Raw genomic sequence first — 72,089 nt, 5'->3', positions numbered from 1 at the left:
CCTGTTTTTCCCTCCCCTCTCCCTTGCTTTTCCCCCCCTCCCTTTCGCCTTGCACTTCTTGTTCTTGCACTTGCACGATCTGAATGACACAAGGCCTAGTAAGATCGTTTGTCTTGTCCTGTCTCAATCTTCCCTTCCTTGTCTTGTCGCACCTAGAAACACTTGTGTACAGGCGCATTATGGTTTTTTTCAGAAGAAGAAAAAATATGTTTATTGTGCTTTTGTTCATACTCCTGAATTTATTAGAAAACTACGTGTAAATGAAATAACAAGAAAATACAAATACTTCTTTCACTATTATCTAAGTCATAATAGGTCAACTGATGTTCTTTGGATCATGCTGTCAGTTGGTCTACATTTTCTTTTGTCCTGGAGGATAAATGGGCGCTGATTACCTCTGCAAACAGGTTCCTCTTCAACAGGTTGTAGGCAAGAGGCAGCAACTGGCCCACTATCTTGTGAAAGTAATGTGATCCATAACAGAAGAGGTCAATCATATATCATATCATTTGATGTTAATGTTGTTAATGTTAAAGGATATTTGTACTGCGCACTATCACCACCGGAGTGGTCCCCTGGCACTCTGCCGGCTCTGAAAGAGGGATGGGTGGGTGAGTTAGTGGGAATAAGCTGGAAAAGTGCAAGAGAGCAGTGATGTGCTGATGGCAGCCTCAGCCCAGTGGGTCCGTCGGCTGGGCTTGGGGTGTTTTTTATGGTCGGTAGTTGTCGTGTGCTGTTGTGCAAGTCTATGTGGGGTTTGTTTTGTTGTTGCAGTGTAGTGAAGTTAGTGCGGATTTCTGTGTTTTAGGCGTGTGGTTGTGTTTGGTTAGAGTTTGAGAAGTGTATGCAGAGGGATGAAATTGTTAGTGGATTGGTTAGTTGGCATTGCTGTCCTTGCAGTTATGTCTATGTCTGATGTTGTCTATCATTCACTATTCCATCGTTGCTAATTTTCAATATTCTGTCTAGATGTGAGGCAGGCTATTGATCACGATTCCAATCAAGTGTTGTACTTACCATCATTCACAGTTTCATCCAAGTGTGGCACATGCTAACATTCACATTTCTATCTAGATGTGACGCAGGCTAAAGTTAAGAATTCCATCTAAGTGTGGTACATGCTACTATTCATAATTCTCCCTAGATGTGACGCAAGCTAACGTTAAGAATTCCATCTAAGTGTGGCGCATGCTAACATTCACATTTCTGTCTAGATGCGACGCAGGATAAAGTCAAGAATTCCATCTAAGTGGCGCAAGTTAACATTCATATTTCTATCTAGATGTGATGCAAGCTAAAGTTAAGAATTCCATCTAAGTGTGGTGCATGCTAACATGCACATTTCTATGTAGATGCGACGCAAGCTAAAGTCAAGAATTCCATCCAAGTGTGGTGCAAGCTAACATTCACATTTCTATCTAGATGCAAAGCAGGATAAAGTTAAGAATTCCATCTAAGTGTGGCGCAAGCTAACATTCACATTTCTATCTAGATGTGACGCAGGCTAAAGTCAAGAATTCCATCCAAGTGTGGCGCAAGCTAACATTCACATTTCTATCTAGATGCGACGCAGGATAAAGTAAAGAATTCCATCTAAGTGTGGCGCATGCTAACATTCACATTTCTATCTAGATGCGACATAAGCTAAAGTTAAGAATTCCATCCAAGTGTGGCGCAAGCTAACATTCACATTTCTATCTAGATGCGACGCAGGCTAAAGTTAAGAATTTCATCTCAGTGTGGCGCATGCTAACATTGTTACACCTGTCTAAAGATGACACGGGCTAATCTTAACATTTCTGTATAGGTGTGGCACTAGTTAACAAGTGTGGTTCATGCTATCATTCACAATTCCATCTAAGTGTGGCGTATGCTATTTTCACGATCACAGATACCCGGAAAAATATACAATGCCGCTATAAGAAACGGCTACACTGGCAGCACCCAAATGGCAGTCTAGCCAGGTAATTCTTTTAGCAGGACTGCTTTATCAAAAATTCCCAGTTAAAAAAAGTCATACCAAACTGAGGAATGACTAGACTGGCTGCACCAAAATGCCTCTCTAGCCACTAATACCACATATCATGCCTGCTTAGCCTGGACATGGACAGGCATTATTATTTGTTGCACAATCCTGCCCCCCCACACATCCCCTCTCCCAAACACTCCTACCCCAACCTCCAAAATCAGCTCCATGTCCCTCTTCCTTGTTCCAGATCTTACATATGAGGCTCTTTGCCTCATAGGTAAGTACTGGGATGAGGAAGAATGGGACTAGGAGTAATGAGGATTACAGGTAGCTAAATCAGGCATTACCACCATGTACCTCTACCTCATCCCAGTACTTGTGTATAAGGCAGAGTGCCTTATACACAAGTACTGTCTCATTCACACTGGAACAAGGAAGAATAGGGCTACGAGTAATGAGTAATCAAGGCATTAAACACAAGTATTGGTGCAACACCATTGAGTTGACTGGGATTCAGCACTCTCCCCCCCTGAAATTGTGGGCTATATTGACTCGACCTGGCGGACCTTCAGAGCAGTTGCCAGACAGAACAGGACACAGTTGTTAAATGGCACCTGGATTTCGTTGTTAACAAGAGCCCAGCAATTACTAAAATAAAGCTTTTCACTGTTAATACCTGCATTCAAATGCAAAACTTTTTAGGCAATTGAAATCGTGATGTGGGTTTAATACTTGCAATGCCAGGGGAGTGATTGGAAGGGTAGAGAGGGAACCACTCATTCTCACAGCAGTCCATAAGTGGGTGCTTTCAACCTTAAAGGAGAGAGTTAACTGCTTGTAACATTGAAGCTGCACTGGAATAGTCTCATTCAAATGCGTAAAGAAATTAGATGCCCCAAACAAATAACTTTGCCCCTCCCCCACCGCCCATGAAGTTAGCGCCTCTCCCAACATTTGAAGGGTTAGCCCCCGGAAATGTAGGTTTTGTTGCACCCCTGAACGCAAGCACACACACCCTTCACCATATACACACATGCAGACCTAGCCATCCATACATTTAAGTGTGCATTCTTTCACCATACAGGCACACCCAGGCAGCCATCCATACATTTAAGTGTTCACCCTTTCACCATACAGGCACACCCAGGTAGCCACCCGTACATTTAAGTGTGCACCCTTTCACCATACAGGCACACACACCCAGGCACCCACCCATACATTTAAGTGTGCACCCTTTCACCATACACTCACACATGCAGCCACCTATACATTTAGGTGTGCACCCTTTTACCATACAGGCACACCCAGGCAGCCCCCCATACATTAAAGTGTGCACCCTTTCACCATACACTCACACAGGCAACCACCTATACATTTAAGTGTGCACCCTTTCACCATACACTCACACACGCACACGTCATAGGGTTGAGGGGAGTCCTAATACTTCAAAAAGAAATTGGGCCGCATTACAACTATGCCGGTCCGGAAACAACGATGCCGGTAAGCTTACCAGCACCTTGTTTCCGGATCTGCATATTACCGATCTGTGGGCGGTTGCTGTCCCGCCTGGCAGGTCAGACCTGCCGGGCAGAAGGGCACCCACCCGCATAATTTTCACAGAAGCACTGCCACCGTTATTAACAGTGCCGGTGCTTCCGTGGTCCCCATTCCCATAGAGTCCGATAGGAGTCTATGGAAATGGGGACTTACCAATTGCCGGCGCCTGACTTCCCGGACCGCCAGGGTTGTAATCCCCTGGTGTTACTGGGAATTTGGGCACAAGCAAATCATTACGGGTCTGGTGGCAACCTGCCGGCAGCACTGGCGCGGTTACTGCCAAAGCCGTAATGAGGCTCATTGTTTCTTTTTGAAGTCACTCTGACTTCATAAATATTTTTTTTCCATTAAGAGCCGAACCATAACTGAAATCATTTCTTTGTGAAGGCAGAATGACTTCAAAACTAAACTATTTCTTTTTGAAGTCATAGAGCTCCCTCAGCCCATGACATGGTGGCCTCCAGCCTAGGGTCTTCCATGCAATGGGGAGGGCGGAGCCCTTGGGCTTCAAAAAGAAAGTTTATTTTTGTAGTCACTCTGCCTTCATAAATATATTATTTCTGTTACAGTTATAATTTCTTTATGAATGCAGAGTGACTTCATAAAAAAAATTTAAAAAACATTTGAAAAAAAAACATTCTTTTTTTTTTCTCCAGTGGGGCCCCCTACCAGGACATGTGCTGGCGGGGGCCCCCGCACCGCGGGGGCTGTGGGGTCCCCTGTTACGCCAGTGCTTCCTGCATCATAATTCTACTTTGACGATTTGATTGAACAAGGAAGGTACAGTTTCTGGGTCAGTCTCGGTGTACCTTGGTCCTAGACAGGGCTGCCTCTTGGCACCCACGCTTTTCCATATGTACTTAAGTGATATAGATGACTTGTGGCGTGCCCTTGAACTGACACCTGTAAAGCTGGGCCAATTGAAGATTCACTGGGTGGCCTTTGCAGATGACATTATACTATTTGCTCGGACCCCGTGTGGCATCCAACAAAAACGTAACATCTTCTACTCTTATGCTGTATGGAACAACTTGGTGGCCAATGGAGCTAAATCTAAGGTGGCTGTTTTCTCCAACTTAAGGAAACCTAAAACTATGTGGTGGTTTATAGGCTCCGAAAGGGTCGAACTGGCGGCATCTCTCCGATGCTTGGGGTGCAATTTAACAAACATTTCGTCTGTATCCATCTGGAAGGCAGTCCTGAAAGCTCTCTCCCCTGTTAGGACAAATTAAGCGGATTTCGGCGCAACTCTTTAGATTTCCTATACTTCCTATTTAGAAATATTACTTGGGGAAAAATGAGCCAGTTTTACTGTATGGGCTGGAATTGGCGACTATAAACTTGGGTCCATATCTTGACTCTTTGCAGGGCCTTACTTGGAAGAATGTTTTGCTGCTTTCTATCTCCATTCCAAATGCTATTAAAGGCCATGAATTGAACTTAATTTCTTTACAGTCGCGGTATCACTGGCGGAAATTATCGATCTATTGTAGGTTTTTGTCTCCGTCCAACTCCCTCTTTACAGATTTGCATCAGATCCTGGAAGATCGTTCTGTAACCTCAGTGATTACGTTCTGGAACCTTATGCAAAATCTGTTGGAGCAAATTGGTTCTTCAGAGTCGGAGCTTATGTCCATCCCCGCTGCGACCAAATCCAAACTCTTAAGGGACGATTGGCAGTTAACCCTAGAAGCCTTGTCCACTTACTCCTCACATCGTGAGTATACTAGGTTTCATCGCAGGAGTGGTCACCTACCAATCTACTTAAGATGATTCCATTGTTACAAGAATTATAACACATATTTGTGATTCAAACTGAATCAGTTTCACACTAAACAGAGGACCCATCATTGGTATGGGGGCTTACTCGAGGATTTACCCATTGATTCAATGTCGACCTGTCACTTTTGTGACTCTAAGTCACCCTCTGAAACATTAAGACACTGGGTTTTGGACTGTTGTGCTCTGGCTTCAATTTGAACTACCTCGTTTTCCAAGGAATTGGACAGCTTCACAAGCGACTACTGAAAGGAACTATTGTGGTCGGGATTCATGTGGGGTGACAACATATCCTTAATCATTGCACTTGTTCCTTTTTTTGCACGAAATTGATTCTATGATGTCAGTTGTTTGAATTTTATATGTATGATATTTTTAACCTTTGTGTTATGATGTTTTATCAATTTGTGTAAGGTTTCTTGTAAACCAATTCAAAATAAAAAAGGGCGCAGCTAAAAAGGTGGGTACAGTATGACAAGAAGGAGGCAGCCCATTTAAAGGTGAGGCCTTTATTACCTGTGACTATTTCAATTCGATTCCATAATCTACTGTATTGAAGGCTGCATACAGGTCAAGCAGGACAAATGTACAAGGGCCTCATTACACGGATGGCGGTAAGGATTTACCGGTACCGGTAAAATACCGGTACCGGTAAATCCTTACCGCCTTACTAAGAGGTCCCTTTGCGGGTTGGAAGATTTAACGCCTGCTTTTTGCAGGCATTAAAAACCAACCCGCAAAGGGATCCAGGGAGCTAATTACGGTACCGCAATGTGCGGTACCGTAATTAGCGCCTTCCCCATTCCCATTGAGCCCTATGGGGCAAAAATGGGAATGGGGAAGAGCAATGGTGGAAGGGGGAATTACCGCCCCGCCAACCTTGGAATGGGGCGGTAATTCCCCTTTCCTCCAAGGCGGTGCCGGTATTTTACCGGCATGAACCATGGCGCTAATAGCGCCATGGTTCTCCGCCATCCGTGTAATGAGGCCCCAAGAGTCACCTGAAGCAACTCACTTCTGTGTGTATTAAGGTCATTTTGCTTCCGTGGTAGGATTGGATGCCTGATTTAAAGTCATTAATGACGCCATTGCTCTCGATGAGGCCAGAGTTGAAATGAGACATCAGATTCAATGATTTTGGATGCACACTGCGCTGAAATTGACAATGCAGCATTGAGCTCATTATGACTATCCCGGTCTGGTAACAACGGTGCTGGTAAGCTACCGGCACTGTTGTTACCGGACCGGCACACTCTGAATCCTGCGGCAGGTGCTGTCCCTCCCGCCAGGTCTGACCTGGAGGGCGGAACGGCACCCGCTCGCATACTTTGACGGAAGCACCAGCACCGTTATAGACTGTGCCAGTGCTTCCGTCCTGCCCATTCCCATTGAGTCCTAAGGGACTACAATGGGAATGTGGAGTCATTTTTTTCCGGCGCCTGGCTATGGGGAATTCCCGGGACCGCCAGGGATGTAATGCCACTGTAATTCCCCATTCCCAGGCACCGGAAAAAAAACCACTCCGGCGGCAGCCGTGTCGTTTTTACCAACACAGCTACCACCGGGGTCGTAATGAGACCCATTGTTTGTAATAAGTTTTTGGAGAAGTATTGTAATTATGGTGAGCTCCAATTTGTAAAGAACTTCTCTTTGTCCGAGTGAAGAATTTATGAGTTGTGTGAGGATGAGTGGTAAGATCAAAAGACCCAACTTCGCCACTTTTGCATTACAAAATATCATATCAGACAATTTCAAATGTTTGATCATTTTGGAAACAATTGACACCTTAACTTAGAAAGTATGGGTAGGGAAAAGCTCAGAGTTTGTATGATAGACTGACAGGGTCAACAAAAGCAATTCAGAGCTTTTAAATCTGCCCAATGCAGATTTTCATGAGATCATCACATCATGGCTCACATGGAGGCTACATAAAGAAGAAGAAACCTTTCCCTGAAGATTTGGACCAATTTGTTTCTGTGACTTGACTGCATTACTGGTTCTACCTTATGGTAGGGCTGAGTCTAGACTGGACTTGCTCCAGCATTTTTTAAGCAGTATCTGCCTGTGGTGGTGACTAGGTCTGGGCCTATACTAACAACGCCTGCTATATTATGGTGGGGAAGGGACATAGCCTGGCATATGATTCCACTACTATGCATGTGGTAATTATGGGGCTTATGACGGCACTACTTAGCAAGAGAGATAGAGAGAGAGAGCATCAGAGAGAGCGAAAGAGAGAGAGGGAGAGAGAGAGAGAGGGAGAGACCAAGAAAGGAGAAAGAGAAAGAAAGAGAGAGAGGATGTGTGTGTGTGCCCTAAGCAATTGTCCAGATACAATCCTGATGGGTATCTCACGCTAGGGATCGCTCTGCCCAGATGTAATCAATAGAAGACCTTTCTCCCTGACTCTGACACTCCTCCTCATCTCTGACTTGCGACATGGGACCCAGGGTAAATGTCGATAGGGGTGGGACGAGGTCGGCAGGCTACTCTCGCCCCATAAGCCTCCATTGTTTGAATAACGCCTGTCCCTTCCCAATAATCTCTTTGAGCTTTTGACATCCACTTTGACTTTTGGTGATATTATGGGGGACCATTCCCACGTGGGCCACACACATGCACAGAATAAGGACAGGAGCCAGTAAAATGTGTGCAACAGGTTTGGTTATTGTTACATTTCGGTTTGTGTCGTCCCCTTTCCTTGCGGTGCACCACTTCCTCCTTTTTAACCACCTGGTGGTGAATAAGATGCTACTCCCCCCATCCTTAAATAATAACATGAGTCCTTAACCCATTGCTTTGATCCATCACTTAGGTTTCCTCACTATGCTGCAAGGTAGTCCTGCAGCCTCAGTATGAAAATTAGATACCTCATTACAGCCGTCATCAGTATTAATGTGACCATCAGCATATTCTGAACTGCTCGCGATAAACTCATCCACACACGAGTCCCCACACTCTCACCCTGCAGAGGAGCCCTCTTGAAGAGCTAAGAGATTCTAATAATCTTCTGACCTTCTCTCTCAGCCGAGATCATGGATCCTGGAAAGTCTCTTACGACTCCAGGTACAAGGCAAAATGCCAGCCTTGCCTTGTGCAATTGAGGCTGTCTCACAAACACTGAGGGCCTCATTACAACTGTGCCGGTCCGGAAACAATGGTGCCATTGCGCTTACCGGCACCGTTGTTTCCAGACCGGCACAGTACAACTCTGTAGGTGGGTGCCGTCCCACCCGCCAGGGCCAGACTTGCAGGGCGGCGTGGCACCAACTCGCAGAATACTCGCAAGAGCACTGTTACCGTTGTTAACGGTGCCAGTGCTCCGTGTCCCCATTCCCATGGAGTCCTGTGGGACTCCATGGGAAGGGGGACTAACAAAATTACAGGCTCCTGATTTCCCGGCCACCGGACTTGGGATCACCGGGTGGCACCGGGAAGTCAGCTGCTGGGAATTCATTACGGGTCCAGCGGCTACCTGCCCGTTTTACCGGCACAGTTACCGCTGGACCCATAATGAGGCCCAGAATCATCACCTTCCATACTCCATTGTCCATACTCGGCTCTTCGTATCAGCATAACCCTTTATTTTGTCTTTGTTGCTTGCATCCGTTTCTTGCACATCTTTTAGATGAATTTCATGCAGATTGGTTCCACACATGTGTGGTATCCTCATTTGAATTTCTCTCTTACAGATCAGTTCAGATGGACATGTTCAAGTTATGCTATGTGCGGTGTTCCTATAGTCCCTGAGTAGCAGAAACAAAGTTTGCATGAATTAACCTTTGGTGAGGTGGCATATCTGTAGTGTTCTCTTGAGATTAGCCAACAGCGTTCAACCATTTCACTGGCCTGTGGCCACAGGGGCATGATCTCCCTGTGAGGAAAACTGAGATATTCAGCAAACCGTTGTCAGTTGTTACTATTCTAAGAATGCCATAGGCCACAATCATTTTATCCAGCACAGGAATTACGTCATGAGAAGCCGTCGCATACATATGAAAGTTTGGATATGTGGACATTTTGTCCCTGGCCACCAGCACATATGCGCCATTTAGCAAAGGTCTGAATAGATTCATTGCCACTTCATCCCACACATCACCAGGTAACTTTGTCATTCATAGTGGTTCTGGAAATGTGTGAGGAGATGTGCTCTTGTAAATAGAGCAGCTGTTGAGCAGTTCCTCCAGCAATGTGTCCATTTTATGATACCACACCTTTTTTGTTAACAATCCCTTTGTAGATACTATACCTCAATGACGCATGAGGATAGCTCAGGGGCAGCGTGCTCGCCTTGGAAGCAAGATGACACGTAGCAACACAGATTTGATCCATGGTCCGCACTTGGAAACCTCTGGGTCTTAAGCGCGTTATAAATAAATAATCATATCATATCATGTTGTACCTTCATAAGCTGACTGATTTACTTTGTCCTGCGGGGACGTTAGTATTACAATCCTAATGTGTTTTAAAAGGACACCATGGGCCTCATTACACGGATGGCGGTAAGGGTTTACCGGTACCGGTAAAATACCGGTACCGGTAAATCCTTACCACCTTACTACGAGGTCCCTTTGCGGGTTGGGGGATTTAACGCCTGCTTTTTGCAGGCGTTAAAAACCAACCCGCAAAGGGACCCAGGGAGCTAATTACGGTACCGCAATTTGCAGTACCGTAATTAGCGCCTTCCCCATTCCCATTATGCCCTATGGGGCAAAAATGGGAATGGGGAAGGGCAATGGTGGAAGGGGGAATTACCGCCCCGCCAACCTTGGAATGTGGCGGTAATTCCCCTTTCCGCCAAGGCGGTGCCGGTATTTTACCGGCATGAACCATGGTGCTAGTAGCGCCATGGTTCTCCGCCATCCGTGTAATGAGGCCCCATGTGTCATGACTGAAAGCTCGTCTCTGACCAGTGAAATGTCTTAAATACCAGAACCTCACCTACGGATAGACGCCTTGACGCATCAGGGGTGTTCTTCCATCAGCCAGAATTGACACACTCTTTGGCAACGGGAGCATTGGATAGTTAATTCATTCACATACAATCACATCCATTGGAAGTGCCTGGGGACGTGCATGATGAATCACATCGTTAATGCATTTATCAGATTTTGGCACCTTTGCATGATTTGTCATTGGTAACGGATGTCTGCACAGGAAGTCTGACGGACTGCTGTCTTTCACGGTTTGTGAATGATGTCAAAGTGATATTCCTGCAGCCGCAGCCCCACACAGCTATTCTTGATGGCTTTTTTTCATTGTGCTTTCTATAGATAGTTATCTATGCTTGATGGTCAATGCTTGATGGTCCGTTACAAGAGTGAACTTGGTCCCATATAAGAATAAATGATATGTTTACACGCCCAGACTACTGCAAGAGACTCATTGTTTGGTAGCGAGTAGGCTTGTTCTGTCTCACGGTGATTCCGACTTGCATAAGAAACTATGCAGCACAGCGATGAAAAAGAATCATGTTTGTGTTGTGCTAGGATAGCACCCAAGGCTAGTGGGCTGGCATTAATGAGTCCTGTTTGTAAATCAGGATCATAGTACGCATGCATGTGGCTGAGGCAATAACATCTTTGATAAACCAATTCAGCCTTCTGTGTCTTTCTTGGGCACTGGTACAATTGGCGAAACTGATGGTGTGGACTACTCACTGGGCCTCATTCCGAGTACGCCGCTAACCAATGGCGCTATTAACGCCTTGGTTGACGCCGTACCCGGACCGGCAGCGCCTTGGTGGATGGCGGAATCACCGCCCCATTCCAAGGTTGGCGGGGCGGTGATTCCCCATTCACCAAGGCTCTTCCCCATTCCCAAATGAGCCCCCATAGGGCTCAATGGGAATGGGGAAGATGCAAATAACGGTGACCGTTCATTACGGTCACCGTTATTGGCTTGCAGGCCCCTTTGCGCCCTCGACTTTAACACCTGCTCAAAGCAGGCGTTAAGGGCGAGGGCGCAGAGGGAACTCGGAGTATGGCGGTAAGGGAATACCGCCACCGGTCTCGTTACCGGTGGCCGCTATCCCTTACCGCCATACTCGGAATGAGGCCCACTGGTTCGATTATGTCTTTGGTCTAGCAAGGTTTGTAATTCTCGTTCAACTTGTAATTGAATGTTCAGAGTGATAACTCTGTAATGTTTATTTTATTTATTTTATTGGGTATTTATAATGCGCCTATACAGCAAAATGATGTTTCAAGGCGCATCACGACAAGGGAGGGGTATAGCGGAGAAAAACAATAACCATCCTGCTAGGTTTTGAGACATTCGGATCGTGCAAGTGCAGTTACAAGAATGCAGGGGAGGGGAAGTGAAAGTTTGGGTGGACAGGGAAGAGGACAGACAATTACGTTCCTACTAGGTCTAGAGACAATTCGGATTGTGCAAGTACAGTAACAGAAATGAGCGGAGTGGAGAAGGAGCAGAGGTGCAAGAAGGGGAGGAAGGAGTAATGCTCAGATGGGAGGGAAGAGAAGCATACATTAGGTGCAAGTGAACAGGCTCAAACACAGCACAAGGCTGGAAGAAGAAAAGACATTGGAATCGGTGGACAATTTGGGAAAGCCTCCCCCTATGGTGCAGAGGGCTATATCAAATGGGAAATGTTGCGCAACTACTTTCACTGATTCATCAATGTGTAATTTGATTTTTCTGCCTCTTAATTATATTTTGGGGAATAGGTGCCCTTGATTTGTAGTAAAATGAGCATGCTGTGTGGCATAGTTTCAATGTTCTAATCTTGTCACATGCTCGATATGATTAGGTTCTTTCAGGGGATCCACGACTGCTGTTTTGAGACATTCTTTGTCGATCTGCAGGTGATAGGTTTGTGTTGGTGATAACCGCCGCCATTCAAGCAAGTGTCTTTTTTAAACAATATGTTTATTGATTTTAAACATGAAGGAACAAATTGGGTTAATCCCTTCACAAACTTACAAATTTTATCAGTCCCCCCATGTGTCTCCACCCCGCCTCTAGCTCCACGCTCACCCGAGATGGCGAAGTTCCACAACCACAGAAACATAAAATTGAATAGGTAGGACATCACATTTAACCTATGTCTAGCAGCTTTAAGCGTTGGGGGCACCATTGGATCCTATAGTCTTCCTTGAGAAATTCAAGGATTTTGCCTGGCTCCATAGAGAAACAAGTCAACGTATTGTACATCGTGTACGTTGCCCACTCAAGTGCACAAGGTCCCAAATCTTACATGCCAGTCTTGCAGAGTGTGAACTTCTTCCCACTTCCAACTCTGTGCTGTAAGGATCATAGCCGCCAAGGTCAGCACTGTTCTGGCCTTTCTCTGCCCCCTGGGTTCTTCCCTCTTCCCCCTGTCGTCCACCCGAAGTATCACATCCTCTGGGGGCACTCTTCCCCACAGATTGCTTCCTGGGCCTTCCTCGCCCCTCTCCACAAAGGTGCGACTTTAGGGCACGTCCACCATATGTGAGACCAGAAACCCTCTCCCTGCAACCCTTCCAGCATGCCTTCGATGACTCGGGATAGATCCTGTGTAGGTGGACCAGCGTGTAGTGCAATCTGAAAATCAGTTTATACCAGCATTCCTGTAGTTGAGAAGACCTAACCACCCTCGGGTTCATTACTCAAAGCCTTTCTCAGTTGCTCCAGCCCAATTCTCTCCCAACTATCCTTTCCCAGTGTCCCATATATGACCACATTGTTCGAGGGGTGGAGGCTGTCAGGACCATGTGCAGGCCCGATATTAGGCCACTTTCACCATTATGTGTCACGAGATATTTTTCGAGGTGGGTGAACGGGCGCATTGCAGCCTTCTTAATGCACAGGTCTAGCAGTCAATGCCTCATCTGAAAATATTACATTCTTTTGGTTTCTCCTACCCCAAACGATTGTTTGCCCTCGGGGAAGGATCGTACTGTAAAGCCATGGAACATGTCTCAGAGGATGTGGCAACCCCCCTGTTGCCAATGTGCAAAAGCCCCAAGCTCCATACTGGGAGAGAAGTCTGGGTTATTATAAAGCAGAGTAAATGGGGGACGGAAACGTTGTAATCTCATACGTTTTAGCTAGTGCGTCCCATGTGTCGGCCACAAGCTTTGTTATGGATCTTAAATACAAGTGACGTGGCCTATGCAGGCGTGGAAGTCACAGAACTTCCCTCAGATCCCTTCTCGCCACCGCCCTGTCCATTGCTGCCCATAGCTTCTTCCCCCACCTGAGAACCACTCCCTAATGATATGGATTTGGGACGCCTCATAATATTGTTGAAAGTTGTGGAGCGTAACCCACCCTCACTCCTAGGGGACATCAATAGACTACGACTGATTTGTGGTCGCTTGCCATCCCAGATGAAACAACCAGTAATTTTTCCTAGATCCCGAAAAAAGCTAGGGCCTGCAAAAGACAAAGCAACCAGGATAGTGTGACCATTGACTCCTGCAATTCTGCCTTTCCAGAAGATCCTTATGTGTGTCCATTTATCAAGATCTTCTTTAATAGAGGACAGCATGGGTAGGTAATTTGCCTGGAACCACCAGGGAGTTGGGGCGTAATATTGACCCCCAGGTAGCAGACTCTCCTCTGGCTCCAAATTAATGTTGAGGAGGTCTTCACCTCTTCCAGCTCTCCTCCCCTCACCGTGAGATTGAGCAGCTCTGATTTAGCTAAATTAATCCTTAAACCTGAGACCTCACCGAACTCTGAAATAATTTTCCTGCAAACCCCCCTGACTCCCCATGCTTCATGAAGGACAGTAATATTTCATCTACAAAGACCAACGCTTCATGTTGGGTTGCCCCAAAAGGAACCCCATACACCTCCTCTCTCCCGTAGCAGCTGCATCAGGGACTCCAAATATATAGCATAATGAAGGTGGGACAAGTGGCAGCCTTGATTGGTCCCCCGGCTTAAATTAAAACACCTGGGTAGGGATCCATTGATAGAGAGACGCACTGCAGGGGTATTATAATTTGATTGGACTATTCTGTTGAAGTTCCCCCCAGACCCATCCTTTGCCTTACCCTGAACAAGAATGACCAATCCATGTGATCGAAGGCCTTCTCGCCATTGATGGAAAGGAGGGCTGCTGGAAGCTTGTCATATGGGCCTTCTCTACCAGGTGAGCAATACGCTTGATATTATCGAAGGTTTGGCACCCCTTCAGGAACCCTGACTGGTCTGGATGGATCAAATGTGGTAGGTACCCCTCCAACCTGTTAGCTAGTATTTTTGTGTACATTTTTGCATCTAGATTAATTAGGGTTATTGGACTATACAAGCTACACCTGGTGGAGTCTTTGTGCGGTGTAGCAATTAGGATGATTTTTGCCTCTTCCATCAACGCCGAGATATGACCCGACTCGCGAAAATTATTACAGAGTCTTGTTAGGTGGGGGAGAAGAGTTCTCCCAAAGGTTTTGTAGAAGGCTGCGGTGTAACCGTCTGGCCCCAGTGATTTGTTGGGAGGGAGCGCTGAGAAGACCACCCGCACCTCCTCTTCCATTATCTCCCAGCCCAGGAGCTCCCTATTTCCAGCCCAAAGAGTAGGCGGTTGGACCGTGTTCAAGGATTTTTCCTGGAGCAGCCATGACGGAACCAGAATCTGGTACAGATCCCTGTAAAATCAGATGAAAACCTCCAGAATCTCCTCCGTAAGGGAATGATGGAGCCCCTGATTGTCTGTTATAGCTGATATCATTTTGTTGGCTGACGCCCACCTCAGTGAACGCGCTAGCAACCTGTCCACCTTCTTGGCCTTAGCATAATAATTCTAGTGGATGAATAAAAGGGACCTCTCCGCCTTCCCGGTTCTGAAGACATTGAGCTGCCCCACTGCCTGTCGGTATTCCCTTGTGGCACATCTGGATTGTGCTGCCGCTAGACGTTTCTTAATACCCTCAATCCCAGCTTCCAACTGCACCTCTAAGACCTTTAGTTGTTTGTCCCTGGCTGCCTTTGCCGCAATCAACTCACCTCTAATGGTTGTTTTGAATGTGTCCGATCAGGTGTTCTCCCCAGTGTTCGCAGCCAGATTAAGGTAAAAGAAAACTCTGATCTTGGCTTCTAGGGTCTCCCTTATGACTGGGACCCTCAGCAGTTCCCCTGGCACCGACAAGCGCCATAGTGGCACCTTACGTCCAGTGAGGGCAAAGTCCATTATTACCACTGCATGATCTGTTATGCCGAAGGGGCCCACCTCCATTTCCCGCACCTGTCCCGTTAGGGGAGCCGAAAACCCAGATCTAGTCAATCCGGGATTGTGACCCATGTACCGTGGAGAAGAGCAGGAAGCTCTCCCTGTCTCCCTGCAGCACTCAAATTCAAAAAATAAGTGTGGAAAACTGATTACCCCTCTCTTCGAAAATACAAAGAGACTACAGTCCGCAAGGACATAAGGAGATGCTTATTTTCGCCACGATTCGAATTAACTGACCAAAGACTCTGAGAAGTACTACAAAAGAAATTGAACCCTGAGACATCATATAAATAACTGTGATGCGGCAGGAATTCATTGACCAAAGATTTTGAGAAGTCCCTCAAAAGAAATTGCATCCCTGGGACACTGGGACATCATATAAATAACCGTGATGCATCAGGGATACGAAATAAGGTAGAAGAATTCACCTTTGATCAAACCATTAAACAACTACCTTGTACCTTGCTTGCGCCCTACTTTCTCTTTTTGTAATCATCACTCTGACAACAAAGGGCTATATGTGATTGATTCTCCATTAAAGAAATGTTCCTGTCCTTAATAAGGCCACAAATAATTTTTTAGGTAAAGAGTACCAGAGATAGTGCTTAATTAACAACATGGCCGAAACATGTTCACTATATATGAGACCATAAGTAGTTAGTCTCCTTTCTTTTTTCGGGAGACCAGTCTAGAGATACATGGTAGTACATTTGACAGTCTCTATTGTAAAAGTTTTTGTTCTACAAGTGTGTTGTACCATAATTAAAGTGCAGAATAACAGCGCAATATTCACTCATTAACCCCATTGTGTTTCAATTATTATTTATTCTTGTGGCGGAGATAATTGATTAATCCGTTTTTGACAAAAGGTTTTATTTAAGTGTCACCAATCGAAGACACGTGGGCGAAGAGAGGGGTAATCAGTTTTCCATACATATTTTTTTAATTTAAGCTTCTTCCCAATTGAAAGCCGATCCCCTGTAAACAAAAAACAAAGGAAAGTACCCAATTTAATAGCATCCCCGGAGCCCTCTCCAGACATCCATAAGGCCCAATGCATCAAACCTGTCCCTCAGTGACCTGGACGCTACCCCTCCCTTGTGGGATCCCTTCCTTGAATCCCTGTCTAATTCTTGGGACCAGGATATTTTGAAGTCACCCAACATTACCACATGGCCTCTGGCAAACCCTTCTGGTATGTTTATTTTATATATTTTATTGATCATTTGTAAGGCACTTTATACAACAGAATTATGTTTTAACGTGCCACTAGGTTAAATGGGAAGGGAACAGGGGAAATAACACTGGCAAGAAACAAAAAGCAACAATGATATATATATACAGTTGTGGTCCTACTAGGCCTTGTGACATTCGGCCGTGCAAGTGCATTGATGAGAAGTGCAGGGGAGGGGGATAGAAGGGCGAGCATAGGAGTGGGAAAGTGCTGGTGAGGGGGCAAGACGGAAATGCTAAGGGGGTCAGGAGGAGCACCTCAGGCTAAGTGCTAGTGCAGGTAGCTCTAAGGCTGGTATGTGGAGCCACCAGGGAGGGCCTGCAGGGCAATCCAGTAGGGGGTGCTGGTAATCACGGGGAGGGCGGGCCTGAGAGCCTGTGAGGGTTCATGAGGAAAAGGCCACCTGTCACAGCGGCAGTGGGGGGGATTAGCAAGGAAGGGAAAGAGGGAAAGAGTTGGGGAAGAGCAGGGTTTTTAGCAGTTTCCGGAACTTGAGGAGGTTCGGCTCAAATCTGAGAGCGGCAGAGTGGCTGTTCCAAAGGCAGGCACCAGCCGCGGAGAGAGATCTTCCCCCCACTCTCTGCTGGAGAAGCGTTTGACAGTCAGAGAGTTGGAATTAGAGGAGCGAAGGGCTTGAGCAGAGGAGTATTTAGGGAGGGAAAGTTGGAGATAGCATGATCCCAGGCCCCAGAAGGCTTTGTGGATGAAGCAGAAGTTCTTGAATTTGATCCTTACAGCCACCGGGAGCCAGTGGAGAGATGTTAAGACTGCAGAGATATGGTCCCTGGGCTTGAGGCCAAGGATAAATCTTTCAGCCTTATTCTGGATTAGCTGGAGGGGATGAAGAGAGGAGAGAGGGAGATTGAGAAATAGGCTGTTGCAGTAGTCCAGCCTGGACTTTTTAGTAAGGTCCATAATGTGAGGGGTGAAGGAAAGAGCGGAGTCGAAGATGAACCCGAGGTTATTGGCCTGACAAGATTGTGGTGGTAGAGGGTCCAAAGAGGGTGGCCAAAGGTTATGAGGAAAATAGGGCACAGGTGACTCGATGAGGAGGATCTCTGTTTTACTGGCATTGAGACAGAGATCATTCACTGAACACCATGCCTGAATGGCAGACAGACAGTCGGGCTGAGAGAGGAAGTAGAGGTGGACGTAGAGTCAAGTTTGAAGGAAAGCTGTGTGTCATCTGCATAACGCTGGAAATGAGGATAGAAGGAGGAGATCAGACGAACAAGAGGTGCGAGATAGATATTGAAAAGCCAAGGGATTAGGATGGAGCCATGGGGGACACCACAGGTAGAGAGAGAGAGTGGTGGAGGAGGAAAAAGGGCCCAATTGCAGCTGAGAAGGGTGGTTAGTGAGGAAAGAGGTAAGTCAGTCCAGTGGCCAGTCAGTGATGCCGAGGGTGTCACAGAGTCGTTTCATGAGGATTGAATGGTTGACCATGTCAAAGGAGGAGGAGAGATCAAGGGGAATGAGAACAGTAGGGGAGTTTCCATGCCTCTAAATGCCCAGAATCCAGATTGGTGGTCATGAAGGCAGCCAACAAGATCAGTGTGGAAGCTTAGTTGGAGGAGGACCAACGTTTTCAGGAGTTTAGCCAGGAAGAGGATAATGGAGAAAGGGCGATAGTTAGCCGGGCAGGGGGGTTCAGCACACAGCCTTTTTAATAGAGGGTACACAAGGGAGTGCTTGAGGGAGAGAGGGACAGAGCCAGTGGCAAAGGAGTGGTTACAGAGATCTGCAAGGGCTAGACGAGAGAGGAGATGTTGTCCTTAATGGGTCTGGAAGAGCAGGGGAGCACCTGTTTGGAGGAGGCCTTCATCTAACAGACCACTTTTGAGACCTCATCCTTTGATATGGGCAGGAGAGAGGAGAGAGAGGAATGTGGGAGGAGGGGGGCCAAGGGAGTCAGGGAGTAGGAATGGGAGAGGAGATTGGGGTGGAGGAGAGTGAGGATAGGATGTCCTGAGTTTTGGAAGTGAAGTGGGAGGCTAAGGCGGTGCAGAGGTCCTGGGAAGGAAGGAGAGAGGTGGAGACTGCAAGTGGATTGGCAAGTTCCATGCAGATTCTGAAAGGTTTGGCAGTGTTGTTAGTGGCTCCAGTGATGGGGGCTTGTATGTGGGCCCACATTTTGGAGCGGATATAGAGGCGATATTGCCTTTGTAGCAGGTGGCAGGCCAGTTTGTCAGAGGATGAACCCATGGTCAGACACTTCCGTTGGCAACTCTGCACTTGCGGTTCAGAGATGCAAGATCAGAGTCGTACCAGCTGTTATTCTTGGTGGCAGGTTTTAGGCATATCCTCATGGGAGGCGCAAGGGTGTTGAGAGTATTGGAGATGACAAGATGCATATTAGCAAGGACGGAGTCAGAGGAAGAGTCAGGGGTGGGGTGGAAGGGGGTATGGAGGTGGAGGCAAAAGCAGCAGCTGACACTTGCTTCATCGGTCGAATGACAGTGAAGGAGGCTGGCAGTGCAGGGGGTGGCTCTAATAGAGTGCTATGGGGCCCAAAATAGGAGGAAAGGAGAGAGTGGTCTCACCAAGAGAGGGGGGTGGTGACCGGATTATTGATATTGATATTGATATTGATATATTATTTTTATCGCTCACATACACATGTGTTTCAGAGCGTGACAAGGCAAGGGATGGGAACAAGGGAGAACAAAAACAACAATCTTACTAGGCCCAGTGACATTCAGAATGTGCAAGTGCATGGGAGAGGGAAAGGGCAATAGTGCATTGAAGGGGGGAGAAGTGGAAAGTGCGGAGCAAAGGAAAAACAGATGAATAAATAATAAAGGCAACAAACAGTGGAAGTACAGGAAGCAAGTTGCAAGTGCTGGGTTTAAGGCAGAGGGTAGGTGTGGTGCAGGGTGCAGAGCGAGAACAGATCAGCAGGGGAGAGGAGGGGCGAAGGTGGAAGCAAAGAGGAAGGTCTTGAGGTGCTTCCGGAACCGGAGATGGTTCAGTGTGGCAGGGAGATCTACCCCCATCTTGTTTCTATGAAAAACGACTGACCCTGAGGGAGTTAGAAGTAGAGGAGCGAAGAGCTAGAGACAGGAGGTATTTTCAGAGGGATAGCTGAAGGTATTTTGGACCCAGGCCCCAGACATTCTTGTGGACAATGCAGAGGGTTTTGAATTTAATCCTTGCATCCACTGGGAGAAAATGGAGTGATTTCAGGACTGGAGAGATACAATCCCAGGGCTTGACGCCAAGGACAAGTCTCACAGTCCTGTTCTGGATTAGTTGCAAAGGGTGGAGAGTAGAGGCAGGGAGATTTAGAAAGAGGCTGTTACAGTAGTCCACCCTAGAGAGAACCAGGGCTTGGGAGACAATGAGCTTCTGGGGGAAGGAGAGGAAAGGCAGAGTACCTCTGAGGAGGTGCAGTAGGAAGTTAGAGTTTTTTGAGACATCAGAGTTGTGGGCAGAAAAGGAAAGTGTGGAGTCAAAGATGACCCTGAGGTTCTTGGCCTAGCAAGTGGGGGTAGGAGGAGGGCCAAGGGAGGCAGGCCAGAGAGTGAGGGGAATGGAGGGTGAAGGTGTGCCGATGAGGAGGATCTCCGTCTTGCTGGCATTCAGGCAGAGCTCGTTAGCGGCACACCAACCTTGAATGGCAGTTAGGCAATCAGAGATGAGAGAAGGAGAGGAGGTGGCCGAGGGAAGCCTGAAAATGATTTGACTGCCATCAGCATACCACTGGAAATTGGAGCAGAAAATGGCAATGCAGTGGGCGAGAGTTTCCAGGTATTGGTTGAAAAGCCAGGGCGAGAGGTTAGACCCCTGGGGAACACCCCAGTTAGAAAGGGAGATAGATGATAGGAAGGACCCAATTTGGACCTCAGAGGATCAATCACAGAGGAAAGAGGTCAGCCAGGCCAGGGCCTGATCAGTGATGCCCAGGTATTCATGGAGACGGTTGAGCAGGATGGTATGGTTGACCGTATCAAAGGCAGATCAAGTAGGATGAGGACAGAGGGAATTTAGAGTCAAGGTTACAGAGCAGAACTTCCCAGATGTTCAGGAGAGCAGTTTCCATACTTCTGGCAGCTCTAAAGCCAGACTGATGGTTGTGGAGACAGCCAACAGAATCAGAATGAAGTTTAATCTGAGAGATGGCCAGCTTTCCAGGAGTTTACCAAGAAAAGGAGTAATGGAAATGGAGCGATAGTTGGCCGGACAAGAAGGATTAGCTGTGGGTTTCTTGAGCAGAGGATGCACAAGGGAGTGCTTCAGGGGGCGGGGGGAGGCTCCTGAGGCAAAGGAGAGGTTGCAGAAATCGGCAAGGGATGGAGCGAGGGTATCCATGTGGTCCTTGATGGTTTTAGAGGAACAGGGATGAACCTATTTTGACAAGGCTTTCATAGATCGGGCTTGTCTAGCTACCTTGTCAGGGGAGAAAACAGGAAAGGATGAGAAGTTGGGTGGGGGTGGCTGAAGGAGTGTCAGCATGCACAGAAAGAGAGGGTACGTGAGGTGGAGGAGAGGAGACAGTTGACAGGATGTCCTGGGTTTTTGAGATAAAGTGAGAGACAAGGGCATTTGAAAGAGCCTGGGAGGCAACAGGAGAGGTAGAGACTGCAGCAGGGTTGGCCAGATCCTTGCAGAATTTAAGGAGTTTGGCTGAGTTGTTAGATACCGCAGAGATACAGGCTTAAAGGTGGGCTCTCTTCTTGGTGAGGACAGAGAGTCGTATTGCCTTTGGAACCGGCGACAGGCCAGTTTGTCAGAGGATGAACAACAAGCCCTCCATTTCCTCTCAGCCGCCCTACACTTACTTTTAAGTGTAGCTAGGTCAGAGTTATACCAGGAATTACACTTGGCTTTGGACTTCAAGCGGATCCTCATGACAGGGGCAAGTGCATGAATAGTGTCAGAAATAGAAGAGTAGAGCAGAGACAGGGCTGTGTCAGGATGTGAGTAAGCCGCAGGTGGCGGGGGAGAGAAGGTGGCGGCAAAAACCTCAATTGACAAACACTTCATGGGCCAGATGTCCGAGAAGGTAGGTGGCAGTGTTGGGGGGAAAGAGGGAGAGATTGGAGGGGAGGAGGGAATGATCGCTCCAGGAGAGACGAGTAGTCAGGGGGATGCAGAGGGGATGGTCAGAGGAGATCAAGACATCAAGTGTGTGCCCTGCAGAGTGAGTCGGGCCATAGGTGAGGATTGAAAGGGAGAGGGAGTTGCAGGGGTCACAGAAGAGTACAGAGGAGGAACAAGGAGAGTCACGATGGATATTGAGGTCACCGAGGAGGAGGAGTTGAGTGGTAGATGCCAGGAGGGAGGAACAGAGATCCGCCCACAGGGAGAGAAAAGAGGTGATTTGACCAGTAGACCAGTAGATAGTAGCCACAGTAAGAGAATGGCTAGGAGAGAGAGTGAGCCTGCAGACAAGGCATTCTAAAGAGGAGTAGGTCTGAGTGGGAATGATAGAGGCAGGAATCCACTCAGGAAAGATAAGGGCTACACCCCCACTGGATCGAGACAATCTTGGTGCGGAGAGGTTCTTGTAGCCATCAGGGACGAGAGGGTCAAAGCTCGTGAGAGAGCTTGCCGTGACCCATTTCTCAATAAGACCAAGACATTGAGGTCAAGTTCTTCAAGGAGGTGGCAGATGTCAGAGGAATGTTTGACAGCAGAGCAAGAGTTGAGAGTGGCAAGATGAAGAAGGTTGCCAGCCTTAAAGACCTTCCGGGGATGGGTACCAATTGGAGGTACACCCTGCGGAGGGGAAGGAGCCATAGGTGGGGCAGAGGAGGAGGAGAGAGAGGACACAGTATTCAAGGGGGTAGAGGGGGACAGCAGGAGATAAAAGGAAATTGATGAGGCGATGGAAGCACCTATCAAAGAGGAGGAGATTAGCCTGAGGGCCTTGGACCATGACGGTGCCATTAAGAGAGAGATTAATGATGACTTTAGAGGAGTCGAAGGAAGCCATGAGAACTTCCCAGCGAGTGCCACCATTAATGGGAGAGTAGGAGACAGTACAGGGCACAGAGATCATATGAAGAGTCCATAGATTTGGTAAAGGAATGACAAAGAGAATGTCGGTGATGGTCTGTCTGGAGGAAGCATTGGAGTAGGTGTCGGCGATAGGAAGACTAGGATTGGAGGCCAAGATATCCTTTTTGAACTTCTTCCTACCAAACTTAGTGAGAAGGTAAGATAGTCAATGGAGAAGCAGTTGGAAAAGATAGGAGAAACAGAAAGTGCCATGTGAGTGGTAGCGAGGAAAAGAGAGGGGTTCAGTGGGGGGTAAGACAGGTAGGTGTGGAACAAAAGAGAGCAGTGAAGTCACTGGACCGGCATGTTACAGAGAGGCAACAGTTTACAGGCAAAGTACAGAGAAGTTAGCAATGGACAACAACATTTGACTTTCAAACCCAAAGCAGAAAACAGCAAGATTTGACTTTCAAACCCAAAACCAATACAGCAAAATTTGACTTTCAAACCCAAAGCAAAAACAGCAAAAATTTGACTTTTAAACCAACCCAAAAACAGCTAAATAGACTTTCAAACCCTAAGCAAAAACAGCAAAATTTGACTTTCAAACCCAAAGCAAAAACAGCAAAATTGACTTTCAAACCCAAAGCAAAAACAGCAAAATTTGACTTTCAAACCCAAAGCAAAAACAGCAAAATTTGACTTTCAAACCCAAAAACAGGTAAATTGACTTTCTAGCCCAAAGCAAAAACAGCAAAATTTGACTTTCAACCCCAAAGCAAAAACAGAAAAATCGACTTTCAAACCCAGAGCAAAAACAGCAAAATTACCTTTCAAACACAAAGCAAAAACATCAAAATTTGACTTTCAAACCCAAAGCAAAAACAGCAAAATGTTACTTTCAAACCGGGTTCAGATGTTAGCAAAGGGTTTTAAGAGGCAATGCAATAAGAGTGCAAACATGGGAGAAACAGCAGAAAGTACAGTGAAAGTCAAAAGGGGGTAGGGATATGTCCAGAGTGAGGGAACTAACCCATAGTTCAGGAAGAGACAATGTCAAGGCAGTCCAGATTTCTTAGAGGAGTGAGGTGGCAGCATCATTGGAGAATAGATTGCTAGGGTGCAGAGAGGAACTAAGTAGCGTTCTGGTAGAGGACAGGGAGCAGACAGGGGCCTTGTGAGTGCGCCTTTGGTGAGCCTGCCTGTTCCCAATTGGTTGAGAAGAGGTCCAAAGCAACCAATCAATGAGTAGAGGAGAAGAAGGCAGCAATAGCACACTGCCATGTACACGGAGAGAACACGGCGGCCATCTTAGAGGTGCCCCAGATATTTCAAAGTTAAGCACAGACAAGTGACCCCGATGATCCACCAGGTAGCATGTTAGAACAGGAAAGATTCCAGGAAAGCGTGTGATTAGAGATAGAGATGTAACCATAGATGAGGGAATCAAGGGTGTGGTCAGCAGAGTGTGTCGGGCTGGAAAGGAAGAATAGTGAGGAGAGGGAGGGACAGAGGACCTGGAACTGAGTGATGGATGGTTCAAGAGAGTCGAGGTGGATGTTGACGTCACCCAGCAGGAGGAGATTGGAGGAAAAGTTTTAAAGAGATGAGGTGAGGCCAGCCCATTCAGAGAGGAAGAGGGAGATAGGGCCAAGGGGTCTGAAGATAGTGGCGAGGGTAAGAGAGACCCCCAGCCTACAGATGTGGCTTTTAAAGGAGGAGTAGGATTGAGTAGGAATGATGGAAGAAGGGACCCACGCAGGGAAGATCAGGGCCATTCCACCTCCAGTCCTGGTGTGTCTGGAGAGGATGTTGTAGCCCTCAGGAAGGAGAATTGACAGAGCTGGCATTGAACCACATCTCAGTAAGTGCAAGGATGTCCAAGTGAAGGCATTCGAGAAGGAGACAGATGTCAGAGGAGTGTTCAACAGCATAGCGAGCATTCAGAGTGGTTAAGTGAATCTGGTTAAAACATTTGAAGGTTTTCCGGAGGGGTGTACAGGGGCATGGTACTCCCATCATTGGTGGTGGAGAAGTGAGGAGAGGGGGGCAAGGGGAGGCAGGACAAAGGAGGAGGTGCATGAGAGAAGGAAGGCATCGGTCGAGAAGGAAAAGAGCAGTTTGAAAACCTTGGGCCATAATAGTGGATTTCCTTTGTTAAAGCTCGCAGGGGAGAGGCACATGAGCACCTTGCTCCCCACAGTTCCCCAGACACTGATCCTCCAAAGTGCAATGGAGGTGCAAGGTCCTGCCTCTCATTCCTACCATCCCTAAACAATGCGGGTAGTGCTGCTTGGTCCGCATTGGATGCCTGCCGGATGCCCTGGCACAAACACTCTTCACCGGGCTCACCAACTATCCCTCACTCCCCTTGGCCGCCCAGGGGGGACGGTACCCCCTTCCTTATGCTTCTCCTGATGGGGTGAGCTCCATTGCAGGCATTGCCACCAGCACGACCACAGTTAGGTCACACGATGCAGGGCACTCACAGCTGCTCACATCCAGCAGATGGCCTCCTCCCTATGGAATTGGAGTGCACGGCAATGGGCGGTCGCCGCTGATTCCGCGATTCCCCCAATGTGGACCCAATGTCACTTGTCTCAAGGATCTTGCGGTAGTTCTTGCTCGAGCGGCAATGACTTCTCTGTAGCCTCGGGGTGCTTTAACAACTTTCAGCCGCAGACAACCTCATCACCTGCCCGGCTGCGCAGACGCCACCCGCAAACACTTAGTCTCCTCCTTTTGGTGGCACCCCCAGTACAAGTGCCACGCTCCCTCCGCAACAATGCTCTGTTCCTCGGTCCTGTGGTGGTGGGAAACACTTATAATGCCCTCGGATGCACAGAGCTGCTGCCGGCACATCTACACTCTGCTGGCAGTCATCTTGTCCCCTCAGGGAAGTGTATTGAGCATATTTTCGGTCTCCTGAGGATGGATTTAGGTAAATGGTTGCTCTATGCTTGCATTTGGGTAGGTATATTGTACGCTCTACAAAAGGATTTAAAATGGTTTTCTCGACCACCGGTGTCACAACTGTGTCATATTGCAAGACACACCCATTCATGAGGGAATTGATATCCCCATCTATAGCATCAGCGCTTTAGTGAGGACTCCTTTTTTGGTGTATTGTTGATTTGACTCTGCCTTATTTGTATTTGTATTTATTGGTTTATAAAGCGCTTTACACCAAAGCGCTGTACAATTGAACAACTTACTACATAAACATAAACAGTATAACGGTAGAAGCAAATAACAATATGAATCAATCAACAAAACAGCAAGAAGAGCAATTAACTGAAGGGCATAGGGAGAAAAGTGGAATAAGGCTGGATGGGGAGGGGGGGTGATGGGGAGTAGGAGGCGGTAAGGGGGAGGTGAGAGTGGGGAGGTAAGGGAGGGGAGGGATATGGTCAAGGGGGAAGGTAAGGAGGGGGGAAACAGCGGAAACGGGAGGGGGCAACAGGTGGACGGAGGAACAGTGAGAAGGAAATGGTCCGCAGACCGAATGGAATGAGAGGGAGAGTAGAAAGAGAGGAGGGAGGAGAGATAAGGGGGAGCAAGACCATGGAGAGATTTGAAGACGAGGCAGAGAAAGTGAAATTTAAGTTGGGAGTGAAATGGAAGCCAGCCAAAGGAAGAGAGGGAGGCAGAGATGGAGTCATGGGGGGTAAGGAGACAGAGGGTACGAACAGCAGAATGGTAGATAGATTTGAGGGGGGCGAGTTGAGAAGTAGGTAGTCCAGAGAATAAGGAAGATCAGTAGAAGAGGCGAGAGAAGATGAGGGAGGAGATTAAGAGTTTGGTAGCATGGAAGGTGAGAGAGGGATGGATTTTACGAATATTGAAGAGGTGATAGCGACAGGTGTGAGAAGTGAGAGAGATATGGTGGGAGAAGGACAGAGAGAGGAGTCAAAGTGAATACCTAAATTACGAGCATGGAGAGCGATAGGGAGATTAGAGGGAGGAAAGTGAATGAAATGTGGAGGAGAGGGAGGGGGAAGAGAGTTGGAGGGGAAGAATACGACTTCAGTCTTGTCAGTGTTAAGGGAGAGAAAGCGGGAAGACATCCAGTTCTTTATGGCAGTAAGGCAGGAAGATAGTTTTAGGTGAAGGTCAGATGAGAGAGAGGAGAAAGAAAGGAAGAGTTGAGTGTCGTCAGCATAGAAGTGATGGGAGATGCCAAACGAGGAGATAACAGAGGCCAGGAGGGAGGTGTAGAGAGAGAAGAGGAAGGGTCCAAGCACCGACCTTGACGTACGCTGTATTCTGGAGGTTGGGTTGGAGAAGACCGGCCGCCCCAGGAAACAGTAAAAGAGCGGGAAGAGAGGTAAGAGGATAACCAGTTGAGAATGGAGTCTTTGAACCCAAAGGAAGAAAGAGTCTGGAGAAGAAGGGGATGATCAACAGTGTCGAAGGCAGCAGAGAGGTCGAGGAGAATAAGGATAGAGGATTGCTTAGAATGTCGAGCAGAGAGGAGGGAGTTAAGGATATAGGTGAGAACCGTTTCAGGGGAGTGTTTAGGACGGAAGCCAGATTGGGAGGGGGGTAGGAGAGAGAGATTGGTGACAAAGGATGAGAGCTGAGAATAGGTGAGACGCTCAAGAAGCTTGGAGAGGAATGGAAGAAGAGAGATGGGTTGGGAGTTAGAAGTGAGAAGGGGATCAGCAGAAGGTTTCTTCAGAATAGGGATGATCGTGGCATGTTTGAAAGCAGAGGTTGCTGAGGAAAGACAGATGTTGAAGAAGGAGGTAACGTAGGGGATAAGAAGAAGATAGATCTTAGGGATAAGAAGGGATGGGAGAGGGTCCGTTGGGGCGGACGTCGGGTGGGCTTTGGAGAGGAGGGTAGAGACTTCAGAAGGGGAGATAGGTGAGAAGTAGGACATGTAGGATGATGGAGGGGGTGTGGGAGGAGTAGAGGGGATATCCAAGGAGCAGTTGATTTTTTGCTGAAAGGTAAGGATCTTGGAGGAGAAGAAGTTAGCGAAGTCAGAGGGAGAAAGTGCAGAAGTGGAGGAGGGATCAGGAGTGGGAGGGGAGAGGAGTCGAGAGAGAGTTTGGAAGATACGGCGAGGGTGGGAGGCTTGAGAGTGAGAAGGTTTGAGTAGTAGGAGCGTTTAGCCGAGGTAAGACAAGAGTCGAAGAGAGCATGGTAAGAGAAGTGTGAGGTTTGGTTGGAAAGCAGTCAGAGTCTCTCTAGATGTTCGGAGAAGGTGCTGCATAGCGAGGAGTTGAGGAGTGAGCCAAGATTGAGAGGGTTTCCGGGAAGGGCGGAAGAGAGAAAGGGGGTAAAGTTGATCAAGGGAGTGGGAAATAGAAGAGGAAAGAGAGGATAGAGCATCGTTCGCTGACAATAAAGATAAGTCTTGGAGAGAGGGGAGAGAAGAAGAGCAAGTGTCAATAAAGAGGGAAGGATCAAAGTTGCGAAAGTCACGCCGTGAGAATATTGGAGGAGAGGGGCTAGTAGCGGAGGAATGTGGGAGGGAGAGAGAGGGGTAAGGAAAGTAAGGCATGGTCATAGAGATAGACAGGAAGAGTGGAGACAGGGGAAGAGGGGTAAGAAGAATAGAAGATGAGGTCTAGAGTGGAGCCAGAGGAATGAGTGGGGGAAGAAGGTAGGGGGAAAGGAGGTAGGAGTCGAGGATAGAGAAGAGGGGAGAGGATTGGGGGGGAGAAGGGAGGAGCAGATTAAAGTCACCAAGTACAGTTAGAGGAGAGGGGGGGGGAGAGATAAGCGAGAGGAGGTGGTCAAGATCTTCAATGAAGGAAGAAAGAGAGCCAGGGGGACGATAGATGATTAGAATGGAAATTAGGTGAGGAGAGGAGAAAGATTTGTAAAGGAATTCAAAGGTGGGAAAAGAAGGAAGAGATGGTGAGGAGGTGGAGGAGAGGTATTTGGAGTGGTAGAGGAGGCCAATGCCTCCGCCACAGCCAGTTGTGCGAGAGATATGAGAGAAGGAGGACGAGGAGGTGGTTAGGGAAGCGGGAACAGAAGTGTTATGGGGGGGAATCCATGTTTTAGTTAGACATAGGAAATGAAGGTTGAGACGAAAGAAAATGTCAAGAACTGCTGCGGTCTTGTTACAGATGGATCTGGTGTTCCAGAGCGCCATGTTCATATGGCTGGAGTGATGGGCGGTGGGGGGGTAAATAAGATTAGGAAGGTGAGAGAGGGTGGGATTGTGATAGGAGGATTGTGGGAGGGGATAAAAGAGGGGACTGGGCATGAGGAGGGAAAAAGAGAGTAGGAGGGAGAGGGAGGTAGGGAGAGTGAGAGAGGGGAGGGCAAGGGAAGAGAGGGTGGTGAAAAAGAATTGGCAGATTGCATATTTAGAGGTACGTGGAGCTATGAGGCTCGTTGCTGATGCGACTTGTGATGGTGAGAACAGAGACCAGCATAGTTGTTTCAAGTAGAGCCAATGCTCTATGGACACGCTGGATGAGGAAGGGGAAGAGGATTAGCAGCAGGGGCTGAGCAGTAGGGGATAGGCAAGTATGAAACTAGGTGGAATTGGGCTGAGGACTCAGATGAGGAAGGGGGAGGAGAATTAGCAGTAGGGGGTGAGTAGTAAGGGTAGGCAAGTGTGATACTTGCTGGGTCTGAGTTGAAGGGGAAGTGGGGGGGTCAGGTAGGAGGGCCTGTAAGTATGTGGGAGGTGAGTGCCAGCGAGGAGGAGGGCCAGTAGATGTCACGTACTATGGCTGGTGGGTAGACGGGCATCCCAAGTAGTCAGGAGACTATGGAGAGAGTGGAGGGCAGTTGGGCAGGGGGGGGCTGCATGTTGTGTGGCAGGTGAGAGCCTGTGAGGAGGAGGGCCAGCAGAAGTCACATTCCAAGACTGGGTGGTGGAGAGGGAAGATGGGCGTCCCAAGTAGTCGGGAGACTATGGAGAGGGCGGAGGACAATTGGGCAGGAGAAGGCTGTGCAGGGGAAGCTGGGAACCACCGAGCGGAGGGGAGCTGGGCAGGAGGAGGCTGTGCAGGGGAAGCTGAGAACCTCCGATGTGTGGGCTAGAATAGAGCTGACATGGACGATAGATCAGTCATAGGCAATTAGGCAAGGCGGTTCAGGAGCAAAATGTAGCGGCTTCTGCCACTGTCAGAAGGGAGTCCAGGGCAAACACACCAGGTAGGGAGGCGGGAAATAGACGTGAGGCCCAGAGTGGTGCTGGTGTGGGCAATGGTGTGGCTGTAGACAGTGGACAGTGGAGGAGGCGAGGTCAGTCCAGGTGCAGAATGAGGAGGCTCCAGCCGCAGTCAGGGGGGGGCCTACTGCAGACACTTCCTGCACGGAGTGAGGAAGCAGGGTCTCCCCAAGGACAAGATGGCAGTTCTGGGTAGTAGAGGCAGGCTGAAAACACTGCTGATAGGACGTTGCTATAGTTGGAGGTTCTGGCTCAGGAGTGCAGTCTCCAACAGGAGAGGCGGAGAGGGGTGCCGGGCTGGGGTGGGAGCACCGGACAGCAAGCACCTGCTGCTACAGATGGAAGTCTCAGGCCAGCGGTTGCAGGTGGATGACCGGAGCCAGAATGAGTCACATACAGCGGCTACCCATCCCTGCAGGCCGCCCAGGGAGAGATCACAAGCAGTCAAAGGCAGGTAGGCAGAAGAGGTGAGTCTGGGTGGCCGCACCTGCTAATAAGCAGACACTAATTCGTGGATAGAGGCACCGATGAAAGGGCCCAGGCGGCTGAGGTGGGCAGCTGGGTGCTGCAATGCTGGGCAGCTGTACCTGAGCTTGAGCAGGGCCGGAGGCAGAGGTGCCAGGATCAGCGTAGAGGCACCAGCGGTAGATCCCAAGTAGGTGAGGCGGGCCGGCAGATGTTGTGAGAGCAGTATGGAGGCCCGTCGGGAGATTGTCGGTAGCCAAGGTGGATCCTGTGCAGTTGCGCCTGATCTAGAGCGGGGAGGGCCGCGGGCTGCAGTGCCAGGAGCAGTTTGGAGGCTCCAGTGGAAGGACTCGGGCAGCTGAGGCGGGTGGGCTGATGCCGCTATCTTAAGCAGCCGTGCCCGCACCCGAGTGTGGAGGGCCGCGAGCGAAGGCACCAGGACTGGTTTGGAGGGCCGAGTGACGGTAGAGGCGGGGAAAAAACACACCCGGAACACTCACACTGGATATCGCAGGTAGCCAAGGTGGATGGGCTGATGCCGCGATCCTATGGAGTCGCGCCCTTTTTTGAGTGGGGAGGGCTGCAGGCGGAAGCACCGGGAGAATGTCACAGGCAGCCGAGGTGGGCAGGCTGGTGGCGCATTCCTGAGCAGCTGCTCTCACACCCGAGTGGGGAGGGCCGCGGGTGCAGGCACACCTGAGCCACAGGATGCAGAAAGCGGGAAGGCACAGGACCAGGGAGGCGTTGTTGGCGTTGGAGCAGGAGGAGGCCTCACTGAGGGGCCGATCCAGATCCAACTGAAGGCGGCTCCGATTCCTGGTGAAATCGCTGTCGGAGTGACCTCAGGGGACAAGAAGCAGGAACGGAAAAAAGGTAAGTAGCAAATTGCTGTTTTTGTTGTCTTATTTTATAAAAGATTCAGCCTGATGAGAGGAGGTGCCAGTTCAGGCAGCCGAGCTTCTGCGCCCCCTGCTGGTCGTGTTATGTGTGTCTTATACATGGCATCTGCCTATATTTCAACATGCCATTGTGAGAATCTCCTCCAATGTTCTTGTTTGTTTAAGTAATTTATTTCAAAAACTCGATGACTCACAGCCAGCAATGATTCGAGATCGGAGGAGCTCTTCTTTAGAATATTTGTCACAGTGCTTCAGTTGTGTGTGCAATCGCATGACAAAGCTATCTAAGGTTTCACACTTCGTCTGGGTGATGAAATGGAATACATGCCTTTCGTAGTCCACATTTTTATGTGGGGTGAAATACGTATTTAGACTGTGCTTTAAGACATAGAAAGTGTATATGCCCTCTCTCAGCAGCTCACATATAATATCCCTTGCCACGGGGTCCATGGAGTGCATCAATATGCCCCTTGTCATACCTGTCATCTTGACTTCCCATTGGGTCCATGAAACATCGAAACCCTGAGACATCGAGTCCATCTGGTGCCTAGGTTGCTGGTGTCAGCAATGTCAAAGTGAGGGGGTGCTTGCAACTGAATGGTGTCAGAGACTGGCCCAGCAGCATGGAATGATGAAGGCGTGTCCCGGGCGAACAATTACATATCTTCATCAGACGTGTCATATCTGATGTTATATGTGCTTGATATACAATTAAATGTCTCTGAAGAGATTGACAGCAGAGGGAAAACTGTTAACGTGAAGGTAAGCGCTCACTTCATATCCAAATATCCAAAATGGGCAGCAAAACAGCTTCATCTTCAGCAGGTGTCCATGGCACTATGATACTCGCCCGGGGAACAAAGTCACACAGTGTAAAATCAGGGCGAGGTGCTCCAAAAAACAATGGGCTTCATTATGAGTCCGGCGGTAGCTGTACCAGTAAAAACGGCACAGCTGCCGCCAGAGTAATTTTATTTCCGGCGCTCTGTAATGGGAATTTGCCGGTGCATTATAGCCCCCACGGTCCCGGTTATTGCCTATTACCGGGCGCCAGAAAATATTACTCCCCATTCCCATTCGAGTCCCATTGGACTCAATGGGAATGGGGAGGACGGATGCACCAGCACCATTTATGAATGCAAGCGAGTGCCGTTCCACACGCCAGGTCAGACCTGGTGGGCTGAAAAGCACCCGCTCGCAGAACTCAGAGTATGCTGGTCCGGTAGCAAGGCTGTGGGTAGCTTACCGGCACCATGAGGTGCATGATCCGCACACGGAACACCAGCCAACCTTGGGGTGTTGATAGACATATGTGGTTGAAAAAGAAAGCGCCCTAAAATGTATAATTATAATTGTTCTTTTAGAATGCACTTAATACCAACCAGTGGTTTCTAAGCGCAGGATCGGGATTCGAGGCTGTGTTGCGCTGTGGTGTCTTGCTTCCAGGACAAACGCATTGCCCCTAAGCTATCCTTCCTCGATGCTGACGTGATGTGAACACGCATCCTTACTACCCTCTGCAAGACAGGGTATTATTATTATTATTATTATTATTATTAGTATTATTAGTATAATTATTATTATTGTATTTATTGAGCTCGTGCCTAGCTTCGAGAAGCAATGTAGTGCTTTACAGAGGTATACAATACAGATTCACAATGGAGCGCTTTACAGAGGTATACAACAGTACAGATGCATAACAGAGCGCTTAGAAAGAAGAGGGATCACATATAAGGCCATGATTAATTTAGAATACGTTATAAAAAAATATAGATGCCTGTTGTAGCGACAGTGACTAAATTCAGCCATCAATTACAATATTTCATGACCTTGAGAAGTGGTTTAAGAATCTAGACTTCCATGAAATGGGAGAGAACAGATCTTATATATTACATTAATTCGGAAAAGATACTATGTTAATGAGTTAGGTTTAAGTTTATAAATAGAATTTGAAATATATTAATTGGTATGATTTTTTTAAAGAAAATCGCTTACCTTATGTGTCTTCACGCTTTACATGCATGGTAATCAGCCTGACACTCAATCTTGGATATTAATTTTCAATTGCTACTTATTAATCTCTATATATTTTATGTGTCTATTCATGATATTGACGTAGAACCATTTGGACAGTCCAGGTAAAATGTGCGCTTAGGTTTAACTAATTTGAAGTATTGCCACTCAATGTCTAGTGGGGACAACTCCATACCCTGGTGTGTATAGGTATTGGTAACACAAGGGAGGACTAACAAAACTGTGCAACTTCATCTTGCAACATCTCTCACATTACTCATGAAATAGAAGAGGCCTTCAAGGTATGAATAAATAGAAAGAGACACAAGGATAGTGGCATTGTTTAACTAAAACTGCCTGTTGGTATGCTAATACTAGGCTTCGCTGGTGTGCCGCTTATCTAACAGTAGATAGAATAAGAATGGGAAGAACATTTCAATTGTTTCATAGACCATTCAGGGCGCTTCTTGGAGGTCTCTTCTATTCATCACTCACTCTCTGTCAAACAATATTAAAAACTCAGCGAAAGGGCAAAAGTAACATAGTTCAGTCTATTGATGGTATCGTATAATTTTAATAACCTATACACAGCATGAACAACTCCCAGTTCCCTCTAAGAGAAGCTGCTAAGATATTCTAAAAGAATAGGTTGTTTACTGGAACACCCATATTGTGTACTTTTTGTGAAGACGCAAGTGCATCTACTCTTAAGTGCATTCCAGTATCGATGAAACAGGGCTACTTCGAGAGCAGAGCAAAACTGTGTAGTTGGGTAGCTACCTTACCCGTGTCGCAGTTTTTTCCTCTACTGGTTTCAGTGGTTTATAGTAATTGGACCCGCTTTCTTCAGGACAGTTTTCAATTTATTAAAACAGTGTTATTCTCACTGCAATCAGGAGTGTAATGGACAGGTGTGGTACCTCTTACTGCACCTTCCTCAACTTCCGTATGTGCATAGTGTTCTGTTAACCCTTGTAAAATCACGTGCCATAGACTTTCGTAATGCCAGAGAACTCTCAAGTAAAAACAAGAGATGGTATTGCCCTAACTTTGTACAAAACTATCAGAATCCCAAAGGGTACACATGAAAACTGCTCTTGCTCAATGTTTACTTTCTAAATATTGAACAAATATTTTACAGTAAAGATTGGACAACTGCAGTTTTCGGGTGTACCCTTTGGGATACACATGCTATTGAGGTCATGAGAATTTGAGAACACGGAAATGTTACAATTATTGTAGTAACATTGAATACAAAGATAATATCTATGGAGCTAAATTTTGATTTATTTATAAATAACAAATGGAATATAAGTGATTTGATTGTAGATGGATAATGTATTTTATAATGTATGTAATTGAGACTATTAGGGCTTTGAGAGAATTGTCTCTATTTAAAGTGAATAGCCTTGATGATGATCCAAGAATAGAAAATCCATTAGCCTGAAGAAATTAGCTGAAAAGCATTTAATTTCTTCATAATGAAGCAAACTAGACATTAAACAATGATGAACTAAACATTTTTTGTGAATACTCTCCGAGATTGAAAGATCCTTGCAATGTGTAGCTGATAGGATAGAAAACATTGGAAAAAGCACTTTCATTGCAAGGGTTTTAACTGAGATATAAGTAATAAGGGCCCTTACAACAGAGGTACTTTTTTGACAATGTTGTTTATGCAAGAAAGACATTGCACTTTCTTGCTAATAATTGAGGTTTGGTTGGCATAACTAAGGAGAAGTATATTAAGCTTGTGGGTGTCTTTTGGTTATTTACCCACCCATTGACTGCCGAATCCCTATGGCCACTCTCTCTCTTAATGGCTTAATTGACGCCTCAGCTGGCACTCCTGATGCAATAAAAAATATCTCAACCAAACATGTCTTCAGCGGCTTGATTTTTATCTGTTCCTGGCACTCAAGTCCTGTTAAAAACAAGCATTAAAAAGGCCAACAGTGTTGGCATGTTTATAGGTATTAGGCACTGCTATTATATGTCTAGTTAATCACGCCCTTTCCAAGCTGTCAGGTAATGCCATTATGTCGTGCCTTGCAAACGCTTCTCCAAAGCCCCAAAAAAATATTCACTATGCCAATACTTTTTTGGAATTTTGTCCTTATTTAAAGTTCTGTCCTTGCTTTAAAACTCACATCTATTCTGCTCCACTTGTCTGAGTTCACTATTGAAACTTTGGATCAGTTTCCTTTATGCACAAACACAGAAATGTATTTTAAAGCGAATCCAAATATCGGTAGTCACAGAATTTCAGCATTTGATTTGGACATTCGCACCCCACCACCACTAGGCCCATTTCCCAGCATTCCACGCACCACCCCCTGGAAAGTTTGGAAAGGGAATATCTATACATGGGAGGACTGGAATTGCGATGGTTGTCCCGGGAAAGCAGGATGCAGAATATAAAGCTGCCACTTTGCACCTGAATAGCCAAGGCCTGGCTCAGCTTCTTGGGAGCCCTCCTGCTCACATGCCTTGTTCCGTTGGTTTCGCTATTTGGGCTCTCTCGCTGCACACTTTCCCTTGGAACTCAATCACAGGCGCCATTTTGTGGAGAGTGGATCTGTTCAATCACTGGTTTAACTACGTGTGGGAATGACACATCAGTTTCAGTGCGTTTTCCCTGGTCGATTTCACAGGAATTGTGATGCACATTTTAAAGATGACATTTTGCGCCATGTTTTTTTTTCCCCTCTGTCTGACTATGGTCGGCATCATTTGTAATTATGAATGCAATTATTTTGGCGCACCTCACGATTGCTGAGTCTTATTTGCACCAAATCTTCATATTCTATGTTTGAACTACATTACAGTGCAGCGGTTGCGCGCGGACTGGGAACACGTAGCATTGACGCTACTTTGCTTCAATCTAATTTTGTGATTCCATCGCAGCTGCCACCGCCACCTGCCCCTCCCACGCCTGCGTTCAATAACGTGTACCAAGAGGTGTACAATGGATAAATTAGGCCAAAAGGAGGAGAAATAAGCACACGCTAGACTGTACATAAATAGATTTCTCACGGGTCACGTCTCAGAGGGGCACCTCAGGGTTTCACGATATGCTTTTTCCCATGAAAGACACCGCAAGAATTCCCCGCATCTTGGTACTTGTGAAATCACCTTGATATTTCCCAACAGGCAAGTGGGGCTCCCCGAGATTTCCCAACACGTTATTACCTTTAAAACGGGCCACTAGTTTCCAAAAAGAGCATTGGCTTTTAAAGACACAAGGGGCCTGATTTACAAAAAAATGTCAATGGGACTTTCCCGACATTTTTGTAAATCAGGCCCAAGATAACTATTCGCAAACTGAAATGCATTTCTCCCAAGCACACATGGAATTTGCGCCATTGCGTTAGCGCCGGCGCAACTCATGCTGCACTGTATTGATGCTCATACCATTGAGCATGCGCAAATTGCATCTATCTACAGTTGCTGAAATGTACAATATCACAGCCCTGGGAGTTTTCAAGATGGGTTGGTGTTCTGTAGGGCGGGTGGGGCTGGCAAAGAGTCAGTCAGGTGCATAACATGTTGCGGATCAAAGGTGCTGGGGGTTTGAGAGTGACAAGGGACATCTGCTTGGCATGGGACTGCTTCCAGGCAAAACTTGGCGTGGTCCTCACGGCGGACAGCTTCAAAGGGTGGCGAGTTGTGTCGGCGCCGAGCTGGGACTGGTCTGCCCAGGGACTGCCAGCAAAGCAGCTGCTGAGCCAGGGCAAATAGGGCTCTTCTATAATGGGGCTCAAAGCTGGAATGCCAGCAGGTCCCATTCTATCTGTGGGAGGCTGTTTAGGCTTATGTCAGGAGACATTTGTTTTCTATAGAGATTGCCAGGTGTGGCTTATGAAAAGGCAGTGAGGGTTTTGGGGGAAAAGCGAGGGTGGTGGGGGGGGCAGGAAGGTTACTTTATTGACTGATCCGGTTTCTAAAGTCAGCAGAAAGCTATGCCAGGACACTCAGTGTTACTACTGGTGTTCTAGATAGAGCGGCAGCGCGTGGCAGTAAGATGTCTCCATTGTTAGATATAAGGCCTGGGTGACACTAAGAGGACTCCAGTGTTAGATTATACTATGCGATATTGAGGGGACTATAGTATTATATTTGGTGACTGTGTGACATTAAGAGGATTCCAGTATTACATATACGGACTGGGTCACATTAGGGGACCAACTGGCCTTCCAGTGGGCCCTCAAGATATGGCTATTCCCCCTTCCACGCTGACTAACCGTACCCCCTTGAGCTAGTCAATCACTTCAGGTAGGGCGGGGCGGCAAAGAACTTCCATGAAATCAGCGAATGATGGCAAGAATAACAATCTAGGTGAATTTAAGAGAGTAGCCAACGTATTGAATATAGCTGAATTTCAGAGTGTTGCCAATGTATTATATTAGGTGCATTTATATAACCAATCTGTTGAATCTAGCTGCACTTTGAATTAACCCCTTCTAAATTCAGCTGCATGTACGTAACTAAGAAGCCAGCCCGGAAACACGGGTACGTATCACACTCCATGCTTATGGAAACTAGCCGAAGGCATGGCCACCCAACCGCTCGCATCTGCTATCATACACTACTCTAAAACACTTTGCACACACCTCTGCCATAAGAATGCAGCTATCTCCCACGATATAAATGTGGTCTAGCTGCACACATAATGACTCTACTGCTTTCGCATACTCTCCAGACTACCTCTCAGCACCCAATCCCATGCCAGATCGACATGGGTGACTAACAGGGGCTTGGCCACCCCTAACTACCTTTGTATTGACTATAATGCACACACACATTCGAAACTCCACCAATGATGTGATATGATATGGCATTTATAACGCGCCTATACACAAGTGTTCCAAGGCACGAGATGGATTTTCCATACCTAGACTTCGGTCCCCCAAAGGCGTTCAACCTACAGCGCGTTGAGATCATACCAATGGTGAAAGGTGCTATACAAATGAGAATTGCATTACATTAAGGGCGGGCTCCACTGTTAGATATATATTGTTAAATATTAAGAGGACTCTGGAATTAGAGATAGTGACTGTGTGACATTAAGATGACTCCAGTGTTAGATATATATATGGACTTTGTAACATTAAGCTAACTCTGGAGTAGAAACTGTGTGATAGTAGAAAGACGCCAGCGTTACAAGCACTCAACAGTGACAGGCCACCGGGGTTAGGTATGCTGACTGTAACCAATAGGACAATGTCAGTGTTAGATATGGCAAATGTGTGACAGTAAGTGGGCTCTACCGCTACATATAAGCGTTACTTGAAAGTGAGACCCCACCAGTGTTACCTGTACTGACAGTGTGATAGTAAGAGCCCACAAGTTTGTTTTGGTCTTTTACACAGCGCTAACATGCTGCCTCCCGCCTGCTTCCAGTGCTTGGGAAGCTGGCCATCATACAGCGCTGATGTGTTAAATATATTGACTGTGACAGACAGCATGTTCCTGTGCCCCCTGCACTGTGTGGGCTTTATGTAATGTGGCAGATTGCCCCCGCCGTTAGAGGTATGCTGCTGCTGCTTGACAGTGAGGAGCCTCCAGTGTGCTAGTCAGAGGGCTCTCATTTTGACACCAAAAACAGTGATTTTTGCAGTGCTCATTACCAGCACTTCGTGACAGTGAGATGAGAGAATTTGAGTGTCATTATTAGAGGTGGGCGAGCCAGGCGAGGCCTGGGCTGGCCCAGGCTGAAACGGGGGCTCCAGCCCCACCTTTGTTTCAGGCCGGTACCCCAGGACGCAACAGGCCTGCCACGGCCCCACCATGACTGCCCAGTGCCTCGAAAGGCTAAGGGGAAAAAAAAGAAAAAAAAGCTACATAGCTGTGTGCAGGCGAGCCCACACACCACCCTCCGAGCCATGACTCCCTATCCCGCCCCAGACAACACGATTGGCTGGGGCAGAACAGGGAGTCATGGAAGCAGCTGCTGGCAGAGGCACTAGTGTCTTTATCCTATCAGCTCTCTTTAAGGCTGTTTCTGAAGTGGAGAAGCCCAGGCAGGTGCCGGAGACTGTCGTGCAGCAGCTCCTACGACCGAGGTAGGCCCCTTCTCCCCACTCCCTGCCATAGCTTTCGTTTTTTGGGCATTTTTGATCCACTTTACCTGGCTCTGATGGCGGCTCGTGTGCCGGGAGGGCACCAGGTCCACGCTTATTTTTTTTCATATTTGGCCATTTCTTTCCATTTTGCCTGCAGCCCGAGGACTATAGAAAGAAATGCACAAAACTGAGGGAAAATAATCCGGCCCTGATGGCGGCTCGGGCGCCGAGAGGGCACTAGGGGCGCGTGTATTTTGTTTCCTTTTTCAGGGTGAGCCAGGGATTCCGTGGGCTCGGCCTGTGGTGGGCTCCTAGAGCCAGGCCTGACCTCCAGGCTCGACCCTGGCTCGTCCCCACCCATGAAATCCCTGGCTCCACCAGCTCTATTAATTATACGCACAGACTGTGTGAAAGTAGTGTTCCAGTGTTGCAAGGGTAGAAGCGGCAGAGGATGATTTAAGGGGGGTGCCTCGTGCTGTCTTGCCAAAATAAATCCATCTGTCGGCAGCTCCTTGTCCCGCCCTAGCTGCTGCACCCCCGGGAATGCCTGGGCAGAGGCGTTGAGGCCTATCCTTAGCAGCGGATCGGATGTTAAGAAGGTCAGGTGGCAAGGCCGCCCTTTCTGTCCACTCTGCAGCTAGACATCCTCGGCGGCGCATCGGAAGTAGAAGAAACGTGTAATCTCGCTGCACCGTTCGGGTACTTGCGCGAGAACCACAAAAAGAATAGAAAAGCCACCCGCCTCTTCAAGATACACAAAAGTGCCGGAACAGAGGAAAGGCGCCGATAAGGAAAACGCCTCATTTGGGTGACTGGGGCATTTGCCCAAAAATGTGTCCCACTGACGCATACAGCATTCCCTGCCGGTTGACATATCCAAGTGATTTTAAAGCAAATCTTGCATGCCACAGGATTTTTTTTTTTTAAAAAAAACAAGCCGCATTGTGGCAATTTCTCGTGAAGCCTCTGAAGGAAAACACTACTCATATGTGGCAACACCCCGTGCATGAGCAAAAAAAAAAAAAACAGTGCGCATGCCCACGTTTTAAAGCTGAACTATTGAGCAATGTTGACCCGCCCATTCTGTCTGTCTTGCAGATCCGGTGCTGTACAGGGTTATTGAGTTCCAGGTACTCCCGGCCTTGCGTGTCAGCATCGACCCCATCCTGTTCCTGGGGATCATGTGCTATTGTGTGGAACGTTCCTTGGTAGTGGGAAATCTGCTCTGAAACTCATAGAAGGTTTTCGTTGACTGCCTGTCCCTTGACTGGGGAGCCTGACTGCTGCGCTACTTGAGCCATGCCCTGTCCCCTGCTTCCACTCCAGCCTGAGTTTCACACAACCATTGTGCCTCTGCTCCTTTCAGCATACCTTTACTACCAGTGGCACAAGCCCAAATACCCCTTGACGCCCCCATCCTCTCCCGCTCCTGCCAGATCATCAGTGGCAATGCAGAACAAGCCCAGCCACATGCCACCATGAACAAGCTATTGATGCAACAAGCACTATCCTTGCTTCTCCTGTCTATTGTGAAACGGACAAAACAACCACTTTGGCTATCTCTCTGAGGAATTCGACCATCCGCACGGTGGGTGTGCGTTCGTCTGGGCTTTTTCGAAATTTAAACGAAATTGGATGGTATATCAACCTCCAGAAATGTATGGGGCTAATCTGCACACATTTTCCCATCCTCACTGCACGACATACGCATCAACCCGCATACTCTGTGTGGAGACAACCTACAGGCACAGTCCCCCTTGTAATATTTAGTTTGGATGTGAAAGCCGGCAGTACACCATGTCAACTCAGAAGGGGGAGGGCCAAAACTCCCCCCTGCCATAGTCAGCCTAATTAACTAACAAAGGCTCATGGATCTGCCCGGTCCTTTTGTTGAGCCCTGTAGCTGGTGGCAACATTCACATACTAATCCGAGTTTATTTCAGACAGGCCCACATGGGGCCTGACTGCTGAGGCTAACAAAGGAGACAGGAAACCCCAACACACTTTCACATGCACTGTGTCAAACTGATACCAGCTCCCGCCCACAGTATCGAATGACAGTGAAATGTCATGTCTGGGACTGTGTGTTTACAGTAGTCATCCCCTCAGGGAGACCCCATTCAGAAAGTACGAGTATGTGGATTGACGGAGTCAGAAAGTCTGGTCTTGTCGCAGCTTCAAGGGAGACATGCCGCTTTAATCGGGAACCACAGAGAGCTCCATTAACCAGAGGGACCCTTCGATCTACAACAGACAGGAAGATGGGTGGTACTTAGTATCACATATTTTCACCCCTTTACCTTTTCTTTTGCAAAGCACCCTGGTTATGACCTCACGCATACAGGAGATTGTTGGTGGGGACCTAAGATTGGCTCCTTAAGGAAGGCTTTCACCAAAAGCAGAAAAAAGAACTCATCATTGGACCCTGGTCAAAGGTACAGTCTGGCTTACATCTTCCGCCAGTGATGGAAGGCCAGGACTTCCAAGATGGAAGCAAGATCCCTCCCCTAAACATCTCCCAGGGAACAGAGGGAGATACCAAATCCAGAGGACCCTCCAGCAGTTCCAGAACCGGTACCCAGCCAGCACACATCGTGCGTTGCTAGACTCTGCAGCAAGCTTCCTAGGTAGGAAGTGCCAAAGAGTCTCTGAACCAAACCAAGGTCAAGGCAGCCACCTGCAATACTCTCCTCAGCTTTAGTATGTCCACCTTAAAGGATGACACAAGCCCAGTGAAGAGTCTAGGAGGAGTGCATCGACAAACATCTACCGACGTTCGCATTAAAGGACATTTTCGAGCCCGGTGAGCCCGTCAATCTGCAACCGACTGCAAGACTACACCACTGACTGTTGTTATGCCGCAGTTGCTAAAGCTATCCAAGGCACCACAGCTAGTGCTTCAGAACCACCGACCAGCACTGAGATGATTCCTGACCCGAGCCACCGTGTAGGCCAGCCTACAGCCATCTGTCCAGCTTCTCTCGCCAAACTACCTAGCGATTGATGCCTGCAGTTTTCTCCCATCGTGAACTCTGTCATAGAAGCTGCGAAGTGTCTTGAAACCAACTCATCCCTGTCGAGTACCAAGAACTCCTACATCACAAGGAACATTGGGGTTCTGTCCCCATGGTCCTTCTCCGAAGGCCCTTAGTGACATTTTATGACCCATTGCTGCCTTTGTGTTGAAACCAAGTACCCTTGAACTATTGTGATTAATTATTATACCGACTACCCTCCTGTCAGTATCCAGAGTGCATCCCTTTTTCTTCTTTGAAACTGTCTGTCCTCTGCATTCATTTACAGGGTGGGGTGTATTTTGTAGTGTGTTCGAACTGTCTGTTGTGATAATAATACAGTAGATATTTTTAGACAAACTTGACTGGACAATCCCTTTTATCATTGGGTAATAATTGGATTTTCACTGTGTTGCTACTAACCAATGATCCACAACATTCCGGAGATAAGCCTGCCGTTCCATTCACGTTACCAAAATTGGACAAGGTGGTTTATAATTTACATGTTTTTCCTGCCTGTTTGGAATCCCTTCTGGTGTACTAGAGGTGTGGGGATGATTGATGGTTTAAAAAACAATATTCATCCCTGGATGACAGGTGCCCCAGAAGTCTATTCATCACAATCTCTTACTCTTACTCTGTCCCAATTCTCTAAAACCAGTGCCCAGACAGCACCAAGAGGTGCCCCCACATAGCACCGCTATTAGTTCTCATTCCCTTGTGGAAATTACACACCTGCAGGCAATCTAGCAGTGGTGGAAACGTACGAAAATAAGTAGTGGAACTATGTTCCTTGCTGACCTACCCCCGCTCTTCACAGACCTCATTGCCATGCCCCCTCCCGCGCGCAATACAAACATTATACCTGGGTCCCACCTTTCCTCTATTCCTCCCCCACCACTGTCTAAATGCTGAAAGAAACACACTGAAAAAAATGCAAACCTCATTTATAACTAGCCCATTACCTTTATTAATTGTCCCCAAAGCAGGCATCTTTACACACCCTCCCCTTTGTGATCACTGACCATTCGCTCCTCAGAAGAGGCATGCTAAAGATTCAAGCCACACCTCCCGGCGACCCATTAACTGCACATACCCCTGTGCCTGCAGTATTTTCAGGTTACGTTGCTTACATGGAAATGAAAATGTCCGATTACTGCGGGAGCAGGGCAATGATGGTGCTTGGAAATGGGCTTTGTCCCAAGCAGGCCACTGAAAAAATAACAGCTGTCTAGCAGTTTGCCAATAGCTCATCGTGATGTGAGATTGGAGCTAATCCACCAGGTCCCAGTTTCGCTTGGAAGTGAGTTTTAGGAACTCTTGGATTAGGCTGATGGGGTGTAGGATATGGTTGGGAGTGACATTGGAGACTGTTGATATTATGGAAGGGGTAGGATTTGCTGGGGAGTGCGATTGGGGTAATAACAACAGGGCTAGTTGTGGCTTGCTTCAGCCAAAAGGACAATGGTTATCCCTAACCGTAGGGGTATATTGGTACACAAAAAACGGTTGGACGGGGAAAAGGGTACTTCAATTAGCAGTATGCAACTGCCATGGGTGGATGGTAGAAATAGGAAAGTCCAAGATGGACGCTAGATAAAGAAAAAGCTCTGGCCTACTGGTCAGGTACCCCTGGCCCTACCTTGGGTGGAAAGGAGGGGGGATTTTTTCCAGGGTTAACCTGGGTGCACACAAGCCTTAGAACAGGGCTTTGTATAGGAGGAGTGAAAGCATTCAATGATTCTCTTTTATATGGGGTGATGGATATCCCCCACTGATGATGGTAACACCAATAGCCTATTGGGAAACAACAACAAACACATGCAGCAACCGCCAAAGAGGTTCTAGTGACTTGTAGAGGGAAATTAAATCTCAAATGCAGGCGGTTGTCTAGGTAAAACATTTTTTTTTAATGGGGTAAACTAAACGAAGTGAAAATTAAAAAAATGATAAAATGTCAATTTCTCGCACTTGAGGTGTTAGAAACCCTTTTTGCACTGGGTTGTGGTATTCATTGTCTTGGTATCCTCTCCTGTCTTGGGGATATCATAAAGTGTTGTGGATGGGCCACAACAGGTCAGGTCGACCGGTTTCGATGGTTAAAAGCTGTTAAGGACCATCTTCTTCAGGACATGTGATTTCTTCATATGATGGTCAAATCGCTTGCTGTACTCTCAGGTAGGACAGCATGCACGGCTACATAGAATCCTGTATTTGGGAAACATAATGGAACATTGCAAGGAGGGCATGAATAACCTCTAGTTGTAATGTTGCATAACAACATATTTCCAGAACATTCACAATCAAGTCACAATAGCTATTGTTGCTATATAAAGAGAAAAAAGCGCTCTTATTTACATTTGAGCATAGCCACATAGTGGTGGCTAAAACGTGAGCCTGTAGAACCCTTAGCCCAGAATACCAGGGTGGATGGAGTGCAGGGGGGGGGAAGGGGTGTTGGGGGGAGTCGTGTGGGAAGGTGAGGTGGCTCCAAGGTTTAAAAATGCCTGCACAGGCTAAACGGGGCCGTGTTGAGTCACTGGGCAGTAAAGCTGTAATAAACTCTGCTTCGTGGATGGTGCCGTGTTTGTTACAGAAAAAATGGAGGCTCAGAGGGAAGGGGATCCTACCTGGGTGTAGTCCGGTGAACGTGTGATCTCCACAGAGTTGGTATCACGTTGGTTTGTGCCGCTGCGCTGCGTCTATAAAGATATGAGAAACGCTGAATGTAGCGGGCGCCAGGGCAGAGAAGAGCTGGGAAAAATTGGGGTTAGGCCATGAGGAGAATATGCAAAGCAGCAATATTAAGGAATTCTGGGTTAGTAAGGAACCTCAACATAGAAAAGGCACTTGTTTGATCAAACTATATGAATGAAAAGAAATTCTAAAGACATTGGGCCTAATTATGACCCTGCCAGTTAGGAAACAAGGGTGCCGGCAAGCTCACAGACACCCTTGTTTCTGGACCGGCAAATTACAAGTCTGCCTGCCGGAGCCGCTGCGCCCGACAGGTCTGACCCTGCTGGGCACAGCGGCCATTATAGGCAGAGCCGTCACGGAAGCACCAGCTTCTGAGTCCCCACCCCATAGAGACCTAGTGGACTCTATGGGAATGGGGACTTACATTTTACTGGTGCCTGACTTCCCAGGCCGCTGGATTTGTAATCTCCTGGTGGCACCGGGAAGTCAGACGCCGGTCACATTTTACGAGTCCAGCGACAACCCGCTGGTAGCACCGGCAGGGTTACTGCCAGACTCGTCAATGAACATGGAGAATGAACGTGGCCGGCATATGTGCAATCACAATGCAGGTATCCGTAGGACTACAGTACTGGCCGCATGGCTGCATGTACTAAAGCACTTTTAATTACTTGTGGGAGCGCACATCTATCCGTTGTACAACTATGTCCATGCTTAGGGCATTGTCTGAGTGCTGGTAAGAGCTCCCCTGTCACCAGCACTATGGATTGAAATGATAGGCTACCGAATTTCAAGTACTGCTCGCGACTACGTGGGTTGCTCTGCAAACCTACCAATTTGTCGCTGCACCACGCCTGCCTGTATGAGTCCCACTGGAAAACAAGGAACAGCAACCTTGAGTGTATGGTGGGTGTGCTAAATATCACAATAGTTTGATTGATGTGCTGCTGGGCTTTCCATAACCCGTGAAACAGACACACCGTCTCTGCACTGAGCACTGTGCCGGAAAGTGTCAAGGGTTCGCCTGCAGGTGATAGAGTTGGAGATAACATTTAACTACAGGTGTGACAGTTTGTAGTGAATCTGCAAAATGACAAAGCTGGTGCGGCTTGGTCACTAACAGAGTAGTGTATGTTAAGAGAAGTAAGCAAACAGCAGATTCTTTGGAGAGCAAAGAATATCACAGGTGGTTGGAACAGTACTGTAGCCGCATGGGACACGCTTAATAAATATCTTCCTCCTGCATGTATTGAAGCTCCGTTCTTCCTTGTTGTAAGCATTGTTGTATTTCACAATTCATTCATCTCTGTGGATGCTAGTCCTATGGCTAATGGCATATCATGAACTGTCCGTACCGCATGTGACGAGAACAGCAATGAAAGCATAAGGGACCAGTGGACAGGGTACTACCCTGGCAAAAATGCAGTAGGGTAATTTCATATACAGCATTCTCCACATAGACTGGGGCCTACAACAGGGGCACTCCGGTACAGCACCAGAGCTTTAAAACACCCTTGTAGACCATATGCTGCGCTAATGACCATTACCTGCCAAAGGGCATTATTGTGCGCATATACTGCAATGCGATGCTCTACAGAGGGAAGCTACTTTGAAGTGCTTGGGAAAGGTCCATCTGGGAGCATGACAATGAGTGGCAGCTATTGAAGTGAGAGCCACCCAACATGACCCTCTCTCTGTATGTCCCCTATGGTATCCCTGCATGTGCTGGCCCTTCCGTACCGGCCCTTGCCTTTCGTTCCTTCGGTGACGTGTGTTACAAGACTAAAAGAAATTGAAATTACCTGGAAAAGGAAAAAAGTTAAGTAAAGAAAGCTCCTTTCAGAGTTTAACAATGTAAGTGGCAATGAAAGGTGGCAAGGTGCAGCGCACCGTATACCCTCCACTGATTGTGCGCTAAATAAAAGGAGCTGTGGTACTGTGGAAAACACTGCAGTCGAGTCAGGTAGAAATGGGTCGCTGTTGAAAGAGATTTGTTTTACGTGTTGCAGTGCGTTTTCAAGATCGACAAGTGCGCAACAACTAGCACAAACATAATTGCTATATTTCCAAAAAGGGCACCAAGGCAATTTGTGTAGAGCGTGCAGAAATCGGAAATGCAGTAATATTCAGGAGAACACTATTTGTGCGGAAAAGTCTGCATGCTGTGAAACGTCAGATTCCCATTTCTAAAGTACGACATTGGCACAAGTCGTAAAAAGGCAGAAATAGACTTCTTTACAATGTGCCGCGCTTTCTCCATTTCCGGAACAAATGAAAAATAACACAGCGACATGCGTGGCTGCGTAATGGGATACAAAATTATGCAGGAGATCGGAAACAGATGCATGACCTGGCCAAGTGCCTCCTTCAGCGCAAACGGCACTGAAAATCATGTTACATGCTGTGCAATTTTCCCTCCACAATGAACAACAATAATATCATCGTGATCACTCGTCACCAAAGTCTCACACAGACAAACCAAAATCAATCACTTCATTGTAGGTACTCCATACAAGTACAAATCCACATGATACAATCCACAATCAGCTCCCACTGGACTCTTTTCCATTCACTGTCAATCAATGTATTTAGAACTCCCCCACAAAGAATATGCTGTGGCTCGTGCAATACACACCCATAAGTGCACCCTCTACATTTTGCTCACCAAATATACTATGTACCACAGTCTGTGCGTGCATTCCACACCCAGAAACCTTATTGGCCAATCCTGTGTCCTCCAAAGGCCCAATTCTATGGTCGCCATCTGCAAAAGGGCCGTATGTCACACATGCAACCCTGCAACTCTCGCGATGTCTGTGAACATTTCCAGGTGTGGCGCGCGGGAGTGGGGGAATACATTTCAACCAGAGTAGGGGACTTTGTCAGTAGTGGCGGCTCTGAAAAGAGCCTTTTTCATTTTTATTTTTTTTAAGTTGCTTCCTTAGAAACACAATTTTTGAGATTTGTATACGTTTTTGTGTGTTTTGTAGTTGAGCTCACATGCTTACAGTAGGCTCTTCAGTGCATCCTGTGTATTGGAGAACAAAATATCATTGCCACTGGTCGACAAAGAAATTCTGTTAGCTTTGAAAAGGTGTATATATCGAGAATAAATGTTGTCGTTCTCACAGGAGAACATCCCAGCAGCACTCAAGAAGTCACATGCTTCGGTTGATTAGACCCCTTCCGACCTCTGGCTGGCGACAACAATCATTGGAATAGTCCCACACTATTCGTGGTGGTATACATGAGAAAAGCACCTTGGCAGTAGGAAAAATGTGCTTCACTGCTGTCATCAACCTCTTGAGTTGATGGTACACACGGGAACAAGCCATGAAACCCAAATGGAATGCTCCATAATGCACGACCACAGCATACACAGTTGCAAAAGTGGCCACTCGTCAACATTAAGCAAGTAGACCGCCAAAATTGCAAACATTGTCACAGCACCACAAAGAGTCCACTGTCTCCAAAAATCGAAATCACAATTAAAGCCTTTTTCAACGGGTTACCGGAGCAGATCTTCCACAAACTCATCACCGACTACCAGAACAGTGTGTCTGTCCATTGCTGCCTGCCACCCTCACTGCACAGAGTAATGGGAAAAAATGTTGCCGCCCTTTTCTGTGATGCACACCCCAAGCACCTGAATGGACAATTCCCACAGTCCCATTTCCATTAGTCTGCATGGTGAGAAGAGCAGAATGTGGCACAAGTGCTTTCCAAACTACCACGAGAGCAGCGCCCCATTAAAGCAGGAGTAGTCCTTCTACCCTAACCACTACTGTTTCTCCACCACTACGTCATTGGCTACTATTGAATAGTGACACACGCATCCACCAATCTCATCCAAGCCATCATCATCCAACACTGTCACTCCTGTAGAACACTTCCAATATACTGTTGCACATTTACACTATAAGTGTCATGCCATTCCATAGCACGTCCACTACAAATTTCAGTAAAAGTATGCACAATTTCTCCATCCAGATACATCCACATGCCCACCCAGGATGTGGCACGTATAATCCTGAAATTGCTCCACAGCCATTCTTTACAGGTCACCACCAGCTAACTAATGCTGAGTCAAAAATGCATTGCTGCCGTGGGTGTGCTGAAGACCTAGGCTCTTGAGTGCATGGCCTATGGCCACCGCAATGTAATGCCACCATGCATGTCACCATGTCAGCAACTACCACAATCCACATACACCACTTCCACCAGCACTCCTACCCAACCTGAGCACCGCAAAGGAGATATGCAGCAAAAAAATGCAAGTTAGCATGATGTACAAAGAAAACACTGTCTCCAGCCCCCATGCACTTTCATGCACATACTATGGCCATACCCACTTCGATTCACAAACTATTGTGTCACTGCCAACGTAACCACATAATGTTCACAACATTGGCCCTACTCCAACCAATCTGCACACACCACACTATGCAAGCACCACCCTCTACCTGATGCAGAGTCAAACATGCATTGCTGCGGTGGGTGTGCTCACGGCCTTCGGCAATGCACCCAATAGTCCTGTCCTTGAAAACACCCACCGCAACTTTATGCAACCATGCATGCCACCATGTGCCCAAGTACCGCAATCCGTTCACATAGCACAGCCACCCATGCTCCCACCCAACCTATTTCATGTGCAATTCACTTCCCTTCTCAAACTCACCTGCCACCACTCACCACAGAAAGAGGTCACGCAAACAGGTTGCTGCACAAGCTAGCGGGCTTTTATGACAGCTGCCTCCATTCACCACACAAAGTACTCGCCTATCCAGGTGCCCATTAATTGGCGCAATACGCACGAATACTGCAGGCACACCTCCATCTTCTTCCACCTAATTACACATGTCACATGAACCACTTCTCACTCCCCCACCCTTTCCATCCATTCTTGCCGCTAACACATAGCGTACAGTATATTTTCCAGACCCTTCCGCCGCCGCACTGTCCTCCGATACACCATGGCAGCGTTTGGCGAAAAATGTTGATGCACGGCACGCTTCCCTCCAGCCAACCACCGGCCACCTCCAAAGTTCTCCGACAGCATGCCGTACCGCAAGCCAATGACACTTCTGTCTGCGGAGCGTACAGGGAAATGGGTCCGCAGAGCGAACCCAGTTATCACTAATTTTTAGAGATGTACATTTCAGTTCTTTCCAACAAAAGTAGTGGTCAGATTTCCACCAAAACACACAAAAGCACGCTTTCTGACCCAAGCCCCCGGTCCACCCGCGAATTTGGTGAAAATCTATCCAGCCGTTCTGCCTGTAGCGGTGCGCAAAGTTTTTCCCTATTCAGTCTATGAAAAAAAAAATTGGGACCCCCTATAACTTTGCCCCCCCCGCATGAAACCTCACCCAACTTGGCGAGACAATTCAGAGCCAGCCATATACTTTTTTTGCAAAGATTGGTGATGATTCCTCCAGAGGGAGCAAAGTTATAAGCCGCCGAAAAAGTGGTCTTCCTTTGGTTTTAGAAACTTAACCATAACTACATTCCCGCTACCATGGGCCGTGTAATATATATATTTTTTTATATATATACATATATATATATATTTGTATTCACTAAAAAAACTTTGTTAAAGGGACATTATGGTTAAGTTGCACTAATAAAAACCCTTGAAATTCAATGAACAAACATTGCTAAAGGGACGTCATGGTTACAAGTAACACTGAAAAACCTCAGCAATTCACCAGTTATGGCAAGCTAAGCAACCATAACTTGCACCACCACCGTGCACTACTAAGACTAATACCCAGGACATCAAAGATGACATCACAAAAATCATTGATGACATCACATATCTGGGCCACTTGTTTTTGTTCACTGGCATATCTAGGCCAGGTGGTTTTGTTCACTCACAGTCAGAATATTAAAATTCAAAAGGTGCTATATATCTAGACGTTAACCGTGTCATATTTTCTTAAAGTACTTTCCTTAGGGTTTGGTCTCAGGTCATGGTGCACATACATGGGGCAATAAGCAAGCCTCAAACACACAATTCATTTGTATACATGAAGATAAACTTTAAAGTTATTAACATCGACTGATGATGCTGTTTCTTTCTTCCTTACATTAGTTTCCCTGTATGTGCTTCTGATTTGTATGCATTGCGGGTCTTCATATTTATAATTTGTACTAGCACAAGTGTGTAGTAAGTCTTTAATTGTTATCTAGTTATTACAGGGTTAACATTACTCAAAACTCTGATAAGGTAGCATTCAAAATGACAAGATTATAAATGTTGTACTTCTATGGTACACACTGCAGCCATTCCCTATGTTTATGTATGATTTGGTTCCCATTATTAACAAGAACACTCCAATACAATGTTGTTTAGATGTGTGCATTCTTTAATAGATTAAGTAGTTCAAGATATGTCTCCCGATCACCTCTGACATTTTGTTACCAACATTATAAACACAACCCCTTGTAGGGATTTTTCATCAAAATGAATTTCGCATTTGATGTCATCAATGTCATTTGTGAAGTCATCTTTGATGTCCTGGGTGTTAGTCTTAGCACGGCAGCGGCGCGAGTTATGGTTGCTTACTTAGCTTACCATAACTGGCGAATTTCTGAGGTTTTTCAGTTTTACTTGTAACCATAACATCCTTTTAATAATGTTTTGTCATTGAGTTTCATAGGTTTTTATTAGTGCAACTTAACCATACTGTCCCATTAACGTTTTTTCAGTGACTTTCATGGGTTTTTACCAGTTCATGTTATTTTCCTACTACTTACTAATATCATCCTTACCCCTTGTTCCAACTTTTTCCACTGTTTTTGCATCCGTTGAGGTCCGTGAAAATCTGACGTCATTGCGGACCTTCCGGACAATGCCACGTGACAATGCACTTGCGCGCTGCATGATGACGTGTCAGTGAATGCATAGGCACTTTGCGATCGGGTCTGTGCTTTGTGGACTGTTCGGAACCGCCTTTTCTACCGATCTAGGAACTTTTAAGCTCAAAATGTACCCTTGCACAGCTCCTGCACCTAAACGTACTCCTTAGCCATTATCAATCTACTACAAAGCACATACTTGGAAGAATATGAGCAAAACTGCTATTTATCTTAAAAATGGCATCAGCTATTGCCATCCCTCCTCCCCAAGAGCCACCACCAGCTGGAGGACCTACACAACACAAAAAGTGCAGTACTTCCAAAGACAATGAAGACGATCAAGAACATGAGGTAGAGGAAGTGCCTACCTCTAGCACCGAGACAGAATCATAGGTGTGGCAGTTCTTTACCACTGTTTGGAATGTACCAAAGGCTAAAGCTACCAAAGTGAAATGCACTGAGTGCACTCAGTCGCAGGCTACCTGGACAGTAATCATATGGGAGTACCTCCATGCACCGCCACACCAAATCCAACTACTGCAATGCTCTCAGCAAGGTTATTCCTTTCTTAACAAGTAGTAGGGTGTCTTCCTCCACCTCAACTTCCTCAACCAATATTGTAACCACATAGCCTACTTCTCTGGGACACAAAATCCCAGCAGCTACCTTGCAAGCAATAAAATAGGCTGTTGATATACATCTTTCGAAGACAACAGTCCTCTGTATATACTAAAAACACACAATTCTGCAGGTGAAAGCAATTTCAATGTGCTTTGAAAGTTGTCATCAAGGAGCAGGAGAAATACTGCCACTATCATAGAAGTAACACAAGCGCAACATCTTCCCCTGTCCACCTGCCCCTCCATATTAGTGCTTGGTGCCTCTTCCCTTATTTCGCTCCCCGCCTTACGTTCTAACCTCTCCTGCAAAAAATAAAATACATCAAACAACAACAAAAGGAAGGTTTCTTTAGGACCCACTTTTCTCAGTAAAAAAATAGAACTCAGTTAAAAAATAGAACTAAAAAAAAATCTTTTAGACTCCATCTACTTTACATTTCTCAGTAAAGTCCATAGACTCAATAAGATTTTCCAACAATTCCATTAGCATTTTGTGTTACACTAATGGGAATAATGTGGCGCTCATCCCCCATTCCGGGTACTGGAACAGGGGATAACGGCCCAGTAGCACAAGTTATCGGTCCAAGCAAAACGAGGACAGATAATGAGGGCTCCAGATCTTTATCCCCCGTTCCAGCCCCTGCAATGGTAGATGAAGACCATTAGCACCCGGGGTTCCCAAAGTGGTAACCCGTGGTGATTAAAAAAATAAAGGCATTTTCCTCCTGCACCGGAACGCCTGCAGCGTCCCGCTGTAGGAAGGAAAATCCTTTTTCAAGATGGCCTCCTTGGAAAGGGAAGACAGGGCTCCATACAGAGCGCCTCTTCCCTTTCCATGGCAGCCTGCAGAAGGCGAAGAGAGAACCCTATGACCATATTAGCACGAGCACAATTTATTTTCCCTTTCAAACCTATCCCACTTTCAAATAACTTTACCACATAGCCGGTCCCAGGTGGACATGGCCACTTTAACACCATTTGTCATCCCTCGTGGTCATGGCCAGTAGCCAGATTGTCCAGAACATAACCTTCTGCCATGACCTGGACAATCTGGCCACTGCCCATGGCCACAGGCTATAGCTCAGTGACCAAAAGTATTTCACAATTTGTTGTACCTACACTATGACACTTGTCAAAAAATAAAACACTTGCACATTTGCAAAACCATGCTTTAAGGTCCTTGCCAATGCTCCGTACATGAGTTTGCTGGAAATCTGTCCATGTTTTGTTTTCTCAAAAGTGTCAACATGTATGTACATACAATAGTCATATAACTTAGCCCCCACTTGACAAAACCCGTTCAGACTTTACACAAACATTCAAGGTTGGGTCTATAATCTTTCTGGAAACTTTTGTCCACATTCGCCCAATGGCAACAAAGTTATAAGCCATTTAAACGTGTTGAGACGCCCCTCTAATTTAGCCCCCTCTTGACAAAATCCCAGCAAACTTTACAAAGACAATTATATCTAGATCTAAAATGTGTTTGCAAACTTTTTGTGTAGCTTCGTCAAAAGGCACCTTATTTATAAGCCTTTACAATATTTTGAGAACCCCCTTTAATTGTTCCCCCTCCTGACAGAATCACACCAATCTTTGCAAAACCATTCAGAATTAGGTGTAGAATAGAATTCCAAAATGTCATGCAGTTTCATTGAGTGGCGCCAATGTTATAAGCCATCTAAAAACTGCTTTTCATCAACCCAGTAATGCAGACATAGGCATAGATGTCCCCGAACATCTGAAGTGTTCACGAACAGCACAGGACTGCCCCAGAAAATATGGCCTGTTTTCGGACTTTGGTATGAAAACACCTGTTTTCTTGCTTCTTACAGCCAAATGCCACACCATCCTCATCACCCCTCTCCTCCCCAGAGATTGTTTGATAAGTTTGACAAGTGCAATGTTGTGTTTGTCTTGTCATGAGAAGCATAAGTGGGAAACACAAAAAAACAACACATGGATATAGGTCTCAAGAAGGTAACATTTAGTTAGATAACAGAAATGAAAGAAGGACTCTTCAAAAATGAATCCTCAGCAAACAAAATGTGCCTTACAAAGTTCCGGTGTGGGCTTGTCCTGGTCCCACTCCATTGTCCAGTGGAACACTTGTGTTTTTCTCCTTGGGTTGCAGGTCTACAGGGCTCCCAAACCTTCCAGAAAGTTTGTAGGAAGGGCCTCCTGATGCCAACACATAGACGGCCCTCTTTCAGAAGTTTGATTATCCTCCAGGGTGGTCCATTCGCTTCATGTTTCAGGAACACTGCCACCAGACCACCTCCCTTTTCTGGAATCCTGGTCCCTGGGAAACTCCCCTTCTTGCTACCTCAGTGAAAGCCTTTCAAGAATGTCTTTCCTTCAGTGAGATTACACCAACCATCCACCTCTAAATTCTGCCCTTGATTGATCTAGTCTGTACAAACCTCCCTGGTCACAAGTTAGTAGGGGTGATTACTCTCCTCTCACGCCATAGGTCTTGCAACTTTATGACCCCGTTCAGCTTTTATATTTCTTCCTACTTAGACGGTAAAGGTTCTCTCCTTCTCCAACTTCAACACCTTCTCCCCACATAACTCTCCCCAACCAATCCATTAAATTACTGTCAGGGCTGGGGCAGGTCTGGGGGTAAACGCCCTTATGGTTGGCCTGGGGGGCGGGCAAGCAACCAGAAAGCACCCCACCAAGTACTCCAGGCGTGTTCTCCACCCTTTCTGTAGGACCGTGGTCCAGGGATGGAGAACAGCCCGAGGACTTCATTTCCCAGCAGGCCGCTCGCTGCTTGGGCCTGCTCAAGGGAGGACTGCCACGCCCCTGACCGCGCCCGCATCAGCGCGCATGCGCGAGCCGCGCCCGTGGGGAGCCGCTCGCAATCCTGACCGGCGTCCTGGAAGGACGTGTTTTCAGGAGCTCCGGAGGCAAGCGTACGCGGGGCGATTCCGCCTGATGCCTGCAAAACCCCAGGCCCCGCGTACAAGGCAGAGATAAGTACCAAGCCTTACCTTGCTTTACTTACCCGGGGGGGGGGTCACGCAGCGAAACGGCGCAGAGGCTCACCAGCCCACCGCGAGCCGGAGCGGCAAAACTCCTGCAGGGAACGCTAGCAGTTCAAAAGTCCCTAATCACGCATGAGACTCGAACTAACAACGCCCGCATGTTTAATACGATTAACAGTAGAGTCGCATGACTCCGGACCGGCGCTTCTCGCCGTGCAGGGTGTTCTGAAACTAATCAATCACGCGCACAGCGCGCACAGTTATTGACTTTAGTTTTGCTCTTGCAGAGAGACAGGAGATCTGGGAGAAGTTCGTGGCCAATCAACACGAAAAGGCCAGAAAACCCATGCTGAAAAACGAAGCTAAGTACCTTATAGTTTTGGGCAAAACCTTATTGGCACTGCATGAAGTGAATGCAGGTGTGAGAGGGCAGGTGGGCCATTGCTACAGAGACTGTATGAAGTAATGCAGTCTTGGAATTCCGCATGCTGTAATGTGGGGTAAATCCGCAGCCAATGTGTACTTGTGATATCCTGGTTAGGGGCTCCAGTACAAAGGCCCGAGGTGAACTTAAGCATTCAGTAAAGAGTGAGAGGTGAGAGCAGGAGTGCATGGGCGGAGTTTCAAAGGAGTCAAGGAGCATGTAACCCGACATCCCCCTTCCCATCCAGAACCTCTACCTAAACCTTTTCCCGGTGTTCCTAACTACCTTACCTATCCAACCAACGGACCCTAACCCTCTTTCCCCGAAGGGTCAAGGTTTCCTGTGCTGTCCATCTCCAGGTGCTGCGACCTAACGGGGAGGGAGGCGTTCTAGCTACGTTTGTGCTGCCTCTACGCCTGGAAGGAGCAAGGTCTGACAGAATTGCGAGCCCAAGTATTGTAAAGGCGCCCAGGCAGCACAACCATGGCGGACGTAGTAGCGCTACTCCAAGAACTGAAGGCGGAGCTGGCGGCAACAAGGCAGGATTATCAGACCCTGGCGGGGCAGGTACATACCTTAACGGTGCAAAATCAGGCCCAGGCCACTCCCTTACCCAGAGCCCCTCCACCAGTCCCGGTACAGGTACAGGTAGCTACTGAACCATCTCTACCCTTGGCAGCTCCAGAACGATACCATGGAGACCCTCAGAACTTTAATCAGTTTATTATGCAGTGTCAGTTGCATTTTTTAACAAAACCTGTTGTGTTCAGGACAGCTCAGGCTCGTACGGCATTCGTGATTTCCTATCTCACCGGGGATGCCGCTTCATGGGCCACGCCTCTAGTTCGCAAGGATGATGCCTTGCTCTACAGCTGGGAACATTTCTTGGAGGAGTTTGGCAGAATATTCAATCGTAGGGCCGCTTCATTGTTCAAGGATAAGGAGTTGATAACTCTACGACAAGGAAACAAAGATCTAGTCACTTATGTTACTACATTTAATCGACTGGCTATGGAAACGGATTGGCCACAGGAGAAAAGGATGGCTTTGTTCTATCAGGGGCTTAGGGAGGAGCTGAAGGATTTGGTAGCACAGGTGGACCCCCAGCCTGAGGATTGCTCGACTATGATTGACCTCGTTCTTCGTTTAGATCAGAGACAAAATGACCGGAGACAGGATCGAAGCCGTTGGGAAAACAAACCAATGGTGAGATTGGATCAACAGAAGCCCATTCGGGTGTCAGACAAGGGGGCTGATGAACCAATGCAAATAGGTTCCATTCGGGGACCTCTCTCCAAGGAAGAAAGGGAGAAGAGGAGAAAGGACAAATTATGCTTATATTGCGGAAAAGCTGGCCATTTTGTACGAGATTGTCCCAACAAACCATCCAAGGGAGGGGCGTCGGGAAACGCGCTAGCTCGCCCATGAGGGTGGCAGGAGCGAGCAACACAAAAAACACCCCACACGTGCTGGCAAACGTACGCACAAATCAGATAGCCCATGTGACTCTAGAAGGATGTCTGCAATGGCAGGGAAAGCGTGTATCGGTGACCTTGATGGTAGATTCCGGCGCCACGGGAAACTTCGTGGATGTGCAGATGGCCAAGAGTTTGGGTCTCCCGGTAAACGCAAAGACAGTTCCTGAAGAAGTGAAATCAGTAGACGGTTCACCTTTAGTCTCTGGGCCGGTTACTCAGCAGACAATACCTTTGTTGTTGGAATGCAGCACAATGCATCAGGAAACGCTCAGTCTTGATGTCATCGCAGCCCCACAGTTTGGCTTCATACTAGGGCTCACTTGGTTGAGGCTCCACAACCCATCCGTCGACTGGAATACCGGCACAGTCCAGTTCAACTCCGGTTATTGTCAGACACGCTGTCAAATAACCCCACCAAAGCCTTTGACCCATTACGTAGGAAGCAGTGAGGTAGCAGGTTTGCCAGCAGAGTACGAAGAGTACGGGGATGTTTTTAACAAGACAGCAGCCGAGACCTTGCCCCCGCACCGGCCTTTTGATTGCCGAATTGACCTAGAAGCAGGTGCAGTGCTACCCTGCAGTCGGATATACGCCCTCACTGAAGCCGAAAACAAGTATTTGAAAGAATACATAGAATCCAACTTGGCCAACGGTTTCATCAGGCACTCTACATCTCCGGTTTCTTCCCCCTTATTCTTCGTCCCCAAAAAGACCGGAGACCTAAGAACTTGTATAGACTACAGGGCAATAAACAAAATAACTACCAAGAATCGTTACCCCTTGCCCCTGATACCTGTGCTGTTGGACCAGGTACGTGGATCTACCGTCTATACCAAATTGGACCTCAGGGGGGCCTACCATCTAGTGAGAGTCCGAAAAGGGGATGAATGGAAGACGGCCTTTCGGACCAAGTTTGGTCTCTATGAATATCAGGTTATGCCGTTTGGGTTGTGCAATGCACCAGCAGCTTTTCAGCATTTCCTGGACAAAGTTTTGCGTGGGTATCTGGATGTGTTCGCTATAGTCTACATCGATGACATCTTGATTTATTCTCAGAACTTGGAAGAACATCAAAAACACGTCCGGGCAGTACTCCAAAGGCTACGTGAACATCACCTATACGCTAAGCTCGAGAAATGTGACTTTCATCAGACTACCATCAAGTTCCTTGGGTTCATTCTGTCACCACAGGGGGTCACTATGGACAGGAAAAAAGTGCAATCTATCATAGACTGGCCACCCCCGAAATCAGTCAAGGACATCCAATCAGTTCTAGGCTTTGCTAACTTCTATCGCCGCTTCATAGATGGCTTTGCGAAAAAGGTGCAACCCATTACCAGACTTCTACGGAAAGGTGTTCCGTTCTCATGGGACGCGAAAGCTGCCGAGGGGTTTGAGGCACTCAAGAAAGCGTTTGTCACCGCTCCAGTACTAAAGCACCCAGACCCAAGTAAACCATACGTCATCGAGACCGACGCTTCTAGCTATGCAGTGGGGGCGATCTTATCACAAAGAGATGAAAACGGGCAATTACACCCAGTCGCCTACTACTCGCGGATGTTACTCCCAGCGGAACAAATTTACGCCATCGCCGACAAGGAATTGTTGGCAGTAAAAGCAGCGTTCGATGAGTGGCGTCACTATCTTTTGGGGGCCCAACACACCGTGACAATCTACAGCGACCACCGAAATCTGCAGTTCTTAAAATCAGCCAAAGCTCTTAGTCCCAGACAACTTAGATGGGCAATGCAGTTCTCGGAATATGATTTTGTGATAACTTACCGTCCAGGGGCAGAAAATCGAAAAGCAGACATACTTTCAAGATACCCTGAACCAAGCGTCGACCCATCAGAGACAAGAAAAGAAGAACCCAGACCCATGGTGGACCCGGATCGAGTCATTGGGAGTGTAACTGTCGATTCAATGTTTGACAATATCAGGGCAGCTATGTCGGCTCAACAACTGGCTCAATGGGAGATGCAAGGTGAAGACCAGTCGGTGAAAGAAGGACTACCGTTCTACAAAACCACACTATTTTTGCCTACAGCACCACTACGTCAACAAGCAATACAATGGTGTCACGATTCCCCGTTTGTAGGCCATCCTGGTACAGTCAAGACCATAGAACTAGTGAAACGTCATTTCTGGTGGCCAACCATTTGTAAAGACGTCCGGCAATACGTAATCACATGCGAAGTGTGTCTCAGAAACAAATCTGATCACCAAAAACCAACTGGACCTCTACAACCACTACCTACGCCACCTACCCCGTGGCATACTGTGTCGATGGATTTGATCGTAGACCTACCTCAGAGTAACGGCTTTACAGCAGTTTTGGTTGTGGTAGACTATCTAACCAAGATGGCGCACTTCATACCCTGCAAAGGAACCCCATCCGCTAGCACACTGGCCGATCTGTTTTCACAACAGGTAATTCGTTTGCATGGATTACCGTACGGAATTGTCTCAGACCGAGGACCGCAATTTACATCGAGGTTTTGGCAAGCGTTCTGCAAATCAGTTGGAATTGATGTACGTTTGTCTACAAGCTATCACCCGGAAACTGATGATCAGACGGAAAGACTAAACCAGACTCTAGAACAATACCTTAGATGTCTCACCCAAGGAAAAGAAAAAGACTGGGCGGAGGTCATCTGGCTCGCCGAACTCGCATACAATAATGCAGTGCATTCCTCTACTAAAACAACACCGTTCTACAGCCTGTATGGTTACCACCCGCGTTTTCAACCAGTACCCCAAGAAAACATACCCGAAGTACCTGCAGTAGTGGAAAAGCAGAAAAAATTAAAAGAGATTTGGCAAGTTATCCAACGCAATCTGGTCGCAGCCAAGCAAGCCTACAAGCATCACGCGGACAAGAAAAGACGAATCAGTCCCAAGTACCACGTCGGGGACAAGGTATGGCTCTCTACACGAAACATTCATCTGCAAGGCTCACGCAAATTCATCCCCCGCTTCATAGGACCATTTTCAATCGAGTCACTGGTTGGTTCAGTGGCTGTTAAGTTGACACTTCCCCCGCACATGAAAATACACCCGGTGTTCCATATTGCCTTGGTGAAACCGGCTCCTGCCTTAGTGAGAACTAGGAAGCCACCACCCATTATGGTAGACGGCCACCCCGAATTTGAGGTCAGTGCTATCCTGGACTCAAGTGTTCGACACAGGAAGCTATGTTATCTAGTAGACTGGGTGGGGTATGGTCCCGAAGAAAGATCTTGGGAACCCGCTGAGAATATCCATGCTCCTCGACTCCTCCGCCAGTTTCATCTTCGATACCCTAGTAAACCGGGGCCTGCTGGAGGGAGGGGGAGTACTGTCAGGGCTGGGGCAGGTCTGGGGGTAAACGCCCTTATGGTTGGCCTGGGGGGCAGGCAAGCAACCAGAAAGCGTCCCACCAAGTACTCCAGGCGTGTTCTCCACCCTTTCTGTAGGACCGTGGTCCAGGGATGGAGAACAGCCCGAGGACTTCATTTCCCAGCAGGCCGCTCGCTGCTTGGGCCTGCTCAAGGGAGGACTGCCACGCCCCTGACCGCGCCCGCATCAGCGCGCATGCGCGAGCCGCGCCCGCGGGGAGCCGCTCGCAATCCTGACCGGCGTCCTGGAAGGACGTGTTTTCAGGAGCTCCGGAGGCAAGCGTACGCGGGGCGATTCCGCCTGATGCCTGCAAAACCCCAGGCCCCGCGTACAAGGCAGAGATAAGTACCAAGCCTTACCTTGCTTTACTTACCCGAGGGGGGGTCACGCAGCGAAACGGCGCAGAGGCTCACCAGCCCACCGCGAGCCGGAGCGCCAAAACTCCTGCAGGGAACGCTAGCAGTTCAAAAGTCCCTAATCACGCATGAGACTCGAACTAACAACGCCCGCATGTTTAATACGATTAACAGTAGAGTCGCATGACTCCGGACCGGCGCTTCTCGCCGTGCAGGGTGTTCTGAAACTAATCAATCACGCGCACAGCGCGCACAGTTATTGACTTTAGTTTTGCTCTTGCAGAGAGACAGGAGATCTGGGAGAAGTTCGTGGCCAATCAACACGAAAAGGCCAGAAAACCCATGCTGAAAAACGAAGCTAAGTACCTTATAGTTTTGGGCAAAACCTTATTGGCACTGCATGAAGTGAATGCAGGTGTGAGAGGGCAGGTGGGCCATTGCTACAGAGACTGTATGAAGTAATGCAGTCTTGGAATTCCGCATGCTGTAATGTGGGGTAAATCCGCAGCCAATGTGTACTTGTGATATCCTGGTTAGGGGCTCCAGTACAAAGGCCCGAGGTGAACTTAAGCATTCAGTAAAGAGTGAGAGGTGAGAGCAGGAGTGCATGGGCGGAGTTTCAAAGGAGTCAAGGAGCATGTAACCCGACATCCCCCTTCCCATCCAGAACCTCTACCTAAACCTTTTCCCGGTGTTCCTAACTACCTTACCTATCCAACCAACGGACCCTAACCCTCTTTCCCCGAAGGGTCAAGGTTTCCTGTGCTGTCCATCTCCAGGTGCTGCGACCTAACGGGGAGGGAGGCGTTCTAGCTACGTTTGTGCTGCCTCTACGCCTGGAAGGAGCAAGGTCTGACAATTACTCTCTCTGCAGATGGTAGCAATTATCTTTTAAACCTCCTCAATATTCTCCTTCTAACCTCCACAATAACTCTCTCTCCAGGTGGTAACAATTCTCCTCCAGTGTAACTTTCTTCACCCCACCTCTAACTCTTCCCTCCTCACTCTCCTCTCAATAGACCTCCAGCTGGCTTCTATAATATGGTGGCTCCACCTCCTGGATGGTGCTTCAGCATGGATTTCACCTGAGTAGTGTGTACTCTTATGGTCTATGATTGGGCCAAGTGGCTGCGGTCATGTGGGCTTAAAGTGTGTTGGGCTGAGCTTATATCAAGTCCTGCCACCATCTTGGATTTTAAAACCGCACTGGACACGTGTGAGTTCTCTGTCCCTCTGCTTCAGAGTCGTGGTAACATTGACTGCTGTGTACTGGGCGTCTCTCTTTTGTAAGTGGGTAAATAAAATGTAAATAAAACATTGTTAAGCAAGGAAAGTCATTTGGTGGGAGTGTAATGTTTTCACTGTAGAGAAATGGCAAATACATATATCTACTCAATATCCAGCATCCACTAGATCGGAATCGCCCCAGACTCTTTGAACTCAGCCTGTCAATCCCTAAGTTTAGAGAGGCGACTTCATCACAAGTGGTTTAAAAGTTTGCCTACAAAAAGGAAGCAGCGGTGCATCGGAGCTCGAATCTTACACCCTACAATGTCTTTCGTCAATGTTGCTTAAAGAAGACTAACAAATATAATTTATTATTTCATTTTGTTGATGTTGTTCTCTGCCTACAAACACAGCCATGGACCATTGGACAACGAGCCTGGTTGCTGTACAGAATGATTGAAATCTGTGTAGATTAGAGGGAGGCCCTGAAAATGGGCATCAGAAGTGACCACCAACAGGATATAATAGCCTGCTTTTAAGCATGGGTGCTTTACTAAACCCACTCTGCCAGCCCATCCTTATGTGCCATAAGGCCAGGCCATGTCCCAAGCTGGACGTGATGGGTTAGCGTCTGTGCTCTTTCCAGGCTCGGTGTCCTTGCTGTGATGTATTGACTGCGTGCTCTTCTAATGCTGACCGAGGTGCACAGCAGATACGCAGTCACGTGTTAACCTCCTTTAAAGTGCCCGTTGCTGCATTGCGGTCTGTTACCCGCTGGCCTCTTGCACAGGGTAGATGTGCACATTTTACTTGCCAATGTATGTCTACCCGTGATTGAAAAAAAACACCTAGATTATGTAGCTGTTGTACATTGAATTCATGAACACAAGACAACCATGATTCCAAATTGACCAAGGAACATCACCTTGCAGTAACCTGAAATAGTGTTTCTCTTATCTATTCATTTATTTAAGGCAACTATACAATAATTTGCAGGATACATTGTTTATATATTTTAAGTTCTGTGCAGACAGCATTAACTGTATTGGGGCAACTCTCAAACATCAATGATTTGCCCTGATCACGTGAATATGATTATTTCTTGTGGACTGTGCCATCCCTGCTTCAGTTACAGTGCTACCTTTAGTTACAGTGCACCACGATATGATAGGTTATTTATAATGCGCTTAATACCCAGAGGTTTCTAAGTGCATGCCCGATCGCTCCGTGTAGTCTTGCTTCCAAGGCGAGCACGTTGCCTCTGAGCTATCCTCCCGAGACTACAGCATAGAAGACTGCAGTGCAGAAAACTAATGCAGGTGGTGACCCTTTCATAGTTTCCCTTCCGCCTCTTTTGATGAATTACTATTCATGTCCATGTTGAATACCGCACAATGTTACTTGTGTAGCTACCAATGGAACATGTGTTAGTCATTCTGATACGCAACGCCATTATTATGTAACTGTAATAAGACGTTGGACAAAGCAGTAGGGGTGTGGTCTTTTTCTTTATTGTATAGCCTTTTGGGGGCGAGAGGAAGCATGGTGTAGAGGGCCGGGCTCCGGTTCGGTCGTTGGGAAAAGCGGTTTCACTCTTCTTCTAACCTACATCACCCAACCCACCAAATGTTTTGAACTACACCTCCTAGCATAGTCAATAGGGGTGAACATGGGAGTCATTGTCCACGTTTTTACAGAGTCGTTGGTTACAGATCCCTGCCCTCATTTCTCCTCAAGGAGGTGTTCAATATGACAGTTCCCACAGCTCCCAGGTGGCCATTTTGTCTATAGGTTGCCTAGCGCCTCTAGTGTACCCCTGGTGTTAAGTATTATTTAGTTATGTGAAATGAGGTGTTTGGATTTCCCACAGTTCTGACCCCTAGTGCTCATGCTCACAGACAGGGAGATGTACTGTTTATCTTTAGGTATTAATTCTACAGGAATATCATTGTAAATATATAAATTAACAAGTACATGGATAAATGTGTCCACATCCATCTTGGTGGTGATCTGCCTAGCAGGAGGTATGCAGTGTGTTCAGGAGAGTCACCGAATGTTGTGCGTTGTCTCAATCAGGATGCGAGAGACACTTTCCTTGGGGGTAGGAGGGAAGCTGTTTGGGGGTGCCACAATGTTGGGCAGGATTGATGACAGAGCATCCTCAAGAATTAATGTATCTTGTCATTGTAGCGCTGGGTGCAGTCACCTGGGAATCTTGCCAGAATGGAGGTCCAAATTGTGGTCTTCAAATTAAGAGGGAGGGATGCCTTGTTTTCCAACCCATCCAAGTTTACCTTTCAGATGATTCTGGATCCTGTTGAACATAACCAAATGTTTAAACAGAATGCAGAATATCTCAACTGAGGAGTGTTTTCATACACTATCATTGACCCGCTCATCCACCACAGTAATGGCTCAAAATGAATAGTCGGGCAATGGAGCATATGTGTGTCATGGGGGCTTAACAGGCAGGTCAGATAAGCAGGATGTCAAGTAAAGGATGGGGGTATTGGGGTGACTGCTAAAGATGTGGGGGAGACAGGAGTGCAAGGAGTAGTGGCAGTGACATTTGAGGGTGCTGGGCACATGTTATGGAATGCTGGAGTAAACATCATGGTCATGGGCTCTTCATGCTAGAGTTCTTCCTCAATGTTTGTATATCTAAAGACCCAATAGTACCCCTTTTGCAGCCTGATCTTAGCAGGAGGCTCCCTGGGCTCCTTTATTTTACGATCTTCCTTACCAGGGACCAGATCTCTGCACACACATATTACCACATGCAGAAATATGAGGCTTTGTGCATAATTAAGAGTCTACAGCTGCTACACCTGTAGACTGTAGCATACACGCAGAAATGCTTCATTCAATTTCTGAAATACTGCATATATTTTTTTTATTGTTTTACTACAATTGTCAAGAAAATGTTCACACAGTTTCAGGAATGGAAAATGGATGCCTTATAGTGCAGCCATTCACATGGCTACTGCTCCATGAATGGAAATGCACAGATGGGCGGGGATTATCTATGATATGATAGGTTCTTTATAACACGCTTAATACCCAGATGTTTCTAAGCGTGAACCCGGGTCGAACCTGTGTTGCTCTGTGCCGTTTTGCTTCCAAAGCAAGCACGTAGCCCCTGAGCTATTTGTATTTGTATTTTTTTGTATTTGTATTTTATTTATTTGTAAAGTGTGCTGGGCCCAGAGGCATCTGGGCGCATAATTTTAGAGAACGCAGTTTCAATTACATACAAGAGCAGCAGTGAGTAGCTCAACTAGTTTACAGACAACATACCACTAGGACCAGCTTACAGACAACATGTCGGTAGGACTACAGAGTGACAAGAATATGTGCAAAATAGTATGCCAAACAGGATATACAGGCAAGGGAGTCAAATGGCTATCTTACCACTAGGTTCCCGCAGGTGAGGGGGGCTAGGAAACAGTATGAAAGCAATACGTTAGGTAAGGGAGATATATACAATGAGTCATACAGGCATTATGAACACATGCTCGATGATAGGGAGCAAAAGTGAGAAACAGCGAGGCAGTATCGGAAGTAGCACGGGAAGTATTTCAGATGTTTTGTACCAAAAGCCATGATTTGGTTTTACTCTTGAATGATTGGAAGTAAGGCTCAGCTCTAATAACGTTGGGGAGAGAATTCCAGAGCTTGGAGGTCAGGACAGGGTAGCTCACACCACCCGCTTTTTGTAGTTTGAATCTAGGAAGGGATAGGCTATGTGTTTGGGCCGCTCTCATGGGTCGGGTGGAGGTGTGAAGTGTGAGACGGTTGAATAAGTAGGTGGGAGCCTGGTTGGACAGGCACTTGTGAGTCAAGGCAAGTGTTTTCAGAGAGATTCTGTTCTTAACAGGAAGCCAGTGTAGATTACTTCTGTGGTAGGAGATGTGGTGGTTTCTTGGTATGTTTAATGCCGCTCTGATGGCATTGTTCTGGGAAACGTGCAGTTTGTTGAGGTTGGACAGACTGGTCCCTAGATAAAGGGCGCTGCAATAGTCTATCTTGGACATGATGAGAGTTCTGTCCAGGATGATCCAATTGGGAGTGGTCAAAAATGGTCTACAGGCCGTGATAAGTTTGCATGTATAAGCGGAAGCTGACCTGACAGCATTAGTTTGTCTGGACAGTGAGGAGTCGAGATAGATTCCTAAAGTTTTGGTATCCTTAGAAACCTTGATGACGTTGCCATCAATGTTGAATTACTTGAAGGATTGGTCAAGTTTATTAAGATGTTGATTGGAACCCAGAATGAGGAGTTCCATCTTATTATCATTGAGGCAAAGTTCATGTTGCGCCATCCATGCCTGAATAACCATGTAGACGTCATTCAAGAATTTGGGTGTCCACTATGTAATCACTGTGATGGGGATGAGTATCTGGGTGGCATTAGCATAATTAGTGTATGAAACACCCAGATAGTCAAAAACATCAAAATGTGGTTTAGTAAACACGTTATAAAGTGTGGGAGACACACAAGAACCTTGAGGAACACCACAGTAAATTGGAGCAGGGTCCGCGGATGCTGACGGGGAAAAAACCCACATGGATCTGTTGCTTAAGCAGGAACTGATCCAGGCAGTGGCAAAGTCAGAAAAGTGGGTGGCAGATATGAGGTGCTGGCAAATAATTTGGTGATTAACCAAATCAAAAGCAGCCGAGAGATCTAGTAGTCTATCCTCCCAAGACAATGATGCATTATGAAGAAAAGGTCTCGAGAATGTGGGCATCTGAACACAAATATGACATCAGGAATGTGAATCAGAAATGTAGCATGACACTTCAATGAGAAGAATCATTCACTGAGTAATGTAAAAATGCAAAGAATCGGAGAAAATAAGAATGCATCCAAAAGAAGAGACACAGATATCGAAGTAAGTGGAGAAAAAAAAGAGAAGCTTAGTGGACATTTTGCCTGGAATAGCTTCATCTGACTGGAATGAATGAGTAGATTGACAAGAATGTTTTCTTGTTTAGCATTTCTCTGTCTTCAATGTGTTGAACGTACACTCTAATAACCACATCAAAATGTAACATTAGTAAGCACAACAATATAGCACATATAGGGCCTGATCCATGGAACATTTTCCTATGGGATTGCGCCATTATAAAACCCTTCAGCGTCTTCGTTCAATGGTCACCTGGCAAACATTGAGACACTAGTTAGCTTGTTGTTCATGTTTACCTGAATTGGAAACAGGAAGTGGCAGATGAAGCGAGGAGTGAGGTGAGCAGAATATCCATTTTGTTACACAAACACAATGCACAAAGTCCTAGGTAAGATATCATTTTTCGACACCGTTATTTTGCAAGGCATCCAGTCCTTTTACCAGCCAATTTTTACCAACTACGTTGACCATGCATTGTTTACTGTTTTTCACTGTAAATGGTAGAAGGTAAGTTTAGGTGAGGCAATATTGGGTGAGGGTGCTGGCGGTTAACGGGGCGTTGGAGTAAGCTTGCAGGGTGTCTCCCCCACATTTTGCAGCACAAAACAGTAAAACGCATGCAATAAAGAGTGGGTAAATACACATGGAACATGTTGCAAGACTCTCTACGCTATCAATTTGATTATTGTACAATGTTTTTGTCCACAGCCCTTGAAATGGAGACAATTGTCACAAAACATACCATGCATAAATGGGCATGTGTGCGCCAATGGGATGAACATAATCTGTGATGTGAAAGGAACACCTGAAGTAAAGCATTTCAAAGCAAAGAATTACATTGATTGTGTTGACTACTGAGTAAGGGCACTTGGCTCAGAAAGACAGTGCTCAGCACCAGCACAAGAATCAGAGTGCATCACTCATCCCTATAGTTCTACCATTGGGAATCTCACAGCAGCCCCTTGGTGCCAGCACCAACAATTGCATGAAAACATGTATCCAATTAATAAACATGTTATGGGCACAAACTGATCAGAAATGTCAGCTTTTGAGGACATAGCCCCATCAACCAGCAATGAAGAATCTCCATTGGGCTTTGTAGACAAGCATGTGTCATCGATTTTGAAAGGGCTAGATCAAATATTCATACATGCTGATGGGCAAAAAGCAGTCAACTTACAAGAATCCATTCCTTTTACCAGCCAATTCAATTATTGAAAAAATATGCGACTATCATGCTGCATGTTGTAGATGTATCTGAACTTCAAGACTAAACGAATATCATATGGACCACGTATTTGATTGAACGCAATGACTTGTCAAGAAAAGAAAGATTTCTTAGCAAAATGGCAAGTGGTTCTAAATAAATGTTCTTTGTACCTCATCGGTTTGAAAATATAAGAACTACAGATTTCACTAACCGAGCTAGAAATCCAAATAACTAATATGAGACATTTCTGGAGAAGAAAAGGCTGGTATAGAATTGGATCAATAAGATGAAAGCCTAGAATACCATCAGGCAGAATTTCTAAAAAACAAGCATGGGTAATTCAGGAAAAATACTTGAGACTATATGTTTGATCAGGTGTACAACATGGATGGATGAATTACCCACACAGAATCATAACCAGCTTGTTTAAAAAGAATCCAAACGAACCACACCATGTTCAGAAGATGCATCTATATCGTTAGGAGACACAAATCAGAATATGCTCATTCGAAAAAGAAGACACTGGATAAAAAACACACCCTGCAAGAGGAGTCACAATTTTGGGGAACGTAGGTGAACCTCAATATATAATGACGAGGGTAAACAGCAGAAGACATGCATGCAGGGTCTTAGAACCAACAACAATAGTAGTTCGAATCTCCGGGAAGGTGCTAACAAACATTGAAATGAAGGTATTCAACAAATAACAACACATCACACTGACAGATCAAATAAAAGTTTTTCATGCTCATTTAGAAAGTCACACATTTTTTAGACCCTTAACATTTCAATTGCACTTCAGGAATTCAGCTTAGCCCCCAGCTTAGGATACATTTTTATATTGAATTGAAACTAAGAAAAACCTTTAACCCACAGGTCAGCAATCCAGCTTGAAGCTCTTTTATGAACATAGCAATCAGTGCTGCCTCAGCTTTTCTGACTGGCCAAATTTAAAAGTGTGGGATTCAAGCTCTTCAATTCTCCTTACCCAAAATCTCTGCTTAACACGCAAGGACTGTGTTGCCTGATTCCGACTGGTCGATCGCTTATGATCACAGCTTTCTAATTTTTCATTGCAATGCCCACTTCTTATGCAGAACTGTCCCACCTCTTTCTTTTGCCTCTGTTATGGGAGATTCTCCCAAACCCTCCCACTTCCTCTGTCCCCACGCCCCTCACCAGTCGCCACAACCCAGTGATAGCGCACTCACCCTCATTGACATGCTGCTCCAATTATCCATGACCATTCCAGTATATTGTTTGCATTCTGCTTCATACCCTTAATTGCCACTCACACCCCAAGCCACACACAACGACAATATGTTGGTCTTGTGCCCCACACTTTTATCTTGTCCCCCGGCACCCAGACCCAGAAATACATCTGTGCCCCTTTTGACAATCATAACAAACGACAGCCGAAAAGACAACAGATATAGCAAAGAATATCATCCAGGAATATTGAAAATATTGAAAATAATTAAAATTGTTCTAGTTTGGGAAGGGGTGCATCAAAATACATAAGACAAGACAATATAATTGCAATACAAAATGCTAATAAACGTATCATTGTAGTAGTGATGGACTGGAGCAGATATAATAAGGAGGTTTAAGGCAACTCTCATTGGGACACCTGCTCCCACTTTCCTACTTTGATTTTGGCTGGCCTCCCTTGGTTCTGCACCTAAACCTACCAGTGAGGTAAAACAATCTGGGGGTCATCTTCAACTGTACTCTCTCTTTCACTTCTCACATCTTGGACATATACAAAAAGTCCCACTATGAGCTGCACCTCCTCAGAGGTATTCTACCTTTTCTCACCTTCCCCCAGAGGCGCACTGTCTCCAGAGCCCTGGTTCTCCCCAAACTGGACTACTGCAACAGTCTCTTTCTCAATCTTCCTACATCTACTCTCTGACATCTTCAACTTATCCAGAACAGAACCGCAAGACTTATCCTTGGCCTCAAGCCCAGGGACCGCATCTCTGTGGCCGGGGCATGTAATATCTACAATGCTCTCTCCTAAATACTCTCCTTCTAGAGCTCTCTGCTTGGTCTCCTCCAAATCTCTGCGGGTGAGCCACTTTTCCAAACAGAGATTTGGGGGTATATCCTTATCCTCTGCAGGTGCCTCCCTGTGGAACAGCCTCCCTGCCTCTCTTCGTCTTGAGCCAGACCTCCTTAAATTCTGGCAACTCCTCAAGACCTTCCTCTTCTCTTCCTCTTTCTCTCTCCCTCTCCTCTGCTAACCGCCTTTCTCTTCCCTTCTGCCTCCCTCCTCTTCTCTCTTCCCCAACTGCTGACTGGTCGCCTGGTGCACCTCCAGAGCTTCACAGGTCCCAGACTCCCCCCCCCAGTCCTGCACTTGCCTCCAGGCCTCTGCACTCTGCTTGTCACTACTGCACTCAGAATATGTTCCAGGAGAGGGGCAACCACGCTGCATTTAACCCATGCCCCTACTGGACTGGGTGCACTTGACCCCCTCCCCCTGCCTCGCACTTCCTCTCTGTGCACTTGCACAACCTTGAATGTACTAGATCTAGCATGATTGTCTGTCCTGTTCTCCCTCTGTCTCCCCTCAATAGCTTGGTTAGCTGAAATACTTGTGCATAGGCGCATTGGTGATAACTAACCACCAATCAATCTGAAATGTAGCCAGGCCTAGTATGGTAGTTTGTTCTGTATGTCCTTTTCTACCTGCTCCTCTGCTTCTTCTCTCCCCACTCTTTGTCATGCACTTGCACTATCTGACAAGTTGTTTAGGCATAGTACAGTAGTTTATTGATTGTATGCTCTTCTCCTTCGCCCCCCACCCTCATTCCTTCCTGTTCATGCACTTGCACTAGTAAAAATGCCTCTGGCCTAGTATGCTAGTTATTTCTGTTAGACCATTCGGAAGCTTCAAGGCCTAAGAATGACAACTGTATTCCCCTTTTCCCTTCCCACCTTAAAGCGCTTGAAAGAACTTCACTTGTGTATAAGCGCTCTGCAAATAAACAATTACAATTACTCTGCAACAGAGATATTTACCAAGCTCTGAACAGAGATCCAATCGATGACATGAATGCTCTGATCAAGACCATGCCATTCTAGTAGAATGGTTTGACATCTTCAAAACAAAAGCAAGTTATGTGACTAAACTACACCCACACACACCAGTAATCTGCTATCTAAGAAAAATATATAAGGACCTAAGAGATCCCCTGAGAAGACTTGTTTTATTAAATGTGGGTGTATTTCAAAATTGGTTTATATATCTTACTACTTACAAGTTACCCTGCAGAAAAGCATGTTAAAAAATAACAGATTGCATATGCAAACATGAAGATAAAAAATAACTGCTGCAAATCTGTAAAAGTAGTCACAGTTTCCCTTGTAGGATTGCACATGAATATTCCTCATAAAGAAGGAGTTGGAACTGTGATGGATAGCTTTGGAAAATCAGAACACTGCAAGCCTTCATCATGAGCTCCTAGTAGGTTTATTCTGAGTTAACCCATAAATCGAATTATTTTTGCCATTACAGATGTTTTGCAAACAACTCAGAGGGACATCAATTGGAGCAGAATTTGCATCAAATTATTGCAATATCTAATTTGGAATAGTTTCAGAAAGTATATTTCATTCAATCAAATGGGACAATTGTGATGCCACGCTCAAACGTTATATT

Source organism: Ambystoma mexicanum, chromosome 10, assembly GCF_040938575.1.
Source record: "Ambystoma mexicanum isolate Mex_15411 chromosome 10, UKY_AmexF1_1, whole genome shotgun sequence".
Lineage (NCBI taxonomy): Eukaryota > Metazoa > Chordata > Amphibia > Caudata > Ambystomatidae > Ambystoma > Ambystoma mexicanum.
The sequence above is the reverse complement of the archived record's forward strand: the minus strand, read 5'-3'. Positions refer to the sequence as shown.